The 69,327-nt window shown below is 37.2% G+C and overlaps 1 protein-coding gene and 1 long non-coding RNA gene across 3 annotated transcripts; both read right to left on the reverse strand.

The window, feature by feature from the left end:
* Positions 1-26,358: 26,358 nt before the first annotated feature.
* Positions 26,359-29,406, reverse strand: LOC132068728 (uncharacterized). Its single transcript, XR_009417492.1, has 2 exons — positions 29,123-29,406; positions 26,359-26,764 (listed from the first exon to the last, which is right to left on the reverse strand). It is a non-coding gene; the product is annotated as an uncharacterized LOC132068728 (long non-coding RNA).
* A 5,824-nt stretch (positions 29,407-35,230) lies between these two features.
* On the reverse strand, positions 35,231-59,258 carry LOC132068729 (OVARIAN TUMOR DOMAIN-containing deubiquitinating enzyme 11-like). 2 transcript variants are annotated; one of them, XM_059462408.1, is made up of 10 exons: positions 59,061-59,258; positions 58,140-58,376; positions 57,172-57,245; positions 56,485-56,539; positions 56,323-56,397; positions 51,172-51,245; positions 51,044-51,092; positions 36,830-36,914; positions 35,995-36,051; positions 35,231-35,704 (listed from the first exon to the last, which is right to left on the reverse strand). In XM_059462408.1, the coding sequence occupies exons 2-10, from the start codon at positions 58,320-58,322 to the stop codon at positions 35,661-35,663; spliced, it is 696 nt and encodes a 231-aa protein (XP_059318391.1). In that variant the 5' UTR covers positions 58,323-58,376; positions 59,061-59,258; the 3' UTR covers positions 35,231-35,660. The 2 variants fall into 2 exon arrangements, with proteins under 2 accessions (XP_059318391.1, XP_059318392.1); XM_059462409.1 differs by lacking the exon at positions 59,061-59,258 and adding an exon at positions 58,479-58,717.
* Positions 59,259-69,327: the final 10,069 nt, after the last annotated feature.

Here is a 69,327-nt window from a genome sequence, read left to right on the forward strand (position 1 = left end):
CTTTAACTTTCAATTTATAGAGATATCTAAAGTTCCTTCTAGTTAGACAACTCAGCTCATCCAATGAAGAGTGCTACGAAATTACCCATCTTGGTATAACACAAGCCACCCTTCCATATATCTTAGCATGTCGGTCACCTGAAATTTGCTTCTTACCAGTTGCTGATCACGAAACCTCACGAAATTTCGTCATAACACTTAGTCCATTTCTGTAGACTTCTTTCCTTAAGCATACTTAACAATCACACCTCATCTGACAAATGCAAGAGAACAACACCACAATCCATACCTGACCCAAGCAATCCCGAAGATGTGCCTTACTTCTACCGATTCTCGAGCAACTATACCTTTATCTTAATTCTTCAATTTCTATATTCCATTCAGATCACATTTACCTTTACCGACCGAGCATCACTCGGAAGTATACCGCAAAGTCATAAGTCCTGCCAAATAGCCTAGTCAATCCTGGAGATAGTAGTATGCCACGCACTCGAACAACCGAGAGTTCCTTTGTCTCCCCCACTTCCAAAATTGATTTCTTCCTCTAAACTCGTCGCACTATATATACAATTCTTCATAAAGCCTCTCTGCTAGAAAACTACTACCCAACTCTGGTAATCCTAACAAGAATCACTCATCGTCGACGCAATACCCTAAACCACCACTAACTGATCCATAATCCGTAGGTGATCCTTAATTACCGTGCACATAATCATACTAACGTCCTCATATAACTTTCCGAAGTACCCTAGCCAAAAGATAAGATCCATTAACTGAAAAACCCTTCTTCTGACTTGGTCACTGAGGACCCAACATCGATGCTCAAATGTTCCAAAGTGAACTTACCTCACCTGGTTTCAATCGATATTGTTGATCCTTGACGTAATCTCTGAAATGCTCCTTCCGACTTGAATTAGTTCAAACCATCATTGATTTACTATTTCTAATGTCCTTATAGATCGACTCCTCACTCAAAGGTCCTTAAACGATGCTTGCCTCTGAAGACTCACCTCTTCCCTTACTTTGTCGAACCCGATCACTAACAATAATGCGATTATTCTTCTCATCCGGTCAACTCCACAAGTCACGACACCTGTAATTGTAGAACCCTTCACGCATTAACCTTTGTGTAATATGCCCACAAATCTTATCCTAGACTAGATGCAATACCCGATAATTTCTTAGAAATAAAAACGCTATCCCAGTCCAACGCTAGAGTTATTCTTATTAGTCCAACACCGGCCCTCTATAGCTGACGACATAGTTGCACATACTACTCATTCATGAACCCTTACATCCCTTCTGCATTAAAAATCGCAACATAACTCTCAATCAACAACCCTTGGTTCAAATGACCCCTTTCTATCACTAACCTCAAACACCAACGGCCTAACGAACACATCCTTCAATGAAGAATCACAACTGTTTATTCCCTTAAATTTCACTCGTCATAGATATCATTTCCCCCTGACCTAGAACAGATAGTCATTTCCTGAAGGAACCCTCAAAGCACTGGCTATTACTCCACTACTACAGTTCTGTCATATCGAAGCCCAAGCTAATTTTTCATAACCTTATATGACATCCACTCTCGCACATCTGGCAACCTTATCCTGACGAGCACATCAGATACTAATCGTTCCTTTCATATAGCAAAGATGGATCCATCTAAATTCTCTTCCTCACGCCTCCATCCAATAGGACAATGAAGTACTCTTACCATAATCCCTTAAGAAACCTTACTTCCCCACGCCTCCGTATCAGCTTGACACAACTCGTACCATACCGCCCCACGTCATACCAAACCACTCATTTATGAATTCAAGAACGTGTCCTCACCATCAGTGAGATAATAGAAAGTGAACTCAGATACCAATTTGGACCAACCAGATACCAATTTGAATAAAGTAGCACAAAAGGAGTGAAGAAGATAGAAGTTTCCTAACATGTCCTATATCCTCTCTCAGATAAGTACGGAGCTCATCGTATCGATCCGCAAGATTCCACTAGACATGCTCTTGTACTTGTAAGACTAGTAACCTCAGGCTCTGATACCAACTTGTTACGACCCAATTCGTGAATCGTGATGTCACCTATGTTGTCCCCCTAGATAGGCGAACCATTCCCAAATTATTTAAGTCATTTGTAAGAATTATGCAGAAGTAAACAATGATTTAGCTAACAGATTCAAATTATATAAATAACAAGTGCGGAAATAATAATAACCCCAAAATCTGGTCTGAACTAGTACAAGAGCCACTATTATATAGATACATAGTCTGATAGGAAGTACAAGTCTCAAGAACACAAATATTGTCTCAAGAATATGGAATATATTGGTATATATAAAGGAAGAGCCTCCGGGTTACAGATCTAGCCAATGACTGATGCTGGAATATCTGTCAAGTAGCCTCGGATCACTCTCGAGGACGGGAACTAGAACCAGTGACAAACTCTGCACTCAAAGGAAGAACAAGAGCAGTATCAGTACAACATACGTACCGGTTAGCATCATAGGCCGACTAAGATTAGTTTACTCATATAAAGCATATAAATAAAAAGTCAAATAGATAGGCACATAATAATCCCTCAAAGTTACAGAATATCACCAACCAAATCAAAGCCTAGGGTGAAGCTTCTAAACCACAAGTCTGTCAAGTCTCAATAGCTCTCAAGGAAATCACATCATAACTACAACCATGGAGAAGGGACGATGACCTATGCAATGCAATGAGATAGATGCAATGCAATAAAATGGACAATACTCACTCTGTACAAACATGCTCTGGACGGAATATCGACGTCGGCAGTCTTGACTCGCAGGGGACCCATGGCGTCCATGTACTGTTGCAGCATGCAACCCGATCCCATACACACACATACACATACAAACGTTGCGGCGCACAACCCGATCCTATAATTCATCACACTGATTCCACATTTCTTTCATCAAATCATTTCCACACCATTTCCATCATGCATAAATGTATGAATGCAAGAATGCTAAATCAAATACAATTGATGCCAATGAATATGCAGTGGAGATCATAAACACCATAAGCCATATCAAGTCTTGCATAAGTCACAACAGCCATGGAAATAGTTCAACATCAAGTTTCAATCACTATAATGAATCTATCACATCCCACAACTCCAATCACGTAATCAAATATACCACATGTCAACAATGTGTAAATAACGGCGACAAGCCCACATAATCAGAAATCATATCAACCTACTTGGATCACAACGCCACACCATGTCCGAATATCTAACATGCTTTCCCCGTCAATTCTACCATACATACCATTCACTAATCAAAGTCTAACTAAAGTAAGTCGTAACCTACCTCAGTGCCGAACATGTGCCACTAACTAATCCACTTGACCCTTTCCTTCCCTTTTCAGAGAGCCTAAAAAAAATCAACGTCTATCATATATGAATTCTACGTCAAAATACAAATTTATGGATACTCATTTTGTCATACTTTTACACGGAACCCAAAAATGGACCCAAAATAGCCAAACCCGATCCCCAAAGGCAAAACCATAATTTTGTTGAAAAATGGGGTTTAATATAGTCACAATAGTACTCTACGAGTCCAATGATACCCATATTGCTATACTTTAATTAGAAATCCAAAAAAGAACCCAAAAAGGTAACCCCGAGCTCACAAGGGAAAAAGTGGAATTTTGACATAAATTCACCTTACCATAGTCTAAATAGTATGAATCTCGAAAATATTTGAAATCCATTCACAAATCGACCTTCAATTTGATAAATTACTTGAAAACCCAATTTCATGAAAAATCCCAAATTCTAATATCAAATCATGATTTCGAAGATGAAATTCTGAGTTAATCGAAGGTAGAATGGTAAAAAGGAACATTAGAAACTTACCACTTGAAAAAATTGGGAGAACGCCCTTGAAATCACCCAAGTTCATCCATGAATCGATTCCCAAATCAAGATTTCCATTTCCTTATCCTTATAGCTCAAAACCCTAATTTTCCCCAAACAAATCATGAAATAAATGATAATAGACCAAGGGAATCATGTGGAAATCATGAAAATAATGATTAGATCTTACCCTCTCTTTGAAACGAGAAAAACACCCCGAAAATGGCCCAAATCGGAGCTCTAGAACTCAAGACATGCTCAAAATACTAAATGGACGATGTAAGAATTTTTTTATACCAAGATTTTCACTTTTAGAAATCAGATTTTTGTTTTAGCGATCGAAATTTTCGCATTAGCGACCACTGGTTCACTTCTGCGACCACACACCAGAACCATCAACAGCCCAAACTTCGTTTTAGCACCCAAACCTCATCCGGAGCCTCCCAGACACAAACCATATATGGGTTTTGATCATAAAACATGCTACATACCTGATCACGCACTCAAAATTCCCAAAAGAGGTCGTATTGTCCCAACGTTGACCCTAGTCAACTCCAATTCTTTAACGAGTTACTCAATTAATGATCTAAATCACACCCCAACCCTTCGGGAATGGAACTAACGACTTCACTAAGTCATTTAGCACATTCCGGACCTAATGGAACTGTCGGAATTCGATTACGAGAATGTTTGCTTAAAAGTCAACTCTTGGTCAAGCTTCTCAAACTTTGAACTTCGAAATTCCAAAACTTAGATTTTCTTCTCCGATTCTCATCAGATCACCTCTGGAATAGCGCCACCCATCCCCACAAGTCATAAAATTCAAAACGAAGTTAACAGAAATAATAAATTTCAAATCCGGGTCTGATTTCTTCCCTAGACCATCATTTCACCATAAATAAGGATATCTAATGTTAATATCGACTTAATTGTCAAAAACCAACCAAACGAACTCTAAAATTAGCCCCGTCAATTCGACCGATGATAAATGATATTTCTAATCTAACGGAATCTTCAGATCGCTAATCAGAGCACTTTTTCTCATAATGAACAATTTATCCAAATAATTGAATCCCAGAATTTCCAAAGTGAATACTTCTCCGAAAGTGAATCAAATGACATCCGTTTGACTTCAAATTTTGCAAGCAGGTCAAAAGAATTTCTATGAAGCTTCTGGCATAGACGATATGCAAAATTGAGCACTGGTTCTCAAAACGACCGATCAACGTTTATTAAGGAGGCCAGTCTACCTATCTGTCAGGACCTACAGGCACGAAATGCAGCGCCCCCGGCAAAAGGAACATTAGTGCGAAATAATGTGCTGAGTATGTTAGGCAACTGAATAACTGAAACTGAAGCTGAACTGATATACATAATATATCGAATGTAATCTGAGGAGTCAATGATAATCTGGGAGCATACTTACCTGTCTCTAACTTATATAATATAAGTAATACTGAAATAAACTACTCAGCCTCATATAAGGCTCGGCGCAAATCTGTCTAGCCCCTTAGGCTTGGTGCACATCTGTCCTAGCCCCGTAGGCATGGTGGTATCTAGTAATATTGTAAAAGATATATGCATATTCTCTACTTCTCAACTAGACATGGAACAATGCTAAAATGAATAGGAATTCCTGACAAGGGATAGCTACATCATAAACAAGATGGAATAACACAAACATGAGATTTTTATAAAGGACACTTCTTTTGTACACTTGTTCGAAAACTTGCTTAGTTATGGATTCATGCCATCAAAAAAGGGAAATAGCCTTTACATACCTTTCGTTGACTTACTTCAATAATACTAATGAATACTATCCTTACAACACATCAATCTACAATAAATACAGATGGGACTATCGTCAAACTAAAGGAAACTAGCATTTGATGCATCGAGGGACAAGCTCGTCTCATAATAACAACCAACATGTTTCTATACCTTTTTTTCTCCCATCATAACTCTCAACAACAATAATAACAACACAACCAAGTACTTTCCACCAAATTCCATCCACAGGACAACATAGAAACAACTCCAAAACTGTCCAAGAATACAACTTATATACGACTTTTGATGGCCAATTCCGTAAGTTCTTACCCCAACAACTTAACCAAGACTTAGATATGATTAAATACATGCAAAAGAAGAAGATTCTTACCTTAAACAACAAGAAAAACCCCTAATTTGGGATTACTTCAACTCAAGAAAATCTCCAAATGAGCCATAAAGTGAGAGAGAGGGACTATACCACTACTATGAACTTTCCGAGGGTAGAATGAACTTACTATCTCGTGGAATCACTTTTGGATTATATAGAAACCCTTAGGCAATATTTGGGAGCTTAGATGATTAGTAGGAGGTGAAAAATGAAGAATAAAATGAAGCCATCGTTTGACATTATCTATATATATATATAAAGTAGCACCGCCTCACTTCTATGGTTCATATACTGACCGTAAAACTTTATACGTTCCGTATTTCATATCGTATATATATATATATATATATATATATATATATATATATATATATATATAAAGTAGCACCGCCTCACTTCTATGGTTCATATACTGACCATAAAACTTTATACGTTCCGTATTTCATACTGTATTTCTTGCAAAATCTCAGCCAAGTCTCTGAATCTATGTACGGTCTCTCAGACCATTTATATATCCGTAAAAAGTTATAGGATTGTACTTCCAACCATAAAACATGCAACTTGTCAAATTCTGACGCAACATATTCTTTTTTATTCGATTAACCCCTAACCTCTTCCAACATCTACTTAACACTTGTTAAACATGGCGTAATTTCTTATAACCTCTAAGATAATCTTTCTGTCCCCGCTCATGTTGATTAACTTACGAAGAAACTTAATGTATGAAAATACAAGATGTAACATCCTCCCTCCCTTGGGAACATTCGTCCTCGAATAAGGAACTCTCAGAGACTTTACAAAAAATTTGATAGGGTCTTCCCTGTAACCAGGCCTATACCAAACCTACCTTGCATCTAGAAAACACACTATATGCCACAGGGCCATAAACAAGCAATAATATCTCATCGGGCCTTACAAGGCCATCGAAAGTCAAGTAAAACATCAAAAACTGTAGCTTAACTCATATATAAAGAACCCTGCCTTCGATCAAGCTATCACCTCGACTAAAGTATCATCTAATCATAAAACGTGGGTGTTAGTATAAAACTTCATGACATAGATAAAGACACATATAGTCTAATCATAGGCATCCAGAACCTCTAGCCCGGAACTGGTGCGGGTATTCAGACTTCATCTTTTCCTTAGCTCCCCACGTCATATCTTCAACGTTTTTATTCCTCCATAGTACCTTCATGGAAGGCACATCCTTGGTCCTCAACTTGCGGACCTGTCGGTCTAGATATCAATAGGAACCTCTTCGTAGGATAAGTCTTCTATAATCTGGACGTCATCAACTGGGACAGCCTAAGAAGGGTCTCCAATACACTTCCGCAGCATAGACACGTGGAATATGGGATGGATGAACTCTAGCTCTGAAGGCAACTCTAGCTCGTAGTCCACTTGGCCTATCCTCCAAATGAATCCCTAATGTATCTCGGGCTAGGCTTGCCTTTCCTGCCGATTCTTATAACGCTCTTCATATGTGAAACCTTCAAGAATAACCAATCATCAACATAGAACTACAAGTCTCATCATCGCACATCTGAATATGATTTCTAACGACTCTGAGCTGACAAGAATTGCTCCTAAATAAGCTTTACTTTCTCTACGGCCTGGTTGACCAAATCGGGTCTAAGCAACTCTAATACTGGAATGATAGCTACTGTTATAGGTGAACTCAATAAGTGAAAAATGATCATCCCAACTTCCCTTGAAGTCTAGGACGTACGTTCGTAACATATCCTCGAGCGTCTGAATTGAGAGATCAGCCTGGCCGTCTGTCTATGGATGAAAGGTTGTGCTAAGATTCACCTACGTCCCCAAAACCTTGTGAAAGGATCTCCAGAAGTTAGCTATAACCTGGATCCTCTATTAGAGATAATGGATCTTTGGAACACGATGAAGATGTATAATGGATACTGGAACACCATGAAGCTGCACTATCTCTTTGATATATAACTTTGCATAATCTTCGGCTATATAAGTGATTTTGACTGGCAAGATATGGGCTGACTTCGTGAGTCTATCTACGATCACCCATATTGAATCAAACTTATTATATGAATGGGGCAAACCTCTAATGAAATCCATATTAATTATCTCTCACTTCCACATTGGGATCTCTATGTTCTACACTAGCTCACTGGGTTTCTGAGGCTCTATCTTTACTTGCTGACTTGGGGCACTGAGCTACAAACTCGGCAATGTTCTTCTTCATATCATTCCACCAATAGACTTCCTTCATATTGTAGTACATCTTGGTCGAACCTGGTGAATTGAGTAACAGGAATAATGTACCTTTGCCATAATCTGACGTCGTAGTCGGCTAAATTTTGAATACATAAACGACCTCGATACCTCAAGACTTCATCTTATGTTACCTCAAAGGTTGTTACCTCTTTCTGCTGAACTTTATCCTTAAGCTGCAATAGAATAGGATCCTCATACTGCCGCTTCTTCACCTCCGCTATTAGAGTTGATGTTGTTGTGTTCTGAATGGTAACTCAGCTATCAGCTGAGTCTAATAATTGAACTCCCAAAATAGTTAGCTGATGTAGCTCTTGAGCTAACTATCTTTTCTCGGCCCCCAACTACGATAAACTGCTCATGGATCTACAGCTGAAGGCATCGGCTACAATATTATCCTTTTGCAGGATGATATAGGATATTGTCGTTATAGTCTTTCAGCAACTCTAGCCAGCATCTTGTCGCAAATTTAGCTCCTTCTAGTTGAAGCTATACTGAAGGCTCTTATGGTCTGTAAAGATGTCAACATGTCTGCCATACAAATAATGCCTCCAAACCTTACGTGCATGTACAACTGTAGCTAACTTTAGATCATGTGTCAGATAGTTCTTCTTGTGCATTCTCAACTGCCTCGAAGCATAAGCAATTACCTTTACATACTGCATTAAAACACATCCTAACTCGACACTCGAAACCTCACAATAAATCGCGTAGCCCTCTTGGCCCTCTCAAAGTGTCAGAACTGCTGATGACATCATCTATTCTTCAACTCTTGGAAGCTTTTAGTAAGCATCTGTGCACTGGAACTTAGCTTCTTTCTGAGTCATCCTTGTTAGGGGTACTAAAAGGGAAGAGAATCCCTCTACGAACCTTCTGTAATAACCTGTCAAACTCAAGAAACTATGAACCTCTGTCGGAATCATAGGTGACAAGTCTTCACGTCCTCTATCTTCTGCGTATCAACTCTTATACCCTCGTCTGATAAAATATGGCCCACGAAAGCTACAGAATTCAACCAGAACTCATATTAAGAGAACTTCGCATATAGCTCACAATCTTGAAGTACCTGAAGCACAACTCTCAAATGATCTGCAAGCTCTACTTCTGAATGTGAATCTTCCAAAATATCATCAATGGACACAATCACGAACAGATCTAGGAATGGCCTGAATATGCTATTCATCAAATCCATAAACATTGTTGGTGCATTCGTCAATCCGAAGGACATCACAAGAAACTCGAAATGACCGTATCTGATCCTGAAAGCTGTCTTTGAGATATCTTTCTCCCGAACTCTAACCTAGTGGTACCTCGACCTTAAATCAATCTTTGAGGAGCACTTGGCACCCTGCAACTAATCAAACAATTCATCAATCCTTGAGAGCAGATACTTATTCTTTATGGTCACCTTGTTTAGCTGCCGATAGTCAATAGACATTCCTAGCGAGCCATCTTTCTTTGTCACGAACAACACTGGTGCACCCCACGGTGAAGTACTAGGCCTGATGAAGCCTTTCTTGAGTAAATCTTTCAACTAAACTTCTTTAGCTCGGCAGGAGCAATTTTGTAAGGAGGAATCAATATCAGCTGCCTATCTTGAAGCACATCAATAACAAAGTCAATCTCCCACTCTAGAGGGATTCCTGGAAGCTCATCTAGGAATACATCTAGATACTCACAAACCACCGGAACAGATTGAAGAGTCGGCGATTCTGTACCTGCATCTCTAACTCGAACGAGATGATAAATACAACCCTTAGTGATCATCTTCTTCACCTTGAGATAGGAAATAAACCTACCTTTAGGCGTTGCTGAATTACCTTTCCATTCTAGGACCGCCTCTCCTAGAAAATGAAATTTGACAATCTTTGTTGAACATTCAACATTAGTATTACAAGACGCTAACCAATCCATACCTATAATGACATCAAAATTGACCATCTCTAATTCTACAAGATTTGCTGAGGTATGACGACTATAAATCTCTACTGTACAACCTCGATAAACTCTCCTAGTAATAACAGACTCACCAACTAGTATGGACACATAAAATGGTCTTCTTAACGACTCATGTTATATACCAAACTTCCCCACATCAAACGGAGTGATATATGACAAAGTGCACCCTGGATCTAGCAAGGCATGAACACTATGTGAACAAATAGTGAATATACCTGTCATAATATCTGGTGAATACTCTAAGTCCTGACGACCTGCTAAGGTATAGATGCGATTTTTATTACCGCCTGAACTGGACACTCCACCTCTATCTCGACCTCTACCAGTAGAAGACTGGGACCTGTACCTATTAAAACGCATTGAAGAAGATGATCCCGTTACTGAGCCAGTTGGCTGGGCCATACCACCTTGGTCCCTAGTTGGCCAATCTCTCATCACGTGACCTTAATGGCCACATAAATAACAAGCGGTCGAACCTAATCTACATCTCTCATAATGCCCCCTGTCGCAAATATCACAATGTGGTAGAACTGGTCTCGTTTGCCTTGCACTCCTCTGCTGCTTGGACCCCGACGCTCGTGAGCTCTAACTTGGTCTTAACAAACATAACGATCAGATTTATAACCTTGCGACTGAGGTGGTGGATTCCTGGGTATCCGTTCAAAATACCGTGACCTAAAGCCACCCTAAGGCTCTCCCTGATAACCGGTGGATCTCGCCCTCTTATGCTGTGTCACGACCCAAACCCATGGACCGTGACGAGTGCCCGACCACTACGGATCAAGCACCCCTAAACTCATTCTTACTCCATACAAGGTAACTCGGTAGCCCATTTCAATCGATATTCGATCGATAGCAAAGTGTCGCAAAAATCTATGCAATAAACTCATAATTTATACACATGGATATGTATATATAGGCATACGTGCAACGGATGACAACACAGTCCGACATGGCCACTACATGCGCTGTACGAAAAATAGGAGACACAGAGCTACAGGATATTCCCATTATATACAACCGTCTACGCACCTTCTACTAGTCAGTCGTAGAAAGACAGACAAGGCCCGTCATACCCACGTCCGTACACCTCATAAATAGCATACCAAAAGCTACGACTCTGGGATCGAGTGGAGCGCGCGGCCGCGGCCGAGGAGATCCTCTTTGGTCCGGCTCATCCGAATGACTGCACGAACTGCAGCAGCATGAACGCAGCGTCCACAAGAAGGGACGTCAGCACGAAAAGTGTACTGAGTATGTAAGGAATAAATAACAACATAACAAGAAATATGGAACATAATATGAGATAAAGATAACCTGTTATCTAGGAAAGTACAATATGTAATGCTCGAATCTTAGAGATCATATGTAAGTAAGCACATACAAACATATATATATATATATATATATATATATATATATATATATATATATATATATATAAGTGTTAGTGTTGAACGTGCAACCCGATCCATAAATGTTAGTGCTGTGGAACGTACAGCCCAATCCATAAGTATAGTGCTGCAGAACGTACAACCCGATCCATAAGTATAGTGCTGCGGAATGTGCAACCCGATCCATATATGTTAGTGCCGAGGTATAACGTACGACCCGATCCATAAATATAATGCCCGTTGAACGTGCGGCCGATCCATATATGTTGGTGTCGAGGAACGTACGGCCCGATCCATAAATATAATATGTTAGTGTCGAGGAACGTACGGCCCGATCCATAAGCATAATATGTTAGTGCCGAGGAACATACGGCCCGATCCATAAATATAATATGTTAGTGCCGAGGAACGTATGGCCCGATCCATAAATATAATGTTTATATACATAATGTAAATAGTACGCATGAAAGCTCATATGAAAGCTACAACTTTATCGGAGTGAAGTAAGGTCGATAATCTCCGATTTATATTATGGAACAATCATTATCGCTATATCTCACCTCGAAGGAACAATTCATAAGGTGAGATCAACAACAATGAATAAAATTGAGAAAATCATGAAATAGCTCAATATTTTCATATCATCGTTGAAATCATAACTTGAGACTTTTAAACATAAATCATCATCATCGTAATCCACATAAAAACATTCTCATCTTTAACATCATAAAAAGCTTTAAGAGTCATAAACTTCTAGCTCTTGGAAACAAGGTGGTTATGGAAACATATATGAGATCATAATATAAGAATCATGCCTTTGAAAGAAAGGGACGAGCCTTAACATACCTGGTCAGCCTCCAATTATCTACGCTTATTCGACCGAGCTCGCAAGTCTACATTTAAGAGGATTCAAACTATCGTTAGACTCATTGTTGTATACTTGTACTAAGTTTTCAATCAAACTACTTTATATCGTTTAAAAATCGGGCAAAGATTCCCCCGTTTATATCAACAGCCCGTTAAATTTTAATTCAGCACCCAACAACAACAACAACAACAACAATACCCACTTTAATAACATTATTTCCAACACCAATATGTACTATGAAACAGCCCACATGTTGTTTTCCAACTTCCATAACTAACCAACTTACTATACAATTATCTAACGACTTTATCTTCGTAAATAAGCCTTAAATAATACCAAAAGAGAAAGATTCATACCTTTTTCTTGTCAAAACAATAATATCTTCAAGATTCCACCTTGAATCCAAGCCAAATCCAACGCAAACTAATACCGTGATCACAACTACGCACTATCCGAGCCTTGATTAGCTAAAATCACTCAATTCTCTCAACTTTTTATGACCAAAATACCCCTATATGTGTTGAGCTCTAAAATCGGATTTTTGGTGAAAAAAATGGGGTTTTGCCCCTTTTATAAAGTTCAAATTCGGGTCTGGTCACTGTAGCAGTCGATCGTAGCAAGCATCGTAACACGCGTTCTTGCCTCGTCACCCGAACTTGTAACGTCCATAATTCTCTACTCCGATGTCCTATCGATGAGTGGTTTGTTGCATTAGAAACTAGACTCGACAAACTTCATTTTAGGCTTTTGGTTCACTTCAAAACACTTCATATTCTAAGAGATATTCTTCCATCAAGTTGGACCAAAAGTTTCACACGAAACTTTACCCATCCTTTCTCCAAAGTCGTACTACTCCATTTCTTCCACTCATTTCCTTATAAACCTTCCTAAGATACCTTATATACATCCTTCACTCATTAAATATACTTAATAATGTTTGTCTCCTTATATTCCAAAGTGGTTTTACTTAACCATAACTCAACGTACTTACGTTTCAAATTTGATAAGTGCTTCTTCGAAGATATGGGGTATAACATCCTGCTCCCTCGCGATCCTCTCAGCAACATACTACTGACGTCTAAGCTCCTATAGATTCTGAGCAAAAGCCTGGATCTGAGAGATGTCCTTATTATCATGCAATGAGGCTATAATACAAATCTCGATCAACTCTGGTACATGTCTTGCCACGAACCGATGAATCATATCCCCCATCGAATCAACAAGAAATGGAGTGTACCTGTCCAAGGAGTCAAATTTGAGGCTATACTCTGAAGCACTTACATTGCCCTGATGAAGGGCTACGAACTAATCAACTCAAGCCTCCCAAATCTATAGCAGGAAATAATGGTCTAGGAAGGCCTTTTGAGAAGTCCTCCCACTCTGCTGGAGGTGCCTCATGTCCTTTGGACCTTTCCTATACCTCGTACCAAAGATAAACTATATCTTACAACCCTGAAGGCTACTAACTCTACGGCCTCTGTCTCCATAACATGCATAACTCGAAAGATCCTGTGAAGTTGATCAATAAAGTTTTGTAGATCCTCTCTCCGATCTGTCCCTATAAATTCTGGAGGGCTTAAAGAAATAAATAACCTCACGAATCCTCAAACTCCCCGGTCCCTCAGAAGGCCCAGCACTAGCTGGTGCTCTCGTCCATCACTGAGTGGCCACTAACGATGTTAATAAGTGCATTGCACTCCCAATATCCTGATCAGATGGAATAGGAAGAGAAACTGAGGTACTGTAGCTCTCGGGATCTCCTTAGGTGGTAGAGGAGTTAGAGATGACTGGGAGGGTGTCTCACCCTAGGCCTCAGACTGGGCCACATCAACTAGGGGCACTCTACAAGTACCCTCACCTGTTGCTGTATTAGCCCTCTGGCTGTCAGTAGTCTTTCGGGTCACAGACATCTCTGTATACAAATACCAAACGTATGTCTTAAACTCAAGTTCTTAGGACTCAACTCTTTATCACGATCTGAAGAAGAAAGAAGGTTAACCAACTACTAAATTCCCTATAACTTCCTGTTTATATAATGTGGTGCACAACACACTTATAAACAAGACTCTAATAGATACGGTTTGTAGATTCCCTAGGATAGACATGCTCTGATACCAAGTTTTTCACGCCCCAAACTCTGAGAGGCGTGGCCGGCACCCGGTGCCTTACTTGACCGAGTGCACCAGCTTGTAACTCATCAAATTGGAATATATACAAGCAATCTAGGTTGACAAGGCCGATCTGTAAAACAATCGATAATATATTAGGACGACAAGGCCATAGTTAACATAATCTATAAATAACAACTGTCCCAACTGAAATAGGATCGTCCCAAAAGATATATACACATATAAATGGGTAGACAAGGCCACCATGAGGGTCAAAAACAGCAAACCCAAAAGAAGTATGTGCAAGGGCCAACAAGGCGACCATGTTGATAAGTTGAACATATAGGATGTGTCTACAAGCCTCTAAGTATAACATAACTCTACTATGGTTGGGACAGGGCCCCGGTCTACCCATCATATGTGTGTGTGTGTGTACATACATACATATACACACATGCACACATTTTTGCTGGCTGCGCTCCCACCAAATAATAAATGTATAACATAACTCTACTGTGGTTGGGACAAGGCCCCGGTCTACCCATACACACACACACGCGCACACACGTATATATATATATATATATATATATATATATATATATAGTATGTATATATATACATACATTGTTACAAAAATACATCCACCAAACAAGATACGAGGGACCCATTGTGTACCAGTTCCCTTATGCATTGCAGTAAGTAAGAAGGCATGATTTTACCGTGGAAAACTCCTTGTTCAAGGGATTAAAAATCACGACCTACACCAGTAGGATTTCAACTCCACTACACAAGCAACTTCAGGTTACAACTCTATCGTAATCTAGGAATAAACTCCTATAATCCCTCACCCTTATAATAACGCTTATGCGACCTAGGAACTAACCCCCATAGTCCCTCCTCACTTGCAATGCTCCGATTGTAAGTACCTCTACTTGACTAACTCTACCCAAGGACCCCTAATACACCTCGACTAACTCTAGCCTAGTGTACCACTTAATAGATGGAAATGTAAACTACCTAACAACTACTAAGAATTTGAAGTACCTACAACAGTTTGTATAAGAGAAGAGTAGGTTTACAAGTTAAAGAACATAAACAAAACTTAATGTAAACTAAGAGAGTAAAGCATCTTCAGTGTTGGAACAGATCCTTCAGTTTGAGATTAGCTTGGTTGAGTGATTTTTAGGTTTTCCAAATGATGCACAATATGTTGCAACATGTTGTATATATAGTGGGAAGCATGTGGGATGGATAGAGACCACTTATTCAATATTTGACCTAAAGCATGGGTCACCGGCTCGGCCGTATGCTTGGTAAATGGAGTAGCTCGCTTTATAGTCGTTTTCTACTTACCGTGCAAGGTACGAGAGAGCGCATCATAGACCGAGTCTCTATCTCAGTTCGAATCGCCTTGACAATCATCAAAACACGAATGCACTTGAGCTATATCTCCCTTTTTGATGATGACAAACTTATAGACGATGTTCCCCCTGAGAACCAGCTTCCTAATATTCCCTTTGCGAAGCAGACCATCATTGTCAAAGCACCTGCAACATGTTAGCAACATAATACCAATTTCAACTGGAAGACAAAAAAATGCCACAATATCATCACATATCAGTCTTCCAGTTCTTCCCCCTTGCTCAATATAATTCCCTCTTAATCATCGACACACTTCTCATTACTTACTAGCACATATCCAGCTCAGCGCACATACATTACTTTCTCATTTCAGCATAAACTCTTTCAGAATAATCTCACTAACATATCAACCAATCCTCCCCCTTTTGGCATCATCAAAAATAACCAAGAGGCCACAGGGAGATTGACGGTGAGCAGAGCAGTTTAGAGCAAGCTAACAAGAACAAGAGTGATCACATGACAAATAGTAGTTCAAATGTACCGATATATGTTAAATTAACTACTATTGTACCATCACATATCAGCACAGAACTAGACAACAAAGGAAAGAATGGACGAAGAGCAGAAAGAGTTTGCTTAGAAGCGGGTTACTGGGAATGATTTAGATCGTGAAGAATCCTATCAATTCTATCAAAAATTTCACCCTAATCCTGAAGCATTTGGTGCCGGAGTTCTTCCACTCTTGCTTTCAGCTGATCTTTTAGGAGAGCATTCTCAGCCTTTAGTTGTTCAATTTCATAATTTACTGTCTTTCGGTCATGACAGAGATGGTGGAACCCGTTCCTTCAGCGACACATTCACAATCTTCTAGATTAGCCATAGAGAGTGTGATCTCTGCTGTTACTGAGGTTGCTTTTCTAGTTCTTACGTTGAAGTGCCCTAGTACTTTTGTCAGGAAGAAGCCATAGGGAAGACCAAGTTCATCTTCCCTAATGCACGCTGCTTTGATCATTTGTCCGGTCACGATGGCTGGTAGATTGATTGGTTCAAAAAGTGATAAAGATTCCATGAGAACTAAATGTGCCGAAGTGATGTTAGCACTTCCTCTAGTTCTTGGTATGCGCACTTTGTCCACAAATTCAAGGACTAGTTGATAGACAGGATGGATCTCTCTTTTGAAGAGTTTTTCGGGGAAAGTTGACGATCCGTTTATAACAATCACATTTTTGAAGAAGGTAGAAACTCTTCCAGTCACATCCCTTACCCCTACAGCTGGTACTCCTAGAATTTTTGCCAATGTTGATTTATTCAAAACAAAATCTATCACATTTACTGTTAGAGCCAATGTGCTATTATCAAGGGGACATAGGTTTGCATACAGTTCATCCACTTCAGTTTCATACATGCAAGGATCCGGTGGAGTAAAAAGATGAATCCAATATTAAAATTCTAGCATTTCCATCAATTTTTTCATGCCAGTCTCCTCCCGTGCTTGTATCGATCATCATTCCAAAGAGAACTTTTTGTTTCCAAAGGGATGAGTTTGATGTTGATAGGTATGAATTTTCAGCACTATCAATGGAGTAGTGTGGTTGACTCGAGTAGAACAACTCGAATAGAGATGTGGACTTCCCCAGGTTCTACGGGTACCGCCTCCAAGAGAAATAGAGTCGTTAGTTTTTATGGTCTGAGGAGGTTGGATCATACGAGGATGATGACACAGGAACCATTTTGCTTTGGTTAGATATCAGTATGTCACATTAGGCAGTATTTAGCAATGGGAAAGAGATGTGATGTGATGTGAACCAGAGAAGGCGTTATGTAAGAGAGAGAGAGAGAGAGAGAGAGAGAGAGAGAGAGAGAGATTAACTGTGAACACACGAGAAAGCTTGTAGTTGCTTTTAAGCTATCAGGGATGACTGTTCAAAGTGGATATAAGAGAAAGGGTATTGGTTTAGAATTGAAGCGTCGATTCAGGGGATTCGTGTTTTTTTTTTTTTTTTTTTTTTACTTTTGAGGTGGGAGACGCTTGACGGACTTAGTACTTTAAGTAGTTAAGAGATATATGAGAGTGCTGAGAGAACTACTAACCTGAGTCACTGGGAGACTAGGTTTCTAGACAATCTTAACCATGCTGAGCAGCAATTCTGAAAACTTGAATTGTTCATGCGCTGTACTGTACTTATGTGTGCATACCCCTTTTGCTATCACATCCACCTTTTGACCCAGCATGTTCACACTCGGCTTTTTCCTCTTGCTTATCTTCCTTCTAGCTTCCCTTGGAATGATTGGATTTTGAACTGCAGCTTCTGGTATTGAGATGTGTCCTTTCCATTAAATGACAAAGACACATCCTGTCGTGAAGTCTTTGAGGAGAGACTTCTCAAGTTAACTCAGAGTATTAATTTACTATTTCCTTTCTTCTCTCTCTCCTCAGCCTACACAAGATGTCAGTGTTTGGATTTGGGAACCCAAACTAGCTTGGGTACCTTCTAATTATATAAGGGATGGATTAAGTTCCTTTTTACCCAAACAGGTAACACATTTCCTTTCTCCTTTTGAGGTCTTTTCTTTTGAGAGCCAGTTTCTCTTATACCCAAATTTACTCTCCTTGCGATAAACTCTTTGTTCCTCTTAACCTATTTGATTCTTGCTTCGCAAAACTCCTTGTAGTGACCTGCTCGTCCACAATGGGTACACAAGCAATTTTCAGAGGTGGAGACATTCTTGCTGTAGGGATTGTAGAGGGTCTTCTCTTTCACAAAACCACTTCTTTCTTTATCACTTCCCTTACTTTTGTACATGAAAGTGATCACATCAGAAGACCATGTCCACTTGAGAGCTCTGTCAAGATCAAACTTGATTCTATTGAAGTCTTCCTTTAATTGCTTGCTTCTCTCAATCTCAGTAATGAGACTCAGTTTTGCCTTTTTGAGTTCATCTTCAAGTTCTAAGTAAGCTCTACTGGCTTCGCCCCTTCCTTTAAGATGCGCCTTTGTCTCCCTTTTCAATTCCCTTTCCATCGTGATATTCAGCTGATTAGTCTCATCAACTTGTTCCCTCATCTCTCCAATTAACACCAACATCTTGTCTCTTTCGAGTTAAGAATCACTGATTTTATGAATGAGTGCACCTTTCTCAGTGATAAGGGCATGATATGCATCAACTAGCATGCCTGACAACAACTTGAGTTTATTCTGAGAGTAGGCTTTCAGGTTCCTCTTTACCTGAAAAAGAGTTACCTCTGCGTCTTCATTACTCTCATCACTATCATCTGAGTCTGATTTTGCCATGAGTGCAAAAATTGACTCATACTTATAGGCTTCATTTTCTACGGCTACCATTGATGTGTTTCTTTTTTCATCTTCTTCTTCAGACTCACTGGAAGAGTTCCTCAACGCAGCAAGTGCTGGGAAGAGTTCCTCAACGCAGCAAGTGCTTGTTTTATCACAACATTAGTAGCTTCCTTTCTTCTGAACTTTCTATCAGGCAACTGGTTCTTTCTTACAGTTTTTTCATAGTTGTCCTACTTGTTTAGAGGGCACTCTTTAGCAAAGTTACCGGGTCTTCCACACCTATGGCAAGAATATTCATTTCCTTTGAGATTCTTGTTGAAGCTTCCCATCCTCGGATTCCACCATTTTTTCAAATCAATTTATGGAATCTCCGTGTGAGATATGCCAACTCTGATTCGTCGTCACCTGAGTCTTCCCTAGCCACTTTGAGAGCTAGGCTCCTTTCCCTTTTGATTTCATTCTTTTCTTCCTTCTTCATAGACATTTTCATCTCATATGTCTTAAGGTTTCCGACGAGCTCATCGACAACAATGTCTTTCGAGATCTTTTTCGCATGGCATTTACTTCATCGTCCTAAGAGTCGGGTAACACACCCAACAACTTTCTTACCGGTTGGTGGTTGTGATGACTTCTACCAGAGAATGAAGCTCATTTATAATAGAGGTGAATCTAGTGTGCATATCATGAATAGATTCTCCTTCTTTCATTTTGAACATTTCATATTCTGTGGTAAGCATGTCAATCTTGGAGTTCTTCACCTGTGTTGTTCCTTCATAGGCAATTTGAAGAGCTTCCTAGATCTCTTTAGCCGTTAAGCACGCTGAGACTCGATTGTATTCATCAGTTCCTATTCTACACACAAGGTTATTCTTGGCTTTATAACTTTTCTCCACTGCTTTTCTGTCAGCATCATTGTGTTCTTTCCTTGTTTTGGCAGTTATCTTTATACCATCTTCACCTATGTGTACTGGAAAATTGGGATCATCACAGATGATATCCCACAGTTCTGATTCTTCAGCCATGATGAAATCGTGCATTCTAGTCTTCCGCTACCCATAGTATTTTCCATTAAATCTGGGTGGCCTAGTGAAGGATTGACCTTCTTCCATGCTGGGTGGAGCAACCATTTTACAGATTCTTTCTAGGTGTTAACCTTTTAGAAAGCATCTGCTCTGATACCACTTGTTGCAGGCTTTGCATCCACCAAACAGTATATGAGGGACTTGGTTGTGTACCAGTTCCCTCATGCAATGCTGTAAGTAAAGAAGTCACGATTTTACCATGAAAAACTCCTTGCTTAAGGGATTAAAAACCATGACCTACCCCAGTAGGATTTTGAACTCCACAACACGAGCAACTTCAGGTCACAACTCTATCATAAGCTAGGAATTAATTACAACTCTATCGTATGCTAGGAATTAACTCCCATAATCCCTCACCCTTACAATAACGCTTATGAAACATAGGAACTAACCCCTATAGTCCCTCTTCATTTGTAATGCTCCGATTGCAAGCACCTCCACTTGACTAACTTTAGCCAAGGACCACTAATACATCTAGACTAACTCTAACCTAATGTACCACTTAATAGATTGAAAGGTAAACTGCCTAACAACTACTAGAATTTGAAGTACTTACAGTAACTTCTTATAAGAGAAGAGTAGGTTTATAAGTTAAAGCACATAAACAAAGCTTAATGCAAACTAAGAGAGTAAAGCATTTTCAGTGTTGGAACAAATCCTTCAGTTTGATATTAGCTTTGTTGAACACTTGGAGTGTCTTGCGACAGCTACACTTTTTGAGTGATTTTTAGGTTTTCCAAGTAATGCCCAATATGTTGTAACATGTTATATATATAATAGGAAGCATGTGGGATGGATAGAGACCACTCATTCAATATTTGACCTAAAGCATGGGCTAGCTCAATTGCTGTACTTGTGCAGTGAGTAGCTTGGCTTTACAGCTGTCTCTGCTTACCGTGCAAGGTGCACAGAGAGCAGATCACAGACCAGGTCTCTATCTGGTTCTGAATCAGTTTGACAATCATCAAAACACGAATGCACTTGAGCTTATCACACACACACACAATATATATATATATATATATATATACACACACTCCAAACTCTAGACCGGGTAACTATGGATGAAATGAAGCTTACCAATCAAGCTGGAACTCGACAACGTCTACTATGGAGGCCTGTCTACTTATTTGTCAGGACATGCAGGCATGAACCTGGCAAAAGGGAATTCAATATGAAACAATGTGCCGAGTATGTAAGGTAAATGAATAACTGAAGCTGAACTGATATACATAATATATCGAATGTAATATAAGGAGTCAATGATAATCTGGGAGCATACTTACATGCCTCTAACTTATATAATATAAGTAATACTGAAATAAACTACCAGAACTCATATAAGGCTCGACGCGCATCTGTCTATCTCCTTAGGCATGTCGCGCATTTATCTATGCCCCATAGGCATGTCAGGCATCTGTCTAGCCCAGTAGGCAAGGTGCACATCTATCTTGCCCATAGGCATGGTGGTATATAGTAATATTGTAAAAGGTATATGTATACTCTCTACTTCTCAACTAGATATGGAACACTGCTAAACTGAATAGGAATTCTTAACAAGGGATAGCTAAGTCATACGCAAGATGGAATAACACAAACATGAGATTTCTATTTAGACACTTTTTTTGTACGCTTGTTTGGAAACTTGCTTAGTGATGGATTCATGCCATCAAACAAGGGAAATAGCCTTTACATACCTTTCGTTGACTTACTTCAACAATGCCAATGAGTACTATCCTTACAACACGTCAATCTACAATAAATACAGATGGGACTATCGTCAAACTAAAGGAAACTAGCATATGATGCATCGAGGGACAAACTCATCTCATAATAACAACCAATATGTTTCTATACTTTTTTTCTCCCTTCATAAACCTCAACAACAATAATAACAACACAACCAAGTACTTTCCACCAACTTCCAGCCATAAGACAACATAGAAACAACTCTAAAATAGTCCAGTAAATACAAAAACTTATATACTACTTTCGATGGCCGATTCCGTAAGTTCTTACCCCAACAACTTAACCAAGACTTAGATATGGTTAAATACATGCAAAAGAAGAAGATTCTTACCTTAAACAACAAGAACAACCCCTGATTTAGGATTTCTTCAACTCAAGGTAATCTCCAAATGAGCCACAAAATGAGAGAGAGGGACTGTACCACTAGAGAGGGACTCTACCACTACTATGAACTTTCCGAGGGCAGAATCACCTTCCTATCTCGTGGAATCACTCTTGGATTATATAGAAACCTTAGGCAATATTTGGGAGCTTAGAGGATATATATATATTAAGTAGCACCACCTCACTTCTACGGTTCATTATACAGACCGTAAAACTTTATATGGTCCATATTTCATACCGTATTTCTTTCAAAATCTCATCCAAGTATTTGAATCTATATACGATCTCTTAGACCATTTATACGGTCCGTAAAAACTCATATGGACCGTTGTTCCAACCGTAAAGCATGCAACTTGTCAAATTCCGACGCAATGTATGCTATTGATTCGATTAACTTCTAAATTCTTACAACATCTGCTTAACACTTGGTAAACATGGCGTAATTGCCTATAACATCAAAGATAATCTTGTTCTGTGAGCTCACGTCGATTAACTTATGACGAAACTGAACATATGAAAATACGTGATGTAACAGTCGAGCTCCAAAATACCAAAATATCTTATAAATAATAATAAAATAAAAAAATCCTAAAATTGGTTTTTTATACCTCATACAACACCTCGTCGCGACCACGATAGTATCTCACATGATCGTAATGAGCAACTAGACATGGGCCCTGCGCAATTGTAGTTATGGTCTCGCGACCGCACTGACTAGGATTTACCTTATTCACGTTCGCGCCACAACCCGTTACAAGCGCGAAGGGTTGCATCAGCACCAGGAAAAATATTAGTGCTGTCAATTGTGGTTTTTATTATTCCAGGACTCGTCTGAACCCATGGGTCCAACCCGAACCCCTCAAATAAGTCCCAAATGGTTATTATGACCTGTACAAAATCTCGAATTCTAAAGGGAGTGTTAAACTTAAAATTAATAGCTGGGTAGTTACAGTTCCCGAAATCTTACCCCATGGGGGTCTAATGTCTTTCTCATGTCACCATCATAATTGTGACTTCATTGACTATATATATATATATCTCAAAATTGTACGATCATTCATGTAATTACGTTCATATCATTTAGAGTATCTTTGGTCTTGATTCAGGCAGAACATGTATAAGATTTCCGAGAGACTCGTCGTGTCTATCTCTGATTTCTTCACACCCTTTATTCCAAGATTTTGGAATTTAAGTCGTATGTACAATGAATTTAGCTTGCTAAAAGAACTAACTTAGTTTCGTATAAGCTTACAATATTCTGTTCTCATCGTATTATAAGGGGGTAGTAAATCATAATCTAACTACCCCACTTAGCATGCTTATAAGTGTTGTAGAGCCTTTTGTTGGAAATTATTTGTATCCGACAAGCTCACTAATGCAAGAATGATACTTACTTCACTTAAACAAGCTTAACTTTTTCATTCCATGTCGATTGAGTTTTTTAAGGTAATTCATGTTGCTCTTATAACATTCAAATATACATATTTCATTAATGACACAAAGATTCGTACCATCATCGGTATTAATGTCATTCGGGCCGTCCTGGTTATTTCAAAATTATTTGAAACTTGGGTATATGTCGTTCACCAACGACATGTTTTAAATTCTCCCCAACTTGAGCTCTTGCACATTTTTTATCTCTAAAAATGTCATTACTAGCTCCCGTGACATGACATGACTACAACGAGTCATGTCAAGAATTTATTTGCCCCTTAGGTAAATTGTAGGACTCATTATTTGGTTTTCCTATGGGTCACAAGAAAGCCTATTACAAATTTAGTTGATTTTCACCTTTTGACCAAATAGGTCTTCATCAGCTCTCATTATTCGTTCATAGAATTTTTAAGGCAGTACGCTTCCTTATCCACCTTGGGATTATTGCACTTCCTTAAAGTATGCTTATATATCTTGACTGCCAGTATGACTTTATTCCTTCAACTTACCTTTATTCACATCTTCTACTACGTCTCTTTTCGAGGCAAGAAGCATCATAATGCAACGGCTCCACATTTCAGGACACATCACTTTGTTTCACTATAAATTTATTGTTTAATCTCATTATTGGGAAACCAGCAACTTATAAACTATTTCTCTAGTAGTAGATGCCATCACTTGAGTCTAATCGGCATGTAGAAAATTCAATAAGGATTGAAAGTTTTCTTGGTTCAAGCTCTACTGAATGATCTAGCTTTAGAAAGAATAGGAAACATCTTATCATGTATTGTTAGCCTCTTAACGAGTGGTCTACAAGACAAACATAAGTTAGACTCTACGAGACATGACACTATAGATTCCTACTCATTAAACCTAAATCTCTGATACCAAATTTGTGACGCTCCAATTTGGATAGGCGACGTGATTGACACTCAATGTCGTCACCTCCCGTTGAGCGAAGCATTATCGTATAATATCAACCAGGCTTATGTTTACATATATCTTATTAGGTTCAACTAATTAAGACCAATTAATAAAATAATATTATAACCTTCGAAAAATACTTCATAAAGAAAAAACAATCAAATGATGCATATGAGTCATGATTCACAAAATCATTCGAGTATCCATAAATCAAAAATACAGCTTGATATCATCTATAGATCCTCTGCTAATCTTAAGAATGAATACAGATAATGTTATGGACTTAGCTGAATTTTACATAAAAATAAAAATGTAACATTGTGTACCAACGATCCAAAAGTGGGCTGACCATAAGTACCGATGAAGTAGGACCTGTAACACTCCGTAAATTTGGGTTAGGTGTAAATGTGTTAAATGAGATTAATGTGACATTTTAGCTATATGAAGTCCTATCGGGACGAGTTGGGTGGAAATAGTTATTTTAAGATCAAGACAAACAGTGAGGTGCATAATATTCGATAGATCGACTAAGTTTACCGTAGATCTGGCATCCAACCTAATTACTTGAACGTCCGTTGAGAATTCGAGAAAATGTAAAATGTGAAAGTTGTAGTCTTTGAAACACCTTTCCAACCATATATTGTGGAGCTCAAACGAAGCTCTGTGCTAGGAGTTATGCCCATTTTATTGAACGCTGTCGGCCGTCAGGACACCCTTGCGTTGCACGAGTGGCGCACAATATACCTACCTCTGATTCTTTTCTGCCTTGTGTGATGGGCTCATGATGCACAGACATCGTACGGGGCAGTGACGCGCAACGGGCATGTGATAACGTCCAAATTCACTCCTCAAAGAGAAAGTGTACACGGTCGTATGCAATATAATTTACCCAACTATGAGTCGGGGTCGATCCCACAGGGAACAATATAATAAGCGATTTAAACAAATAAGGAATTATCACTAACTAAGCGATGCCAAATTTCAATATTTGATTTTTGGTTTAACAACTAACAAAGATAAAACTAACTAGAAAGCGGGTAAAATGATCAATGGCCATAAGTATAGATACAAAGGAAATTACGCTCAAGTAACGATCCAATGTATTTCACGATTTTACAACTAAGAGTGAGTTTATGCTAATTAGATAATGATCTCTAAAATTTCATCAAAAGTCTCTCGACCAAATCAATGAATTTCACTCTAAGTTTTCTCAAGCCTTAGAGTATAATATTAAGCACTATCAATATAATCTTAAGTAACTTTCCTATCTCTAGCTCAAGTTATTAGATGGGTTTTAAGCCTCAAATTCTTGTTAATTAATCTTTCCCAACCTCAATCTTCCTCTCTCAAGATCAAATCAAAGTAAATGGGCGGGTCTTAGGATTAGCTAATCCCTTAAGAAACATTAAAGAGCAAGATTAATTAAAGCAACAAAGATCCACTTCAATAGAAATAAAAACTATTTAATACATAAGCATGAAAAGAGATTTCATCCAACTTTGCAAATGAATATTTTCATAAACAAGATTAAAGTGATGGAATAAACATGTACACACTTAGATATACAATACAAAGCAAGGAATTGAAGAAAGGGTTAAGAAATTTATCATTAAAGTGCTCCAATCTTCTCATCCAATGGTGTGATTGATGAAGGCCTAGCTGTCCAAGCTTTGAAAATGTGGCCAAAGATGATAATATTTTCTCCCGTGTCTTGTTTTTATAGTTCAATAATTTTCCCACATTATAAAATGACCAAAACAGCCCCATATTTTCAGATTTGCAGATCTGACCCGTTTTTGCACGTTTAGCCACTTTTTTCGTTTTCTTCAATTTGGCCTCTTTTGACTTGTTTTCACTTGATTTCTTTTCCGATCACTTCTAAATCACATAAACCTGTAAAATACGAGTAAACGATATTAAATGCACTATTTTCTCAATCAAACATAGCAAAAGTCTAAGCTTAAGAAGAGATAAGGTGGTAAAATACCAACTTATCAAACCCCCAAACTTAAGCATTTGCTTGTCCTCAAGCAAATCAAAACTTACAATCCCCTTCAAAGGACTCAACTCAATAGTGCACCAATATTGTATCAAGTCAAAAAGGTCCACTTTAAGCACAAAAACATGACTTTAATTGGTACCAACAAATCAATCCAAAACAAATGAATCACCAACTTCTCAATTTTTTTTTTCAAGTGATCAAATACCAAACTAATCAAAGTAGCAATCAGGTCATGGCACTAAAGCTTCAAAATTTTCCTCTTTATCACAAAACAACATTCTTTTGTTCATTCCTCTCAATTGAAATATGGAACAAATTCACAATTCAAGTTCTCATGTGCCCTCACAATTAAGAGAGAATCCCAACTCACAAAATGCAATTTAAAACACAAATGGGATATCAAATGGAAAGAATTAGTTCTCTCTCTCACACAAAAATGTTCAAATGCACACAAGTAGTACCATAAGCTTGCCCTTCATGTATTTCTCCACTAATGTAGACACACTTGATTCAAAATTAATTAGGACTTAAAGGGTTGTAATGTAGGCTTTTGGTTAAAGCAGGGTACAGTTTGGGTAAAATGACTCAAAACCTCCCTAAGTGCTACAATTTGCAACAATCAAAGCACACTTCCTTTCAAACTTTTCCAGCATTTTCTTCATTTTTCATTTCACCAACTAGTCTTCCCTTTATTCACAACTCCTTATTTTTCTTCCTTTATCATCTTTCTTACTTTTTTTTTTTTCAAAAACCAAGGAAGGTTCCACTATTTTATTTTATTTTTCTATTTTTGGTTTTTTAATCTTTCACCTTTAAGCAGCTTTCACATCACAACTTTTCCAACCGTCAGCCCCAAACATAGGTTTTTAGCCTATGATTACACTTTCAAAGCGCTTAGGGATGTGGGATGCCAAAATATAGATCAATAAAGAACAAAAGGTTAAAGCTTGTAACACGGTTGCCAAAGAAAAGGTTAAAGGATCAAAAGGGTTTGACTAGGGAAAATATGAAAGGGTAGAAAATTTAAGGCAAAAACGATCCAAAGAAGGCTAACATCATTTTTCAAATAAAGTGTAACCTAGAATTTCGCTTTGACACACATTCCGGACAAGTTCTACACCACAAGTAATGCAAAAGAACTCACAAAAACCTCATCACACATGGCTCATGCAAACTCAAGTAAAATATGTATCCAAAACCCAATTGAAACAAATGAACTCAAAAAAAAAAAAAAGTCACTCATAGCCTGAAGAGACTAATTAGTGAAAGTAAGAGCCAAAAATTGAGTCTAAAAGTCACAACAAAAATGCTTACTTCAATCGTTTTTCTTTTGCAAAAAGCAAGAATTCATACGCCAAGGTTTAAATGTGTTGGTACCAAGCAAACTAAAATTAGCCAAAGAGCAAAAATCACATCGCAACACCACTCCTACAACTAAACTACAAAAAACTAAAGAAGCTAGTAATAAAAAAGAAAAAATCATACTAATATAAATGTCATAAAAAAAATATCAAAATTAAATCAATCTACCAAATTATCATCCATCATGACATATCACACCCCATCACAAAAATATCTATCAAAATAAAGCTTCAGCCCCCAACTAAAAGTGTTGCATCGTCCTCAACGCAACTAAATAAAATAAAGCTCAAGTTAGGAAACTCCCTGGAAAGAATGCGTCACTAGGCTCAAGCATAATTCTGCTCTTCCTTGAATCATTTCATGTGAACTAGAGAGCATGATGCCATCAATTAAAAGAATGAATGGGGCATTAAGGCCAAAGACACAGCATCTCCTTAATGTTCCAAAGGCTGACCAATGAATGAGCACTTCCAACAGCAAAATATCTTCCAAGTGGATCAATTGCAATGCAGTAATAACCAGCTCATACAATCGGCACAATGCACTTCAAACTCACCCAAACTACCCCACATGCTCTTCTATGCATTTCTTCATAGTGCTCGGTTACTCAGACTTTACCGACGAATGAAATCGTCTCTCAGACAATTTGCCGAACAGATTGTGTGCATCACTTTGAGCAAGCTTTTTGTCTCAATTAAGAGGTTGAATTATCCTCCCAAAAAGTATGGGAATTATAGTTCAATAAGCTTCATCTCAATCAAGCAACAACACAACAACAATTTCACAATTTGTGCTCTAGCTCCACACCAAAAGTATCACATGAAAAAAAAAAATCTATAATACAAATAAAGTAATGGAGAGGAGCGGAGAGAGAGAAGAAAACATACCTAATCTTTGGGAATGATGGCTGGAGAAGAAAGAAAGAAGAACTCTTTTTTTTTTTTTTCAGTTGGGGCAACAGCAGCTGCGTTTTTCTCCCTTTTTGTGTGTTGCTGCTGATGTTTGTGTGATATGTGGGGAGTGTGAGAGTGGCTTTTGGGGTCAAATAAAATGAGAGAGGACAAACTGGGCAGTTATAAAATCTGCCACATCTCAGTGGCTTAACAATTGCACTAGGTTTGTTAGTTTGGCACTTTAAAACTGACACAGTGGCCAGCTTTTGCACAAACTGTGAAGTTATAAAATCTGCCAAATCTCAAATTCATAATCTTACCCAATTAAAGTCCAAAAATTTTGAAACTTGGTAGATTAGTCAAAAATAATATGATAAACTATTTTAAAAAATAAAATTTCAAAAATGACTTAAAATTTTGAAAACGATGAGTTGCCTCCCACCAAGCGCCTAATTCATTGCCTCCCACTAATGTTATTGAGACGATTTATACTTGTGAAGTGTATTAGAAATATGGAAATCCATGTGTGATTCAAGAACACGTTCTGGGCACGAAAAAGTCCTAATTTTTTGATAGGGTGGGAACTCTTAGAATTTGGTTAAAGTTCTAAAATTTATCATTAATAATCATTGTAGAACGATCTATTGAACTTTGAGGAATACGTTTGTGCAGGAATTGAGGTATGTCTAGATTTTTTTTTTCAAAAAAAAAAATCCTCTTTTGAAGTATGTCTATTTTTGAAATTGTCTTTGAAGTACGTTTATGTTTTGAAATTCCCTTTTAAGCATATCGACGTTTTCAAAATTTTCTTTTGAAGTATGTCTACTTTTATCGAAAATATACTCGAGTATGAACACGGTTGAAAATCCCTGTTTTGGTGGATGCTTCTTTTGAACCTATTTCCGAAAATTGAAGACGGGTTTGAACAAGGTCATGCGTGTGTAGGTTCAAGCACACATTGAACTTTATATGAAATATATTATTGTGATGAACGTGTTTTTCCCCATTATGGGATGACTGAACTTATTTTCTAAAGATTGAAGCTTTAAACATGTTTTGCCTTTGAATGGGGTTTCTTGAACTTGAAATTTAATAAGTGATTGGAATAAGGTCTCTGAATTGATTATGACTTGAAATACCTCTATTATGAGAAGATGACTTGAGAAGTGAATTCGGCTATAAGCTATGATTGATGATTTGGTTAGTATGCCATGACTTGTGTTTGGGCCTGTATGGGAAAGCTGTGCTCGTCCAAAGGACGATTAGCTGTTATGGATCCTAATGTATTGCTTTTGAGCATTGTTGTGTTAGTTCAGAGGACGATTGACCTCCGTGGCGTGTAGCCCGGTGTATCTATTGTTGTGTCAGACCAAATGACGATTGATCTCTATGACGTGTAGCCCGATTTTTCTATTGTTGTGTCAGTCCAAAGGACGATTGACCTCCGAGACATGTAGCCCGGTGCATCTATTGTTGTACTAGTCCGGAGGACGATTAGCCTCCGTGGGATAATAGCCGTGTGTATCGAATGATTGTTTGCCCGTGAGTTGGCACGTACTGATTCTTATTTATCCATAAGTTGGCTTGTTGATGATTTTAGATTCGTAAGTGAAAGACTTGATGTGGTAAACGGTAAATGAGTTAAATGTGAGATGTTTTTCATTATTGGTTTCTCCCTGATGATTTTTACTAAGTTTGATGTCGTACTCTGCCTCTTACTTTCAAACTGTTTTACTACTACTGATTCACAAGTTTTGTTGTAACTATCTTATTTTTGATTTATTAACTATTGCCCCTTAGACACTCACTGAGTACCCAGTACTCAAGCATACCATTGTTGTTGTAGATGGTATGTTAGGTAACGAAGAAGAGCAGGTTCATGATATGCGTGCGAAGTAGGAGAACTTGCTATTTTCTAGACTTATTGGTGAGCCCACATGCTTCTTTGTGGGACACCCCTCGATCTTAGTTTGTTGCTTTTAGTTTCCGGACTGCATCCCGAACTTAGTCTATTCATTTATTTATCTTAGAAGCTCCATAGATAGTTGTCAGAATTGTGGGTGGATTGTCAAAGTCTCATATGACTTGTTGAGGCGTTTGCCACGTTTATGACTAGTTATTTATATCAGACTTACCGCTGATTTTTTTTTTTTAATAACTGTGAGTATGTTTACATTTAACCTTAATGACCTGTTTAAGTAAATGCTGAAAGAGTGTTAAAAGAGATTAGACGTTTATTGATTTTATAAGATGCTTTCGATGTTATTCATAGCATCGGATGCCTGTTGCGTCCAGGGTGGGTTTTGGGCGTAACAGGATCCTAGCTCATACGCTAACTGTCTTACTTCTTCTTATTGATGCTGACAATATGGCAACATAAAAATATTGTTGGAGTATTAGGGTAATCAATATGCATCATAGCCGAACCACCTCATGGTGTGTAAGAATTATAACAACACTAAAAATATGCATATCAAGTTTAAAGAAACAATTCAATAAGTTCAAATACTCGATGTAGAGGTAAAGAAGTCATTTCTTTTGACAACCCCAAAACACCTAGTTTTGTGATTTGAAACCTGGTACAAGTCATATTGACCATTTAGGATTTGTTTAGGTGATTTTGATTGTGAGCCAACGGGGTTTGGGTAGCCAAAAATCAGATTTGGACTATGAAAGCTTTTCCTTCTTCAGGCGCGAGCGCAACTGCGCTGAAAAGGAGGAATATTGGTCAGCATCATATTGCTGAAGGACCACTTGCAGTCCGGCCCTGTCATGCTCAAAGGGCACATTTGCACTAAGGCCAGGTTGGGACTTTAAACCTCTTTTATCATTATTGGGGTTTGGGAGCTCAAATAGCTTGATTCAAAGAGACTTTTCATTTACAATCTTGGATAAAACTTGTCCTTGGATAAATATTGTGATTGCCCTCTCGTTTTTATGCCTAAATCATGAGATTTTTAGAGGTAGAAATTGGAGATTGTTTCCTTAGTTTAAGAGAGTAAAAATTAAGGATTTGACGGCGGATTTGAAAACTAACGATTGATTCGGACTTGTAGGGTTATGATAACTCAAAAATGTAACAAATTTTGGATTTTTTTCACGGGGGTCAGATTTAACTTTTTGGTTGACTTGACTTTGAGTTATTGTCTAAAATTACAATATGGTATCATTGGACTAGTCTAACCCCACAAAGTATTATTTGAAATATAATTGATCGTGTGATCAAGTTAGGCCAAGGAAAGACGGTTCCAGAGGGCTAGAGTGTCTTTGGATCGAGGTAAGTTAAGACTTTAACCTCAATGAGGAAATTTTTTCCAATTGACTTGTTTGTAATATACTACGTATATGGAGGTAGCGTATATGCGGGTTGATGAGCGCATATGCGGATACTGGGGTCATATGTTGGGGGTATTATGACCAGAGGTGGATGGAGCACATTAACTAGGGGTTCAATTGAATCCCAAACTTTCAATACGGGGTACAAATTTAGGTGTAAAAATTTACTAAAATTACAATAAATAGTAGATATGAACCCTTAACTTTAGACATATAATGGCTCGATGCTAAAAAATTAAAAGATTGAACCCCTAAAGTTGAAATCTTAGATCCGTCTCTGATTATGACATACCATGCCTATGTTACATGTTTTATTTGTTGCATGATTATTTAAGCATACATCCATAGATATTATGTTATAGGCATTGTTTGCATGCTAGAGTAACATTATGAGCTATGCATATCTAGATTACATGTTTAGCTATTGTCATGCAATGTACATATGCATATAAGTTGCATATTGGAATTTAGCACATAGATGTAGTTGAGGCACGTGAGTTGTCCGTGCGAATTTTGACATGTGATTTATCTGTGTGGCGTGTGATATCAATCCGTCCCTCTAAACTCATTGTACTTTTCTGGACACCCCAGGTGGTGTGCCCGCAAATATCTTTGGGAGCACCGATTATGGATAAAAATGGAGTGTTTATCAAGTGCAATTTGATTCTGACTGGTGTTCCTGATCATATTACATGCTAGACTTATGCAGGCTAATTATATTGTGTGCGTGCATCTTATTACATGTTGATTATCTTGTTTATTTGTCAGGTCATATGTTATCCATACGGGTTGATTAAGTAAGTATTTTAATCCAACCTTTATTTGTCAGGTCATATGTTATCCATACGGGTTGATTAAGTAAGTATTTTAATCCAACCTTCGCCATTACTTTATTGTGGACATAGTTGGCCCTCTGCCAACAAAATCCAATCGAACATCCTTCACTAAAACATTCACAATTTTCGTAGAAAGTTCAAATGGCAAACAATTTGAAGTGTTTGAAACTAAACTTCGAGGACTACTATTTTTGTATTCAAACCATAGCCAAATTTATTGTACACCGAAGGTTATAATAATTTTGAAATTAGGCCTTGTCTCATTTGGGATGTTTTTACCCTTGTCATTTCTAACTTGCTCCAAAATTACTTCTCCCTACTTCCAAACATCTATATAACTTTTCAACACATGAGATTTAGGCATTCCATGCTTTTTGAACTTGCCAAAGAGCACAAACAGGGATATCATACTTTAGCGAAAAATTTCTGAGTGCTACAATTTTATACCATGCTTGGTTAGATACAATTGTTTTCCTCAAAACAATACATGTGTGTAGGTGTGTACAAAGCAAACCGCACCAAACCGATAAACCGAGAAAAAAACCCGATTAGTGGTTTGGTTTGACTTAGTTTGGTGTTGGAAAAAAAAACCCGATCATAATTGGTTTGGTTTGGTTTTACCTAAAAAAAGTCAAACCGAACCAAACCGACCCAACGTTACGTGTATTCGATTTTTAAAATATTTATACATAAAAATATTTATTTGTAATGTAATTTGTAAATATTTCCTAAATTTTTTCATAGTTTTTTGTCTTTTATCATATTATTTTAAGTTTGAACTTAGAATTTTAAATGCAATAAGTTTTATATCCCATGGATGTGAGTAACTCAAATAAAGTCTCAATCAAAACCAACTCAACACTAATGCTAACAAAAGAAATTCAATTCTAACACTAGGAATGACAGTAATTTTGGATATCTATTCTTCAATTTTGCATAATTTGGTTTAGAGCGTAAAAATATATAGCTTAATTTTTTTTCTTTGTCTTGTAATTAATACTTATTAGCCGGACTTATTTTAGCATAACTTTATATTAAAGTCATTTTCTTTATGGCTTATTAATTAGCAATACTTATTTTAACCGATTTTGTTATCTTTTTTGTTGAATATTTTAATACGATGTCATCACCCATCTCACATTTTGTGTTATTTTCTTAAGAAACACCTTAGTTATATAGTTGTATTTTACCCGGACTAAAGAAATATTTGAAGTAAAAGTCATATGTTTTGTATGAAGACTTTTTCGGAAAAAAAACCCGACAAAACCGAATAACCCGAGAAAACCCGAAGTTGAAAAACCCGAATTTTATTGGTTTGGTTTGATTTATAAATTTAAAAACCCGACGCATTTGATTTGGTTTGGTGTTTAAATAATCCGAACCAACCCGGTCCATGTACACCCCTACATGTGTGAGTGCTACAATTTTATACCATGCTTGGTTACATACAATTGTTTTCCTCAAAACAATACATGTGTAAGTTATGCAGGAATGTATCAATTATTTTATGCAGGAAAAGTTGTTGAATAAAAATGCTCGTAGAAATAATATATGAATTAAAAAAATACTTACACAAAAAAGGAGGTTCATGCAATAAGTTAATGGTAGGAAGAGGTAGGTTTTCATAATTATAAAAGCTAGAGGAGAAATCCTTTCAATTGCAAGTGTGTTGCTTAAGCGAGTCTTCTATCGGCAGATGCACTTTTTTCCTTTGGACAAATCAAACCTTTTTGTGCTGAGTAAAAGCACAACCACGTGATGTTCATCACCAGATCCAAGAAGAAACTTTAATGAGCATAGACGATACTAGAATAAAGATTACCCTGAAAGTACATATTTCTTGATGATATTTTGCTATACCAACTAGCTAATTAATAACTACACATTGGGGATAGTGAGCAAGTAAAAAGTGAGAATACCGAGAGCAATATACGAGGAAATTTGCTATGCACTGTTCTGTAGCATCTTCTGCATTTGTATTCAAACTATATATATGTATCATTAGCCTCAATCTCAAAGTTGACCACACGAGTTATGTATAACTATGAAGCTCACTATAGGTTACGACTTATGAGGATTCCTTCTGATTTGACTATTTTTATGCTGGTCGTAACGCTTTCCAGATATATCCAGGGATGAACCAGCTACACTTTCACATATGAGTAAATATATCTATATATAAGGATTTAAAAGCATATATTCACATAAGTTCTCGGTCATCATCACAAGAGTAAGAGCAGTGAGTGCAGTAGTACTCCACACACATTGACTTGAACTCTTCGATCTTCCTTTATGTAAAATGCGTTTCTTTGAGGCAGAATAGTCGAATGCAGCTCTCAATACTTTTGATGGTGAAAGCGTCAGAAAAGCCAATGCTTCTTTCTGCGCACTCTAGCAGGCACCTCTGTTGCACATCAAATTAAGAAGATAAACCAATATTATCAGCAACCAATGATAGCCGAGGCAAATTCTTAAGGAAGAATTGACGCACAACTGGCAGAGGCGGGTAGAGTATGGATTCGATGGATTCAATTGACCCCACCAATTATGACACGGAACATTAAATAAATATGTGAAAAATCAATACAATTCCAACAGATATTCAAAAGTGTAATAGATTTAGTGGTAAGAAATAAAGGTTGAACCCATTGAGCTTAAATTCTAGATCTTCCCCAGAGAACAAGACTGGTGTACCTCCGATTTCATATAGAGAATTGTAGTGCACTTCACTCCAGAAACTCAGCCACAATTCTAAAATAAAGAACGAGTTGTTACAAGGACGAAGATACAAAGATGAGAAGAAAAATCAACACCCAATAAATTGAGAATGCCAACTAGAGCATAAAGCAGTTCTATTTTTATATTCATTGACCGCACACGTGAATTTGCTCGATTAATACATCGTTCTTCCATGATAAGTATCAGAATAATGCATTTGAACTAGAACCTAGCAAAGGTTACTTAAACAATTTAATTAGTTTTTCTCTAGACCATCATAAACAGAAATGTTTGTCTATTTAAAGAGAATCAGCTCAAGAATATCCTCAAACATGATCTACATTTGAATTTCCGCAGGAATTCATGCACACAGTTACTATAGTATGTCAACAAATAAAAATATCAAGCACAAAACATCATCCGATGTTTAGAACCCGTTTGGCCATAAAAATTACTCACTTTTTTCCGGAATAATTTTTCACTTTGTTTGAAAATCAGTGTTTAGCCATGAAAATTCCAAATTCAACTTGAAGTTGGATTTCAAATTTGAAAAACAGCTTCCAACCTGTTTTCTAACTCCATCTTTATAATTCCAAATAAAATGATCTTTTCTCTACTTTGCACAAGGTATAACCAAACACAACTCCAGTTTCAAAATTCCAAATAAAGTGAAACATATTTGGTTTTTATGGCCAAATGCCTACTTAGTTTATTTGCATAGGATTAAGTCTCTTGGTAGTAACAGCTAGCTAGCTATCTATTTAAGTATGTCCGCTCATATGTGTGTGTATAGCAGACAAGATGTATGTACCTCTAGAAGGCTGTATGTCCTTAGGAAGGATCTCAATGTAGCCATTCTCGCGAAAAGAAGTGACCAAACATATTTTTACTCCGTACTGCAATAAAATCCAACAGAAGCAAAGAGTTAAGCAAACAGCACGGTGGCCCACCAAATAAGAAAAAAAAAAAAAAACGACATATAGATAGGAAAGCGTAAGCAGCACAATAAGGAGAAACGGATAAAGCAGTTCTCAAAAAGCAAGAGAATAGAAATCCTTTAGGTGGAAAAAGTCCAAATCTACCTATAAGATTTAGAGGGTTATAAAACTTGAAATGATGAAATATCATTTCTTTACATCAGTCATAGGTCCATCATGTAACCTTTTCTTCTCGAACCTTCTATGTTCTCCAAAATGTACTGTAACTTTTACTGCACGAATAAACAAGTTGGCCTTTACCAAATCCTGCATCCGCACAAGGTGGGGGTTTAGGAAAAGAAATAGCTGGCAGACGTAGTTCTTATGAGTCACTATTACACTTGATCCCATGTCAATGTTCTATTGTTTATGTAAAGGGATAAGGAGAGAGAAGATATATTGAAGACCTGATTGTTGACATTACACAATAAGGGCTCCTTATATAAGAGTCCTAATCTAATAAAAAGTAGGTAAATAATTACTCTCTACAAGACTACAACTAAGTAGAGATTATCCTAGAATATCATACTCCCTCCATTTCAAAAATTTTGTCTTACTTTCCTCTTTAGTCCGAGTATCTTGGGTCAATAATCCCAAGAAATGAGGAGATTAATGATGATGTTACACATCATAATGGAGTGAGATGGATAAAATGAAGACTCGCATCCAGAACACGTGATGAGAATGTGCCACCAAGACTTAAAGGTAAGCTTTATAAAGTGGATGTCAGACCAGCTATGTTGTATGGGGCGGAGTGTTGGCCGGTCAAGAACTCGCACATCCAGAAGATGAAAGTAGTGGAAATAAAGATTTTGAGATTGATGTGTGGGCATACGAGGAGATATAGGATTAGGAACGAAGATATTCGAGACAAGGTGGGAGTGGCCTCCGTCGTGAACAAGACGAGTGAGGCGAGGCTGAGAAGGTTCTAGCATGTGGATAGGAGATGCACATATGCCTAAGTGAGAAGGTCTGAGAGATTGACTATGATGGGTATGAAGAGAGGTAAGTATTAAGAAGAAGTGATTAGATAGGACATGACACACCTGCAACTTATCGAGGAGATGACCCTAGATAGGACATATGGAGGTCGAGGATTAGGGTAGAAGGTTAGAGGTAGTTGAGCATTGTCTAGTTTTCCTTATCCAGTATTGTTACTCTCCTACTTTCTTATTCTTTGATTTATTATTACCTGTTGTTTCCTTTGCTTAGGTTACCATATTATTTGTTGTTGTTACTATCCTGTATTTTAGCATGGTTCTTTGTTGGGTTGTGGGATTTTCCCCCTTCCTATATGGATAAATAAATATCCAATCTGGACTAGCCCACTTTTATATTTGGCCCATAAATTAAAAGACCTTTTAGGTCTGATTTGGGGGCAAGAGAGATCTTTGAGATAGCAGCCTTTCAACTCAAAATAGAGAGAGCAGATTTTTTCTGCTGAAAAATCAGTTTGTGCAGCCACCTTCTTTTGTCGATTCCCACTGCATTTCTTATCGGATTAAGGTGAAATTTGAACCGAGTGTTCCCAACATCTTGATCTTCGATTAGGAACTAACAGAGCACGATTTGGAGTCCCATAGCTCCAGATTCTCGTCAGCGAACAATAGTTGCGTTTTTGGGTGATTTTCTTCCAACCTTCTCTTGTTTGATGGTTGTTCTTGTTGCTCTGTGTTTGGCATTGATGTTGTAGTCATTTTGTAACTCTCTCGTTGATATAGTGAAGCTTTGGTTTGTAGTTTTGTTACTCTTCTCTTTGAAGAGGGTTTTCCACGTTAAATCTTGGTGTCTCTTACGTTTGATTTATTTGTCTTGCCATATTTACTTTGTTGGTTGTTATAGCTGCTGCCCGGAACTACTTGACCATGTATTTGAGGTCTCCTCTTGATTCAAATAGATTGGGGAAAGTTTTAGACTTGGTATTCTTCCGCTATTACCTTGTCGTGCACTTGTTAGTGCTCGTTTTTCCCAGCAAAGTGGTAACAATGTCAATGCTTTGGTGGGACAAGTATGAAGATGGCGCAGTGTGGTGTGGGACCTAGCTTAGTGCCTTGGCCCATCTATGGGTCGATTTACGACATTTGCCCGTAGCTTTTAAGACGCATACACACCTTTAGGCTTCGGTGACCGTAAATACTCTAACAATGTGGGTGGCACATAGACACGTTGAATCTCTGACACGTGAATCATGGTAATGACATCTGGAACTTAGTTCAGCCAGGAGATTGTTGGGTGTCCCACATTGATAGCTAAAAAGATACTCTTAATGGTGTGAGGCCTTATGTGGAAAACCGTGCGGGCTTGGCCCAAAACGGACAATACCACACCGTATTAAGAGTATTCTGGGGAGCACTAACAAGTGTACTACAAGGTTATAGCGGAAGAATACCCAAGTCTAAAACTTTCCCCAATCTATTTGAATCAAGAGGACCTAAAAAAACCAGCTCAAATAGTTCGGGGCAGCAGCTGTAACAACCAATAAGATAAATATCGCAAGACAAATAAATCAAATGCAATAGCCACCAAGATTTAACGTAGAAAAACCTCTTCAAAGAGGAGTAAAAAAAACCACGGGACCAAAGCTTCACTATATCAATGAGAGAGCTACAAAAGTTCTCCACAATGGCTACAACATCAATGCCAAACACAGAGCAACAATAGCAACAAGAATAGCCATCAAACAAGAGAAGATTGGAAGAAAATCACCCAAAAACGCAGCTACTGTTCACTGACGAAAATCTAAAGCTACGGGACTCCAAATTGTGTTATGTCAGTTCCTGTCAAGATGTTGGGAACACTCAGTTCAAATTTCACCTTAATCCGATAAGAAATGGAGAGGGAATCGACAAAAGAAATTGGCTACACAAGCTGATTTTTCAGCAGAAAAAGTCTACTATCTCTCTCGCTATTTTGACTTGAAAGGCTGCTATCTCAAAGTCTCTCTTGCCCTCAAACCAGACCTAAAAGGTCTTTTAATGTATGGGCCAAATATAAAAGTGGGCTAGTCCAAAGTGGGTATTTATTTATCCACATAAAAATTGAAAAAAAACTCAAAACCCAACAATTCTCCCCTCCCGACTATGTGGAGGAGACCGTCATCCCGACGATCATGCAACACTCTTCAAACTTCTCTCTTGGCAAAGCTTTAGTCATCATGTCAGAACCATTATCATCATGTGAATCTTCTCAAGTTCAAGCAACTTAGAATCCAATACATCGCGAATCTAATGGTATCAGCAACTCTTTAGAAGCTCAACTTGACAAAGAATAAGCTCACTTTTCGATAGCAACATATTTTTGCAACCTACATTGCCAAGACACAGCTCCCCCTGCAAAGGTAACCAAGTAGCCCGAAGTAGTTTAGTATAAATCATTGCATACATCAAACTACCAACAACTGAAGCATAAGGAACTTTCTCCATATCTTCCTTCTCAACATCGCTAGGACACTGTTTCATGCTCAATTTAAAGTGCATAGTTAAAGGTTAACTGACAGCCTTAGCTTTATACATGTTGAACCTGCAAAGTACTTTTTGAATGTACTTCTCTTATGATAACCACAATGATACAAGATTAAGAACGAAAATAGAAATAAAATGCAAGAAAAGAAAAGGATAGATAATTTGACACAACTAAAGACCCAAATTAGCAACCAAAGTTCTTAGATTAACTTGACCTCTAATTTAGGAACTAAAGAGCACCAAACTCTTAGGATGACCAATAGGGATTTGACACCCTAAGAACCAATCCTCTCAACAATTTCACAATCTCAAGCTTAGCAAGCCCTCAACACTCAAAAGAGTTTACAATTCTCAAAATATCAATATCCAAAATAGTCTAACCTTCCATGAAGAAGAAGAGAACTATTTATACTATGCTAGAAATAAAAGAAAGCAAAATGACATAAACACCCTTAATGAGACAAGGGCCTTGTTTGGCTATTCTTCTTTCTTCAAAATCTTGAAATCTCGCTTTGCAAGAATAGCCAACTCTTCATCTTTAGCCATGTGGTAACTTCCCATTTCCTCTTCTTCTCCCCAAGCAATCTTCATCAACAAATGGACTTGGGATCCAAGATGCTCATCAAAAGTATACTCAAGAGCCTCCCGCTTCATGAATAGGCTTTGCAAGTGTTGTAGTTCCCGGGCTTGGCTCCTCGTAAATGGCCTTGAGGCAAGTGGGCTTGCATCACACAACTTCTTGGCCTCTCTATCACGGACAATCTGCATGCCAAGAATCTGCCTTACTGGTCCCAAATCTTTCATAGCAAAAGACTTATTCAACTCTTGCTTCAACTTCTGAATTCTACAAGCAGTATGACCAACAACAAGCATGTCATCAACATAAAGCAATAAAATGATAAAGTCAATATCAGAGAATTTTTTCACAAAAACACAATGATCTGGAGAAGTCTACTTGAAGCCCCGTTGACTTATAAAAGAACCAAACTTCCTGTACCACTTCCTGGGAGCTTGTTTCAAACCATACAAGCTTTTTTTGGACTCTATGTCACGGACCATATAAATTTATTCATCTAAGTCACCATGGAAAAAAGCAGTTTTAACATCCATTTTCGTCTTAACTGGTAGAACATCTCATCAAAAGCAACACGCTTTTTCTAATTAAATCCCTTTACAACTAATCTAGCCTTGTATCGTGGAACTGGGTTGCCATCTTCATGTTTCACCCTAAAAACCGACCTGTTTTTCAAAACTTTTCTACCTTAAGGTAGCTTAACCAAATCAAAGGTATAACTATTGTGTAAAGATTTAATCTCATCTTCCATAGCATCAAACCACCTTTCTTTTTCTTCACTATCCACGACCGCATCAAAACTTTCAGGTTCTTCTGCGTCAGTCAAAAGTACATACTCATTGGGAGAATGACGAGATGAAGTCCTTTTCTCTCTAGTAGATCTTCTGAGAGAACTTTCTAGAGCATCAATAGCCATTGGTTGCTGGCCAACCACATCATCTTGCCTTTGGAGCATCAACAACATCATGTTGGTCATTCTGAACATTCACCATCTTCATTATCAACTTGATCTTCATTATTTTGAATATTTTCTTTAGGTGCAATAGTCACAAGAACTGGATCAATATCAACTAAGCTCTCACCGCTTTGAGAATCAACTTTCTCAGCTTTGTCAAAACCTTCATTTTTCTAGTCTTCAAAGAATATAAACACAACTTCTAACAAGTTTCTTCTCAACTGGATCATAGAAACGACAGTCAAATTCGTCTTGACTATAACCAATGAAGATACACTGCCTAGTTTTAACTTCCAAGTTTGACCTCTTATCCTTAGGAGCATGTACGAAGGCCTTACACCCGAAGACTCTCAAATGAGCATAAAAGACATCCCTTACCAAACCAAGCTCTGTCAGAGACATCAACATCCAAAGCAATAGTAGGAGATAAATTGATAACATAGGCAGCAGTATGAAATGCTTCTGCCCAAAAGGAATCTCGCGTGCCTTAGCATCTGAAAGCAAACATCTAACCCTCTCAACTAGAGTTCTGTTCGTCTTCTCTGCTAAACCATTTAATTGAGGAGTATTTGGAGGAGTTTTCTGATGCCGAATATCCCGTTCTTTGCAATAATTATCAAAAGGACCAATATATTCACCACCATTGTCTGAGCGGATGCATTTTAATTTCTTCACTGTTTGTCTCTCAACCAACGTCTGAAAACTCTGAACAAATCAAGTACTTGATCTTTAGACTTCAAAGAAAATACTCAGAATTTGCGAGAATGATCATCAATAGAAGTCACAAAGTAAAGTGCACCACCATGAGACGTTACTTTAAAAGGACCACAAAAATCAAGATGTACCAACTCCAACAAATCAAACTTTCTTGAAAGTGGATGACTCTGAAAAGAAACTCTTTTCTGTTTCCCGACTAAGCAATGAACACATCTCTTTATTTTGCTTGTTTCACTCTAGAAAGCAAATTCTTCTTAGCCAAACTATCAATCCCCTTCTTGCTCATATGATTCGGCCTTCTATGTCATAACTCTGATGAAGTGCCATTCTCCCCCAAATTTACCGAGTTACTAGAAATGAAGCCCTGAAATACATACAAGTCGGATAACTTGTCACTTCGAGCCACAACCACTGAACCTTTAAGAAGCCTCCACTGCCACCACCAAGGTGCTATGATAACCCTCATCATCAAGCTTTCATGCAGAAATCAAATTCAGGCGAACATCTAGAGCATGCTCGACATTGTTAAGAACTAACCTCGAACCATTGTTACTTTTCAAGCAAACTATGCTAATGCCAAGTACCTCAACCTCACCATCATTGCTCATTTTCAACAGTCCAGAATTATCTGGAGTATCAGAAGAAAAGAATTCCTTCTTTGGCGTGACATGGGAAGTAGCACCTGAATCCAAAAATGAACTAATCTCATCACAAACAAGAGACATTTTTGCCACAAGCAACAAGAAGATCATCTTTAGCAACAATAGCAACACGATTTTCATTATCGCCATCTTTCTTTTGTTGTTTCATATCTCTCTTATACCTGTGGAAATATTTCTTGATATGCCCTTTCTTGTGACAATAATCAAATATCAGGTTCTTGTATCTAGACTTTGTCATGCCTCTACTTTTGCCTCTTGTTATTCTGACCTTTGAAGTTACATCTCCCCCTATCTTCAGTAACCAAAACATCAAAGTGTGAAGCTGAAGAAGACGAGGCTTGAGATCTTCTTCTCATCTCTTCATTTAAAACATCTCTTAGTATATTCCATAGTTACAACACCACTGAGAGCAGAATTAGTCAAAAAAACCTGAAGAGTTTTCCAAGAGTCGGCCAGAGTATTCAAAAGCCAAAGTCCCTAAATTTCTTTATTAAGCTTTACACCCAACTGGTGAAGGACACCTTGAAAATCATTAATATGATCAGAAATAGGACTGCCCTCTTTGTACGTAATATTCATAAAGTGTTTCAGCAGGAACAACTTTCAGTCTTAGAAGCATAAAGTGTCTCGAGCTTTTCTCACAAACTTCTAGCATGTGTCTCATTCACAATATGATTTCGAACATTGTCTTCAACTCATTGTCTAATATAGCCACAAACCTGTAAGTGCTCAAATTCGCAATCATCACCATTCATAGACACGGGTTTGCTAAACACATGTAAATACAATTTCTTGACAAAAAAAAAGGTCTTTCATCTGGCCTTTCCAAGTATGATAATTACAAATCCTTCCGGTTCAATTTATGTGAGGGTGTTTCACTTGGCATGGAGTTTAAGAATGAAAAGAAAACTTGTGGTCCAAAATAAGCCATAGATATTTGTGTGGTTAGAAAGCATTTCATTAAGGGTAAAATGGAAAGTTTAAAGTTAAATTGGGACTGACCAAAAGGGAAAAGAGTGTCACATAAAATGGGACAGAGGGAGTACTATTTAGACGCACCATCTTGCTTATATTTGCCTCCATCATCCAAACAGACAATCAACAATAACGATAACCACAAGCTCTGATACCACTTGTTGGGCTAAACGGTCAAAGAATACTCTTAATACGGTGTGATATTGTCCGCTTTAGGCCAAGCACACACGGTTTTTCCCGAAAGGCCTCACACCATTAAGAGTATCCAACATCTTATAAGTAGCTACTTTTTTCTTCAGCTACCAATATTTGCACACCCAACATTCTTCATTGTTGTATTTCCTTTCCATCTTTGATTTTGATATGCTTTACTTGAGCTGAGGGTCTATTGAAAACAACCTCTCTACCTTCACAAGATTATAGGAGTAAGGCTGCGTACACATCACTTTCCCCAGACCCCACTTAATGCAAAACATAATAAGAGAAGACTCTAAAAATATTCTTAGTACTAATCATTCCAAATAGAAAAAAATAGTCATAAACATATCATAGGCTCATTACAAAATACTTGTGCACCTTATATATGACATGCACAATAACCATACTACATAAAGCTAACCTAGCGCTTGAACTTTTCAACCAAGTTCATCAAACATCAAGCAGAATGAAATCTATCCGGTCTTCAAGAAAACAAGATTATGAGTAGAAATTAGACATCCTTTTCTTCATCTTAACAAATGAATACTCAAAGTCATACCAGGATATTCTGAAAAGAAAAGGAATAGTTTATATATTTGGTGTTAACCAATATAAAAGTAAAAAATAGTGATAAAAAATAAATACGTCAGATCACCTACTTCCACTTTTAATATTTTTTGAACATCCTCTAAAATGACTGGGAGCTTGTATTCTTTTGAAGTCAACCGTATCTATCGCTGAGGGTAAATAAGAACTTCGACAGTCTTTACTGACAAAAAACTTTAATAAGAAGAACGAATTCGATCTCCAGTACTAAAAGTTGACTCAAACGAAACAATAGTAATACATGGTACACACTTGCCATTTTTGAGACAATCGAATATCTATTAGTTCAAACTTTTCACCAAACCAAGATGTCTAGATCGTCTCATCCATCAAGTATTTGTCAACATCCATCAATTATTTCTCAATATCAAACTTTCTTTCTCCATTTCCCTCACCTTCCAAGTGTTTCTCCCATTGAGATTGCCACATGTCACAAATTTTGTCCAACAAATTAATTTTATCTTCAATACTCATAAGAATCTTAGATAAAGAATCATTGTAGTAATTATACAAGCGAATGAAAACACTTATCACTTGATTTGACTTCTCTTCCCAACAAAGAATTATAAGATTTTTTAATAAACTTCACATAATCTTATATCGAAAATCAAACACAACAGCAACAAACAATAACATGTTCATATTTTCAAACTTAATAACATGTTCATATTTTCAAACTTACACCAATATTTATGAGACTTACCTTTCATCCTTACCGTCATGTAACACAAAACAAGGTCAGCACTTCAAGATTAACATTACGAAGTTGAGATAATAGTCAAAATACTCCCCAACGTTTGACCAAAATACCTTTGCTTTGGTCCTATTACCCCTTGGACAATTTTTTTTCAATATTAAAAGTATCCAAAAACAACCTCAAATTATTTACGGTGTGCTTGTAAAAACGTGCCACATCTTTAATTTCCTCATTTTTTATTAATTTCCCCCTTCCTCCATCCATTTACTCTTCTTCAAAAAAAAAAAAAAAAATCTCTCAATTTTCCACACTCCATTTTCAAGATGAGGATCCAAAACCCATACCCAATTCTTCTTCATCTTCATCAACATCATCATCATCATCATCTTCATTAGAGTTGAAAAAAAAAAAAAAATCACACCAACTTCCTCAAATTTGATCCAAAAAAACCCAAATGTGAAAGAAAGCTTCCAAATACCAAGTAGAACAAAGTTCATCCATTAATTTGATCAAACAATTAAGAATTTAAAGAAACCCACTTGGTGTTCTTCATAGTTTTCTCCAAATTCCTAACAAAGTTTAATTTTCTCCCAAATCAACTCGAAAGAATTAGTGCTTAGCTTAAACAACTCAACCAAGCAACAAGTAGTAACTCCAAACAAGCAACTTTAAAGATTTTCTTTAATTGATTAGATTTTTCAACCTTTTTTTTTTTTTTTTCCAGATTTTCGATTTTTTTTTTTCAGATTTTTTTTTTTTTAATTTGATTTGGGAAAAAATTCAAATGTGAAAGGAAGCTTCTAAAAGTAGAACAAATTTCATCCATTAATTTGATCAAACAATCAAGAATACATCGTTCACACCCCGCTGCATAAAATAAAAAAATAATTATATGCCGGATCCGGCATACAATCTTTAAGGAAAAGCTAAAGTTATGCCGGATCGCATAATTCAAAAGTCCGCCCCATAGGCAAGAATTTTTTTCTAAGACATAGTTTAGTTATGCCGCAGAATTTTAGTTAAGGCATAACAAAATTATCAAGGCAAGTATTCCTTAATGCATAGACTTTGCCTTATAAGGCAAAGTTTAATCCTTAAGAAAAACTTTCGCATTATGGGCATACTTTTAGTTATGTATTTCTCATACTTTTTAGTTAAGGCATAACTAAAAGTTTCTTGAAAAGTAAATATATATATATATATATATATATATATATATATATATATCTCCATTTCGGACTTTTACTTAAATATTAACGCCCTTCAAGTGTTTCTGAGACTTGCCACGTACTTTTATAACACAACTAAAAGTTGTCGGACTTTATATATATATTTTTTTAACTTTTCAAGGGAAACTTTTATCTAAAAGTGTGTCCATAAAACATAACTAAAAGTATGCCCCATAAGGCGTAAGTTCTCTTAAGGTATAACAAATCTTATAAGGCAAAATAAAAGAATCATTGTGAAGGAATTATCAAAGTAATCTTATACAAGTACGCCCATAAGGCATAAGAAAACACTTATATGAAATTTAACTTGACAAGGCGTGTGGGTTCGAACTTCGGAACCTATGGGTTTTAGCCGAAGGGCAAAATTTAAAGATTTTAATATGAGGGACAAAATTTAAAGACCACCCCAACGAAGGGCAATTTGCAACGAATTGCCTTTAAAAAAACCCACTTGGTGTTCTTCATAGCTTTTCAAATTCCTAACAATGGAGTTTAGTTTTCTTATAAATCAAAGAATTAGTGCTTAAACAACTCAAACAACAGCAACAAACAAAACAAGCAACTTTCAATCGCATTTTCTTTAACAAGATTAGATTTTCAAATTTTCGTTTTTTTTTCTTGATTTTTTTTTTTTTTGTGAATTTGATTTGGGAAAACGGTGATTATAAGAATAATCACTATCCTAGCTCTAAATTTATAATGGGTATTATTTTGACCAAAAAAATGGAGACTTACTAAAAATGGAGGAATTTAAATTTATCTATATGGCATCTATGTGGCAAAACTTCAGTTGGCATTTTAAAACACCGTATGCTTTTTTTAAAGGCTATAACGCGCACCGAGCGGTGTAGTCACGCTCTTGTCCACATCGGCAAAAGGGGCATTTTAACGAAAAAATTATCCAGGGGGGTAATAGGTCCAACGCAAAGGTTAGGTGTGTAGTTGGCATTTTGGTCAAACGTTGGGGGGTATTTTGACTATTATCTCTTACGAAGTTCAAAAAACTTATGGAAGAGAGAAATAGAACAATTGAACTTCATGAAATTTTCAATGTGGTTTGATAGAAAATGCTAAGGAACTTTATAAAAACTTTCTGATTCTTCCAATCACCGTAGATGGGTGCCCACCCATTCCACTAATTTCTCTACAACACTTCTCGTCTTCAATATACATTCTAAAATATGCTTTGTATATATAGAGTTCCACCTCGTCTCAACATCTAGACTTAAAATACCATGAGTGTCTTTCCTTCGCCTTCTAAATAAATGACTTACAAGAAATAAATATCGCAGGAGATAGCTTGACATATTTTACAACATTCTTTACCCATGAAATTGATTCAATTTGTTCATCTAACCCATTTTTACAATCAAATTTAGAATATGCGCATTAAATCTAACATGTAAGAATTCATTTCCCAAGATTACTCATTTCTAATCCTTAATTCTCACTTTCAAATGATTAATGACGACAACTTTAGCAGTTTCACAATCCAAGGTCAATGTGAGTAAGTTCTCATTTCCCCTAACAAACATGTTTTGTAATGTCTTACTAATGATAAAATGGACATCATTGCAAAAATTGACTTATATTATTATTATTTGCTCACTAGATTGATGATGGATGAAATTTACAAGAAAAAATTCTTAACTTTCTCAAACTTCAAAACTACAAGGGTGAAACAATTGCTAAGGAAATTGAGGCATGTTTGTTAGATTGAGAACTTATTCACATTGACCTTGCATAATGTAATTGCTATTGATGGTACCATTGAACATTTGAAAGTAAGGATTGAGGACCGAAGAGGAGTAATATGGGGAAATAAGTTCTTACATATTATATGTAATGCTCTTTCTAAATTAGCCATAAAAAATAGGTTAGATGAACAAATTGAGTCAATTTCACGTGTAAAGAATACTATAAAGTATATCAAGTCATCTTTTGCAAATTTTGCCTTTTTTAAGCTATTTGTTGAGAAGGTCAAGATAGAAACTTATGGTCCTTTAAGTCTTAGGTACAACTGGCATTTCAAGCATGAATGTCGATGACCAGAAATACCAGAAGTATTGCAGCGAAACTAGTGGAATGGGATAGCATCTATCTTCAGGTTCGTGCTTTGGTAGAATCTAAAAATTTTTCTCAAGTTACTAAAAGTTTTCTATCAAGTCACTTTGAAATTTTCAAGAAGTCCATATGCTACTTTTAATTCTTTCTTCAACAAATTTTTTGATCTTCGTAATAATATTTTCCACTATCTTTAGAGTGTTAATCTTGTTTTAGGTGACATGGCCGAAAGGATAAAAGAAAAGTTTAACAAATAGTGCGTTAAGTTTGAGAATATGAACATGCAACTATTTGTTGCTGCTGTATTGGATCCTCGATATAAGATGAAGTATGTGAAGTTTATTTTTAACAACTCTAATGATTATTGTTTAGTATGAGAGAAATCGGATCAAGTGAAAAGTGTTTTGACTCGCTTGTAAAATCGCTAAAATGTATTCATCTAAGACTTTCCCTGAGAATATTGGAGATGAAATTAACATGATAGACAAAATTGGGAGGAACATTAGGAAGAGGAATGAAATGTTGAGAACAGGAGAAGACCAAAGATTTGAACAACTTGGCTTGGTGGAAAGTTTCAATTAATAGATATCCAATTGTTTCAAAATGGCAAGAGATGTACCATCTATTGTAATTGCTTGGTGGAAAGTTTTCAGTTAATAGATATCCAATTGTTTCAAAATGGCAAGAGATGTACCGTCTATTATGATTTCTGTTGTTGCATCTAAGTCAGTTTTTAGTGCTCGAGGACAAATTCTTGATTCTTACCGGAGTTCCTTGTCGACAAAGACGGTAGACGCTCTTATTTGCACTCAACAATGGATACAGTCAACTTCCAAAGGACGCAAGCTTCAAGATATTTTAGAGAAAGTTCAAAAAGATAGAGAAATTTGAAGCATGTAAATTGACATTTACTTCTTTATGATTGTTTTTGCTTTTATATTGGTTAACACCTAATATGTTAATATTTTTTTCTTTTAGAACTTTTTTTTTTTTTTTTTTTTTTTGAGATGGCATATTTGTTAAGATATGCAAATGATGTCCAATTCAACTCATAATGCTTATTGATCGTGGAGACCGGACATATTACATTTTGCACCTTTTGTACTAATGAACTTGGTTAGAGAGTTCAAGTGCTAGCTCTAGCTGCATGTAACATGGTTACTTGTACATGTTATATATTAGGTGCATAGGTATTCTGTAATGAGTTCACGATATGTTTAAACTGCTTAGTGAGATTAGATTTAGTATTTTGTTACTATGTTCTGCATTAAATATTCTATGTTTTGTTTCAAAAAATTTTGATCGAATTTGTACCAGGAACTAATATCCCTACCAGTAAATTTGATTGAATTTGTCTAGGTATTACCTGATGTACGGCTATGCAAACCCTAACATCTTCGTCAAATTTAACTTCTACCAGCACGTGGTAGCATAGTTCCACATGGGACTTAGTTCTCACACATTTGACTAGTCTCTCACTGCTTTGCTCCGATACCATACCAGCAACTTGATTCTATTCCTAGTTTAGAAAACTATTGAAATTCATTTTTGCTTAGCTAACAAGATCTCCTCCTTGTCGAAAGTTTAATCAGGCAACTTACTGTTCCGTTTCGCTCGCCTAAGAGGATTTCATTCTTACAAGAAAGCTACATTTTTGCTCATCTAACAACATTCCCTCTAAAAGTTCCAAGTCCGTGTTGTTAATAGGGAACATTCAAAAACTTTATAAGTTAAAACCCACCAAAACCAGCTATAGTTATTGGATGTCAGACAGGTGTCACACATACTAATATTATAAAGCATATATTTAGTTCTAAAAAGATGTCTTATAATGACCTACACCTGCTTACACATGTATTGAGTTGTGCCACTAAAGCAAGTTGAGAAAGAAAAGAGAATCTCTGACTTACTCTATCTGCAGCTGCTTGGAGAGTGATATGATCTCCCCATTCCCCCAACCTGGCTTGAACAAGAAAACCTAGTTAATAGGCTGTCAGGCCTTCTTCAGGTAAGTCTATAGATAGAAACCAGATTTCACCTCTTCATCTTCTTCAGGTAGCTTTTGTATTTCATGGGAACATAACTTTCGTAAAACTTTCTGAAATGCTTTAGCTGAAACAGATTAGCAACTAGGATAAGCACATGTAGGATAAATAGAATCAGCAATTAAATGTGATTTGGAGTCACTACGGATCATTTCGATGGGGCACCATTCCAAGCCATTAGGTCAACAACCTCATCAACTAAGTCTTAAAAAAATATTCTGAACTATAATGAAGAAACAAAATGGTTTTCAGTATTCAACTATTGTGAATAAGTAGCCATCCTTCGGAAAAGGAGTGCAAGGAAAACTCAAAGAGAAAAGAAAACTTCATACTAACCATGCAATTTTGTCACAAATAATTGCTAAGACTAATTGATTTAACAACTTGCAAGTCACTGGACAATTATCCAATCCAATGTATAGTTGTTTGATGTAATAGCAGCAGAGATTTCACCAATCTGAACTTATACTTCTAAAATCAAATATTCATGTGTTATACTCAAGAGGAAGAAGAGTTGGTTCTTATACTAGAAAGAATGTCGAAAACCAAACAGGTACGTTGATGATAGGCTAGAAATATGGATTTTTAGCATTATTTCACATCTTTATTGACTCCACTTCAATTGTATTTGAGCTACAACGTAGTATTTTATACTTATTATGTGTGTTTCTTGCGTAGGACTTGTTCCCGAGCATTTCTTGGAGCTTAAAAGCAGGTTTTGGGACTTCGAAGTCTGAGTAGAAGTTCAACAAACAAATCAGGATCAAGTTCAGGGTTACGAGGACCGAATATGCATGCTAAGAAGTGAAGAAAAAGGACGAGATCGGAGGCAGCCAGCAGCGAAGCGCCAGCAGCCAGCCTGCATGCCTGAGAAAAAAACAGGCTGCAGAAAATGATGCCAGCCGCGACGCGCCGGGCGGGGCAGCCCACAGCGCAACAAGCTTGCCCGATGCAGATTTTTCATTCCAAGTTTTTTAAGGCAATTCAGTCTAGGCTTATTTAGTGAAGGTATACAGACAGAAAGAAGACGTTTTTGAGGGCATCTTCGGACGGCTAGACTTGTGGAAGCGGCTAAGAGATTAAACGAGGATTTCACTACTTTCTACAATCGATTCAATTCGAAAGTTGGTTGTAATGATTTCTAGTTTACTTTTTTCTCCTATTATATTTATTCTTGCTATTATGGAATAGTTTACCTTAGGGTTTGTGACGGACATGGTGTTTTGAGATTTATGTGTGGATTAAATCTGTTCATTTGCTAGAATACTCGTATGGAGTTTTGAACGTTAGGTATTCATTACTTTAGTTTAATCAGAAGAGAATTATTTTATGGGAAAAAGCTCAAATATGCCATCGAACTATCCGAAATGGCTCATCCATGCTACTCGTTAACAGTTGGGGTTCATTTATGCCATCGCTGTGACGCATTTGGTTCATTCGTGCCACTGACGGAGCCCTACTACTACCAAATTTTGCCACGTGGCATTATTTATTCCCTTTATTACTTACCAGCCTCCGCCCCTTTCACCCCTCTTTTATGAGTGGCATGTGTGAGCCACTTCGTTACGTTCAGCGGCATATTTGAGTTTTTTCTCAATCCCTTGTAATACTCAAATTTCACCATGAAAATACACATACATACTCTTTAATTCACATACTCATATGTACTGCCACATCCAGCTACAGCTATACCTCATTATTGTACTCTTTTTTAAACACATCTCTTTCTTTTTCTTAAACAAATTTTATGCGTTTTTTAAATCTTTCTAAAGAGCCATAAAGTACGTGAAAATTGTGAATGATGTAGAATAAGATTATATTCATAATTCAATTAAATAAGAGAGCACACTTATTCCATGTAAAATAACAATGTTAGTCTAAGGGACAAACTTGTCCTCATAAGTTTGTTACATAAAATTAGAAAATATGGAGATTTATTTGAGTATCACAATTAGACTAATCATTCGTTGAAATCGAAAGACTCAACAAAACTTTAGGAAAGAACCTTGAACGATTATTAATCCCGATTACTTCTCTTGCACATGTCTTGTCATTTGCCCTTATTGCTCCTATTGCTAGTAAGCCTTTTATCTGCATATGTAAGTGTCAGTACTAATTTGTTTAGAAAGTGAATGAGATACTCGTGGTTTAGCACCACAAAACTGGTAGAGATTTGATTTCCTGAATAATACTGAGCAAGATTTTGTTTGAGTTATCAATGACACCAATCCATGTAATACTATACTATCTTTGACTAGCGAAGCGTTATTTTTGATATATTGTGTTTTGCGCTCGTCACACGTGCACAGTGGTAAGACAATGATACAAAGTAGTAGCTAAATCTGGAATTAATAGGGTTGACATCGATCTATTCCCTAATCATACATTGGCGAAGTTTGATATCCTATTCTTTGGGACCGAAGTGAATTATAAGATGATTTTTATGACTTTTCAGACCTGATATCCTCAAGCTCATGAGTATGAGAAAAGAAGAAACAGATGAATAAGGTCAAAGGTGAAAGGAAAAGAAAAACGCCATGTGTTTGCTAGGTCTTAGTGCAAAGTGCAACTACAACATGTCTTTTAGTGAAGAAAGGCACCATGAGGTTATGGTGGGATATGCTTAGGTGGTTTGACACTTCTTGGGTATGCCAAAAACTGTGAAAGATTTGATGTTCAGTTGGAAGAGTGGGAGAAAGAGGAGAAGACGAAGGGCGCGGAACATGGTCCCATTTGCTTTAATGAGGGTAGTTTGGAGAGAGAGAAATAGGAGAGCTTTTGAAGGTGTAGAGTCGAGCTTCTCTCAGTTGGGGAGTAATCTCCGGTCCCTTATTTTCTTTTGGTGTAAACAGAAAGTTCCTTGCTGTATAAATGATTGGACAGAGTTTGTGGAGAATCATATTTTGTAGAGTCTTTTCCTTTTGGTATATCCCTTGTATACAGTCAATTTGGCCACGTTTATGAAGGAAATACATTTACTTGATAAAAAAATGAAGAAAACTATAAAATTGTGTAAAAAATAACTACAAATCACAAAAAAATAGTTGGTCAAAGGAATCGAAACTGGTAACATATATTAAGTAAAAACAATGTTATCAAGTTCAAAAGCCATTTCAAATCTCTACATCAAATGCAATAATACAAGTTTAAGTTTCTAATTTAAAGCAACAAACATTCTTATAATAAGTATATACTATACTCTTCCTAATAATTAACATATCATCCATTATATTTATTAATTATTACTCCATTTGTCTCAATTTATGCGTCATACTTTCCTTTTTAGCTTGTCCCAAAAAGAATGTTATACTTCTTTATTCAAAATGCTATACTTCTTTATTCAAATATAAAAATAATTTAACTTTAAACTTCTCATTTCACCCTTGATGAGATGATTTTTAGTCACAGAAATGTCTAGTTTATTTTGCACTACAAATTTCAAAAGTTTTTCTTTCTTTCTTAAACTCCGTGACCTGTTAAACACTGGTACATAAATTGGGACGAGGGGCAGTAATATATTACTTTTGCTAGCCACATTTCTTGTTTAGACTTGGCCTCTTCAACAAAGCCCATAAGGGTTGAGGCGCACATCTTTTTTTGATAAGTTTGAGGCACACATTTTAGTGCCTTGGTGCCTACACAAAAGCGTCGCTTGCGAATGCTGCAACTAACTTTAAGGCTTAAACGCACCTCGAGTGAGCCTTTAAGAATAATGAAGCTTAGAACACTACGTAGTAAACAACTTTCAAGAAGATCTTCAAATTGGTCCCTAATGTTTGCGGTGTGCCGTCTTAGTACCCAATATTCAGTTCATTGTTATAATATTCCCAATGTTTAACTTTTCATTTTTAATATTATTCAACAAACCAACAATGCCATTAGGACGATTTGGATAGACTTTGAAGGGAAAAACTCAAATCACATAGCACCTATAGCAAAAGTACACTATAGTTTCTGTTTAAGTTTCAATTTTTCTTGTTTTTATCAGGTAATTGTGTAATTCCATTCAATCAGCATCCAGAGGATACAAAAAATTACAAAAAATGATAAAATCAAGGAGCTGAAAAAATCCAAAAGAGCAAAAACTACCTCAGAATGCGGATGAAAATTAAGCTTGACTTTACATGAACAAATAAAGGACCATTTAAAGATGAACATTAAGGATTGAGGATATGATATGAGCAAAATGGACATTAAGAACTAAACTAACACAAAGATTGCAAATATCATTTTCGTCATTCTTGAGAACTTCCTTATGTCCCACCTCTCTTGATTACTAAAACAAACTTGAGTCCACAATATGCCATCACAAATACCCATCTAACAAGATCAATTACTAGATTAAGACAATCTAAGCACTTCCTTGGTCACGCCTTGCAACCCCCAAATCCAATATATTGACTATCAAAATTTTTCAGGCTTTCTTCTTCAACTAACTTTTATATTTCATAATATTCCCATCATTTAGCAAAAAACTAGCCATTAGTATTAATTTCATCTTATTCACACTTGTTATATGTCACATGGGTATTCTTCGCTCTTGAATACGGTACTTGGCCAAACATTAGGTTACCAATTGGGCCATCATAATGGGCAGGTTTCATATCTACATAACTGAGGAACGTTCTAAGTTTTTTGAGAAAAAGGAGGCCCTTGTTTTAGGAAATTTGCTTTGGTTTCTTGGCAGTATGCTGTTATCTTCTGCTAAATGACCCATGCTTCCTGCTGCGTTATAGCTTCAGTTAGCATTAAAGCAGGCATGTTTTTCCATAAGCTAACGAACTCAATTTGATCTGAATTCCGGCACTAATTGATTTAAACACCTTTGAAATTGCTATAGATTTGCCTATAATCCCTATTTTTGGTTAACCTCAGACATTTTGACATCGACTTGAACAAGGAAAGATTTTATTTGCTTCTGCTAAACCAAGTCCTTGAACACCAACAATGATAATTTATTACTCGTTGTTTCATCTCTTCCTTAACTACATCTCAACCTTTCTTTTTTTGGTACTGCTATCACACACAAACTCCGTAAAGAATCTTGCGAATCTCAACACTTCCTTGTAGCTTTGGTACAATCTTGTTTTATAACAGATAGTGAGATGAAAAGAAGATTTATTGAAAATTCTATGCACCCGTACCTGTTTAACAACCTCCTTCCTGACATGCTTATGATACTCTGGATTATGATACAACTGGTCTGCAAGGGCTCGAAACTGTCCAATAAGTCAAGGAAATAGTCACAAATAGCACACGTCTATCAAGTGCAGCAATGGCTTGTAGACTAGTTAAAGGAGACTAACCTGGCAATTCCCATCTCCTTGAATTTGAAATTCAGCAAGGCCATATGCTGCCAACCTGAATGATAAATAACATTAACAGGACGCATTAACAAGAAACGTATTCCTTACTGACAGTACCAAAATAGTACGAAGATAAAAAGTAACATCCTTCCTCTTTAAATAGCTCCCTTACTGGGAGTTCCAAACATGAATAAGGTTATAGCTTGTGGCTTTTTCCATAAATTATGCTGTCAACTACAGATCATAAATAAGTACTTTTAAGTTTTAACTATCCCCTGGAGAATGATATATTGTATGATATATTGTAGAGAAGCACCCAAAAAACAGTATAAGCAAAGGGCCATATCTTATCTAGGATTGCATCAGCTTGTCAGTTTACAACTATTTGAGGATACACCTATTTAAATTCTACGAAACCAAATAAAATTGAAAGCTTCAATTAGAGCCCCCGAAGTCATATAACTGGCTTCTCCATTTCAAATTGTGGTTTCAAGATCAATATATATCTTACACTATGAAGACCAAAAAAAAAAAGGATGGGTGAGGCAATTAATCTTCGAGCAAAGTTGAAGTAATGCATTACAGACTAAAAAAAGAGTAATAGGTCAAGGACTACGAATTTGACGAATGTCAACCTAAAATGTCAAGCTGAAGGGCTATGACACAATAAGTGAAATGATACACAACCTGCCAGAGAGCCTCCCATGGTCAAGTGTGGCATCATTAGGATCAGGTATCTGCCCAATAACCCTTGGAGTGTGCTGCAAAGACAGCAAGATTATAATCAGAATACGATGGTCGGTACCATATGATTGTTCCAAGAATTAGAATCAGTGCTCACATCAATGCAACTCTATACAAAAACTCATTACAACATATTTCTATAGATGATAGACAGGGGCAGATGTAGCCTTTCGACTACAGGTTCATTTGAACTCATAACTTTTCACAGAGTACAGATATATGTGTGAAAGTCTACTACAATATCAATAAATATTATATCTGAACCCATAATCTTAACATTAAAATGAATTCAATGTTGAATATTTTAAAAGTTGAACCTACAAAATATTTTAAATTTAAATCCTGGATCCGCCTCTGATAATAGATAAAGCTCTAAATTTACAAACTAAGAAAATTCTTGATAACTTAGGGGCCGTTTGGTTGCCGTTTAGAGAGGAGTTATCCATTTATTAAAACTAGCATAACTTTATACATTGTTTGGTTACAAAAACGGGGGAAAATAATCTCCACATAGAATCCAGCTTAAGTTATAAATTGCTTGGTTGGTTTCTTTCTCTTATCCTCATAAAAGATAGCATTGCTATTACAATGTTCAGTTCATGTTTTTTTTAACCCGCATAACTAATGCAGGGTAGAAGATAAAATAACTAATACATGAATAACTAAACCCTATGTATAACTAGTCCCTACATTACTAATACATGTATAATTAATCCTACATTACTAATATGTGCATAACTAATCTTTGCATTACTAATACTTGCATAACTCCAACCAAAAACCAAACAGCCCCTATTGAAACTATGTCAAAGTTTAGAAGAACAAAAAAGAAAATGACTCCTTCATATACATAAAAAAAAATTCTTTCTTGCTCTTATAAGTCTCACTAGTAGAAGCAAATATGATTGTACCGGAATTGAGTCCAAATGAGAGAGTCTCTTCCCAAGCTTGTTTGCCCCGTACTTCGAAACATTTTCTTCTTCTTCAGCCAATATTTTGGCAATGGTATGATCATCCTCTGTACCTTGTGAACTACTATTCAAACTAGACGCAGAACTCGAGCTTGCTCTTGAGTTCCCATAATGTTCACTCATATTACCATCAACAACTTCTCCAAATACAGGAATAGACCAATACAGCAAGAATTCCTAACAAGCAATAATTCCCATATAAAATTAAGATTGGTACATAAGCTCTCCTCCCCCCCCCCCAAAAAGAAAAGAAAAGGAAAAAAACCAACAACAACATACCCTCTGAGATCCCACAAGTAGGTCTGGGGAGGATAAGGTGTTCGCAGACCTTAGTAGAGAGGCTGTTTCTGATAGACCGTAGGCTCAGGAAAAAAAAAGAATCGTTTTCCAGAACAGTTTTAGAAAAGAAATGCAAGACTAAATAAGCTATGATAAAAATATTGCAGGAAAAGAAATACTGACAGCAAAATTAGTAAAGATAACCAAAGTAAAAATAAACAGCATTAATAATAATTTGAAGAAATAGCTAATGTTTTCATAATAATAGTAATAATGTTCACTCATATTACCATCAACAACAATACAAGAATTCCTACCAACCAACAAGAATTCCCATATAAAATTAGAAACCAAGAAAATGGTAATATTGTATTCTTTTTTGAGAAATGAAAAGGGTAATCTTGTATTCTTTGGGAGGATTTATCAGATACTTGTTTGCATGAAAAACCCCACAAAATTATCAAGTAATGTATGTCTAATTTTGGGTGTGAATTTGGATCTTGAACCACTTCTTTTTAATTATATAAAAGAACCACAATCAAGAATCAAGAATGATCAATTCAAGAGCAAAATCTGAAGTACCTTTTGGTCTGAGAACACAGTGAAGATAAGAAGCAAAAAGGGTAATTTGAATTACAAATAAAATGAAGTAATAATGGGATTTGATTCAAGAAAAGAAAGCAAAGGGAAGCAAAGAGTTGGTTTTATGGGTTGTGAGTTTTGTGACATCATTTTCTCACCCCCGACATGTCGACGACAAGTAAAGAGATAAATTTTTGGAAAACAAAACACAAACATACATAAGTTAAGACTAGTTTGTTACCTCGTCAAACTCATTTACGTGGAGTCCTTACCCTCATTTAGGACGCGTTTGTCCATGAAAATTATTCACCTTTTTTCAAGTGTTTTTGGCACTTTATTTGAAAACCTGAAGTTTGGCTATCAAAATTTTAAATATAATTTGAAGTTTGGCTATCAAAATTTTAAATATAATTTGAAGTTGTATTTGACAAAAGGAAAATACCTTCCTAAAACTCTATTTTCATATTTATTTATTTTTTACTTTCAGTACATTTAAGCAATCAAATTTTTTCACAAAACTACCACCAAACACAACTTCATCTTAAAAAATTTCAAATAAAGTGAAAATATTTGGTTTCTATGGCCAAATACCTACTTAATTTTGAGTTAATACCTCAAAATCTCCCTAAACTATCCACGTTTTGTTAGGGATCCTTTAGTAGGATGTATTAGAAAGAAAAAAAATACATGTATTAGCTTTAATATTATTTTATCTCTTGTTTGGTAATGTTTTTCAACTTATGTATCACTAGTTCATGTTCAGTACTGTAACGACCCATTAGGTCGTTTTGAGCATTAGGACTCCTTTTTCCTAGCTTTAAAATGATGTTTTGACTTGCGGGGATGGGTGACATGATACCCGTGGCAATCGGGTGAATATCAAACAAGAAAATCTAAATTTGGAAGCTATTAAGTTGAAGTCATAAAAAGGTTTGACCAAAGTCAATATCTGGGGTTAACGAAACACGAATTTGAGTTTTGACAAATCTGTTAGGTCCGGAATGTGATTTATGAATTAGTTGGGTGGTTTGGATGGATCCTGATGGACTCTGGAGTGTTTCAGACACTTGGTTGAAATACTAGTAAAGTTAAGAATTTGAGTTGACCACGGTCAACATCGTGTCAAGACTATCCCGGATCGATATTTTGAGCGTTCCATTAGGTTCATAGCGTGTTTAATGATCAATTTACATATTTAGTTTGTGTCTGGGAGGTTCCGGATGAGTTTCGGGTGCTAAAACAAAGTTTTGGCAATACAAGATTTTTCAGTTGTTGGTGCAACTGAATAGCTTCATCGTGATCGCGGGGGTGAGGTCGCGATGGCAAAGGGTACTGGGGCTACGCATCGCGATCCTGTGGGCTAGTTTCTGGGACAGGTCAGGTTGTTCTTCGCAATCGTAGAAGGGCCTCGCGATCACAAAGAAGGAATTGTAGCGGGCAGATTTAAATCCCTAAATTTCGAGAAACATTTCATTCATCCATTTTTTGAGTTTTAAAGCTCAATTTGAGATAATTTTGGTTGTTATCAACTCGTTTTGGCTCGAGGGCCAAGAATCTAATTCCTCTTGATTACTTTCGTTATATAGTGTTTTAATACATAGATTTGGTGGGATTTGGGGGTTTGAGCCCTAAGGTTAAGAAATGATAAATCTTTGATTTGGCATTCGATTAATGGATGAAATTAAGTGATTTTCTACATTTAGGCGTTCAAAGTTATGGGTAAATCGATTTTGCAATAAAATTTCAATTTTGACCTTGGGGGGCTGGGTTTGACTTTGGGTTGACTTTTAGGGCCTGAAATATTACTTTAGCAATATGGGCGTCTATGAATTCGTATACTCACGTACATCGCATTTTTGATAGATTGAGAGCGTTCTGAGGTGCAATGGAAGGGAAAGGCGATTTCGTGATTCGTTTGCTCGATTTCAAGGTAAGTTATGACTTTCCTAAACTCCATTTGGGGAACGTTTTTGATAACTAACTAATAATAAGGGTTATGGGTGAAGAGGGGGTCTCGCATCCATAATGTGACGAGCACTAATATAGGTACTAGTGTCGTGTTATGGGTAGTAATGGAATTACAAAATTATGGATGTAATCCAAGAATGCCAAAGTATGTGGGCATTAGCTAATAGATAATATTCTTTATTTTGTTGTCTATGTTTATACATCGCTCCATTAAATCTCATACACTTGTGATAATCAAATTGTTGAACATGTTCAGATCAGTTGATGGTTATAACAGTACTACATAAGATATTCTTGCTCTTTTATTGTCCATGCATGTTCATCGATTAGCCCTATGTGGTCTGGTTGGACCTGGTTCCTAGTAGGTATATGGACCTCGCGAGTCCCCCCTGGGTCACAACTCCCGGATCCCCCCGTCGAAGCTTGTGTTTATACCGATAGCATATTGTATTGTATTTTCCTTGTATGATTATCTGAACATCTGATAATTTGATTATCTAATTACTTGGTCCTACTTATCTTCTACTCTATTAATTAAAGTTAAGGTAAACCTGTTAATGCTAAACTAGGCTTTTCCTTAATAAACGTCGTCCTTTACTTCAACATTGTCGGTCTATGAGATTTATTGAGTACACATGCTTCTCATACTCATACTACACTTGTTGCACTTTTTTTTGTGTGCAGATTCAGGCCCAAGTATGAGTAGCGCAGTGGGGCTGTTTGAGTTCGAGGTTGACTTCAGGAGAATATAGGGTGAGCTACCTGGTTGTTTAGTAACTCCTTCTATCATTTATGCATTTATATCTTTCCTTACTTTTCAAACAGTGTGTTTGACAATTTCAGACTTGTATAAGCATTCTTAGATGACTCTTGTACACATGAAACCAGTCTTGAGTGATATTTTGTTATTTCCGCACTTTAATTATAAGTAAAAGACTTGACTTTAGATATTTCGTGTTATCATTTTACTTTCCGCTTAATTAGCATAATGAATTAGTTTACTCAGACGTTGTTGGTTCGCCTACCGATTTGGGATATGTGCGTCACGAGATTTAGAAATTTGGGTCATGACAATTTGGTATCAAAGTTTTAGGTTCAACAGGCTCATGAGTACAAGAGCAATGTCTAGTAAAGTCTTGCGGATTAGTACGATAATGTCCATACCTATCTTCGAGGGACTATATGACATTTGGAAAACTTATATTCTTTTATTCCTTATCGTGTGTACTTGATTCTATTGGTTTCTAAATTTCATTGTTTCACTCTCTCACAAGTGATGAGGACTCGTTCGACCGTGGCTGGAGATCAAGAGCTCATACCGCCCTCACCTCTCGCTAGGTCGTTGCACGACGGTAGGAGCGAAGAAAGAAGGTTCGGGTAGAGTCAGGTGTTCGCAAAGACCGCTGTAGGTCAACATCTGGTGACTCGGGGATCGTGCTAGAGCAATATCTTCTGATCTAGAAGTAGTTCCCGAGGATGAGCCGATTGCGGTAGATGTGTATGGGCCAGCACATGAACCAGATTTTATTGGTACTTCAGTGCTTAAAGATACTTTGGTTTGTATTCTTGGATTTCTTAAGGGGATGGCTTAGGCAGACATCTTTCCTGTCACTCCAGATAGCTTATAAACTAGAGTTGGAGGTCAAACTCCAGATCAAATGTTTGCTGCGTATTCTAAACATAGGGCTCAATGTACTACGCGGCAGCTCCCCATTTTGATGAGGTGTCATTGTCGAGTATTGCACCACATCCAGCCAATAGACCTATAATGACCCTTGAGGAACATAAGATGTTTGGTAGATGCGCAGTTGATGAACCCCCCGGAGTATACTGGAGATTCGGGCGAGGATGCATATGAGTTTCTGATCAGTTATCATGAGAGTTTGCAAAACCTGGGATTAATGGAGTCTCACGGAGTTGACTATACCGCATTTTCATATGGTTGGGCCAGCCAAGTAGTGGTGGAGAGATTATATTAACGGCAGGCCAGCTAGGTCGCCTCACTCAATTGGACTCAATTTTCACAGCGATTTCTGGAGAAGTTTGTTCCCCGCAGTATGAGGGAGAACAAAATTGCGCTAGGATGGCATTTCAGTTACTTACTATGAGATGAGGTTTCATGCCTTAGCTAGTTATGCATGATGATACTTATTCTGCGAGGCCGAGAAGGAAGGAGGTTCGTCGAGGGTCGATCTATCCGATTCGATTGTGTGCTTCTCCCCGGAGTTGTTGTTGTCGAATCTTCGGAGTGTGGTGGATGCCACCGATGATACAAATATGATGCAACACTGGGGTTATGAGGGATCGTAAGGGCAAGAGGGCTTGTAGTTCCAATGCCTGCGTGGCGCTGCAGAGCAGATGGGGAGGGGGTTATCCTCCGGTCTGTGAACTATTCACGCAATCGTACGTGCATCTGGTGGTGATTATTTCGGGCACAATATGTCTTAGCTTTAGGGCGAGGGCTCCCCTAGTTCATCTTCAGAGCCTCCGGTTTGGGCATTCTGACTATTCTGGTCTTTCTAATTAGACCATGGCCTATAAGATATGTTTTGACTGTGGCAATCCTTAATACTATAAGAAGAATTTCCCCAAATTTAGATGCAATGGTTTGTACGGGTTTTTGTGGTTCATGTCGCCACCCAAATCGGAGAACCATGACGGAGTACTCGGGCTGAATACCAAGCACCTCTTAACATACTTCTCATAATCACATCTAGGTGAGCCACATGGCTAACTTCATAGTACACCAAATTGAAGAGACACAAGTTCCATCGAACATATGCACGTATATATAAACATCATCAACTATGCCCATGTACAAGTTCACAAGGCTTCCAAAAATGATAAACACAATATGAATCGGTATGGTTATGGAGCATCTAGCTATATACATCTGTCTACGAACCTCTACAAGGAGTGCGTAATATCATAAAGACGGGACAGGACCCCGCTATGCCCAAGTATGTACAAAAGAATAGTACCAACTAAGCCGCGGCTCCGGTCAAAACAGAGCACCCTATGCGACCGGCGGTGAAGCGACTTAGGCAGTCCGTTCTGTTGTCTATGCGCGTGCATGAACGCACAATTACAAAAGAATGCGAATAACATGAGATGAAGAGATCAAATTATACCTCGAAGGGTGGCCGGCCATGCATACATAATCTTTCTCTAAAGAAAATGTCATCATACATATATCATACATAATCTCGCACCCATCCGTATAAACGCCTCGCGTCTATCGTGCCGTATAACAAGACTCAGTGTTCCAAATACCCGGCCATAACAAGGCTCGGTGGATACCCGTACCCAATCGGCAGCGGGTGTGCACATAGGCGGCCGTACCCGGTACCGACTATAGCGCGGTTTCTGTGAGAAAATACATACATATATACATAAAGCATGAACGAGAGTCTAACGGAAACTTTACAACTCCATTGGAGTGACATAAAGTCAATGAACCTCCGATTACCATTATGGAATCATCATTATCACTATATCTTCTCATTACGGTCAACTATCATAAGATGAGATCAACAAAGAAGAACAAGATCAATAATATCATGAGAGCATCAATAACTATAAGCCTTAGCAGGGCCGATGGGTCATCATGGAAGACATTATGAATATCATGTATAAGTTCGCGACAATGGGATCATGCCTTAAGAAAGAAAGGGTTAGCCTTAACATACCTTTACGTCTCGCTTAATTACTTAATGTTCTCCTCCCAAGGTTCGCAAATCTACATTGAAGGGATCTTGTTATTAAGGTTAAGTCTTGGAAACACTCTTAAGTTGACTAGAGTAATCCATGAGCTAACATAATTTGGGCAGCACTTCTATATTGTCTACATTACCAAAACAACCCCAAAACAACCATAACGACATCCACGACATAAAGCGTCAGAATTATATTCAATTTGATCTCAAAATAATCCAAAATCCCCTTTCAAATTCGCTATAGTCATCAACTTCAATTCAACACTTTTTATGACCTCTCCATTTTAATTCTTTTCCTTCCAAGGGATTACTAAACATTTAAATCCACTCAATAATATAAATAAGATGAAGAACATACCTTATAATAGAAGAACTTACATACTCACTCAACCCTCCAAGATCAAGTTAAATCATAACATTGGAGAAGCAAGAACGACCATCTTCCTTGGATTATCTTGGAGTTTTGATGTTTGATCTTCTCTTTTAATGGTCTAGAAGGTTTTGGAATGTTTAATAACTCTCAAGAACTCTCTAGAAATGTGGGGAAAGAAGTGTGGAAAGTTAATGTGAAAAATGGGGTCTTTTGGGATTTAAAAAGAGTTGAAAATGATTTTCGCTTCTCCGACTTGCAAAGGGAGACGCGGCTGCATATGTGGATATATGGCCGCATCTCCTCCCCTCCTTAGAGAGGTTAGGGAGTGAGGCCAGCAGATTTGGTGAGTTTGGTACAATATCTGCACAACAAACCTCCGCCTTGCGGCCGCATATTGGTCCACAAACTCCAGTTTTCGTGAAAACGCGTTCTTTTCGATTCGTTTGACCTCCAATCCTTAAGGTACACACTTAAAGTTATCAAATACTCTCCTTAACCTTGCAAGGGATTCATGTGCAGCTTTAGGCTTGCGTTATTTACTAATAATGCAACGACACGAAATTTCCAACGCAGGTCCGCCCACACTCGCATCAACACAAGGAGAGATTGCGCGAGCTGATAAAGTGGTTCTTACTCTCGGGAAGAGGTGGTACCTAGTTCGGGCGAGGTGGTGGTCGTGGAGGTAATCATCTGAGAGTAGTCATGCCAGTGTTATGCTTTTCCAGGCAAGCAAGAGGCAGATGCTTCAGATGCCGTCATCACATGTATTATTCTAATTTGTCATCCTGGAGTTTATAATACTATTTGATCTAGGCTCTACTCATTCTTATGTGTCCGCATACTTTTCTTTGAGTTTGGACATGTTATGGGTCGCTTCCTTTCCCATACATGTTTCTACTCTCGTTAGGGATTTAAGTAGTGGTGGGATCGAGTCTATCGCTCTTGTGTAGTCACTATGGGGTATGACACTCGCAGATTTGATGATTCTGGATATGGTGGAATTTGAAGTTATCCTTGGGATAGATTGTCTATCTCCCTTTCATGCGATCTTGGACTGTCATGCCAAGACAATTCCCAACTGGCTGCAGAGTTCTAGAGGAAGTAGAGTATACGATATTAGTAGTTTGAATAAGATAATATTGTTTCTTAGAGCTTGGACGGATGGTATAAGGGTGTTGGCATGATTGGCGGATATTCGCGGTACTAGCACGGAGACTCACGCTTGAGGTCCTACCGCGGTGAGTGAGTTTTTGTGGTCTTTCGCGGACCCGTAATCCGTCCCGATCGCGATATTAATTTCTGCATTGACTTGGACTCGGGCACTCAACCCATTTTTATTCTGCCATATCAAATGACACCTACAGAGTTGAAAGAGCAGTTACAGGATTTTTTGGGCAAGGGTTTGATTAGACCTAGTGTTTCCCCTTGGGTGCTACTGTGCTTTTTGTGAAGAAAATGGACAAATTTTTGCGTATGTTTATCGACTATCGGTTGAACAGGTGACAATCAATAAAAAGTACCTAATACCTTGCATTGATGATTTATTTGATCAGCATCAGGGTGTATCGATCTTCTCTAAGATCGATTTAAGATCTAGCTATCATTTACTGAAAACACACTATTTCCCATAACATGGCAGAGGTACGCGTACCAATGCTTGTCACACCACGGATATGAGACCCCCTTTTTTGCCCTTACCTCTTATTATTAAACTTATTATTCTTAAATATCAAAAACATCTATCAAGCGAAATTAAGAAGTCTTAACATACCTCAAAGCCAAGCAACAAAGTCATGTAAAAGCTCTTCCCCTTCCAAAGTGCCTCTAACGCTCTCAATCTATCAAATACGTGTCGTACATAAAATGAATTCGTGGACACATATATAATAATATAACCAGCTCAAAAGTCAACCCAAAGATCGAAGCAACTCCTGGGGAAAAACTTGAAGTTTATTTGAAATTGGTTTGCCTATATATTTATAGTCTAAATCCGTAAAATTAGCTAAATCCTTTACGCAGTTGGATTCCAAATCGTGAATTAATTTTTCAACTTAGGGCTCAAAACCCCCCAATTTCCCATCCAAAATAGTGGGCTAACACTGGAATTAAAGGGAACATCAAATTACGGATTATAATCTTACCCCCGAGCCAAATCGTGTAAAATGCGTTTGGAATCGCCTCAAACCGAGCTCAAGACCTCAAATTATGGATGAATAAAATGTATCTCGGATTGGGGATATTTGCTCGCGAGTCTTCGCAATTGCGATCCCTAGCTCGCAAATGTGAGCATGGTAAATGCGATACCCAACTTACCAATGCGAACCCTACCCTCGCAAATGCAAACTACCCATACCCGAGGACATATCGCAAATGCGATCGTGATGCTCACAAATGTGATGAAACCCGGATATCGACCGAAGCCAAAAACTTCTAACGCTCCGATTTTTGAATTTAACCCTCTAACTCATTTTGAACTTCACGGATATAAACGAAATACGCGTTTCAATCAAAACATATTTTATGAACCTACTCGCGCACTCGAAACAACGATCAGGGGTCATCTTGACCCGATGTTGACTGTGGTCAACTCTAATTCATAACTTAAGTAGTTTCTCAACCAAAGGTCCAAATCATTCCCGAGCCCCTTGCAATTCGTACTATCTACTCGACTAAGTCATAAATCACGTTTCGGACCTCATGGAATCGATAAAACTCTAATTCGAGTTCGTTAACCTCCTATGTTGACTTTGGTCAAACTTTCCTATTTCCTAACTTAAGAACTTCCAGTTTTACTATTTCTTCTTCGATACTTACTCGATTGTCTCAGGAACCGCGTAACCTATCTGCCGCTGAAACACTATTTTAATGCTATAAAAATGGTCTTTTAGGGGAAAATAAACCCAGTCGAAATTGACCTAGCGGTACGTTACATCATTTAGCACTTAGACCAACGTTGTCCTCGAACGATAAAAAAAAGTACCAAAGTTGTCGAGCGACAAGAATATTCAAGATAAACCTCGTAAGCATCCACAAGTAAAGTGATTAGATTGATAACATCGCATGTTCACTTATCCGCCAAATCTTCCTTTAACTTAGCTTAATAACCTATATCTCCATTTTTCATCGTAAACTTCCTCGCAACCGATTCTCATATATTTAAGCTGACTCACTTGTATTTGCTGATTTTTTATTAGCAACCATAATTCTCTCGAACGTAATTGATTGATCCCACGAATACCATCATAGTTACCGTAATCCTTTACCTTTAGCCGCAATCCATGGCCAAGCCTGTACCGGTAAAATACCCTGATTCTACTAATCCTTCTTTCACACCGCCCAAAACCGTTGTTAGTACCAAAATTCCTTAAAAGAAACACACTATCACACTCCGCAAGTCGAACTTCATGACTTCCTCGCTGTAAGAGAGTCCTACTTGTTTGAGCCAATTCTAAGCATTTTTGTCAAAACTTGACCTTACTCGAGGCTGATTGTGTCAATTCCAAGTCCGTTAGTTTCTTTTGTGGAGCTGTAGCTATTAAGTCAACACTCGTCTTCCAATTCCTCCCAATCCTTCAATTAACGTACTATCTGCATCAACCTAGTAATTATCTTGCAGTGCCAAATTTGTAAAAAATTAACCGCTCACCCTAAAGACTTCCCATATCTATTTGTACCCCCTCAATACATCACCAAGTACCTGCGCAAACCAATTAGAATTGTCACTATAGCCGTCATCAACAAAATATTACTAAATCTCCTTGAAAACTCTAATAAAGCTCGGTAAAACTACCATGCCTTTATCCTAGATTGAAATCTATCAAATCTTTTGAAAATGGGTTACTAGAATAACCATAAATCCTTCTAGTAATATATGCAAAAGTCATCTCATTCTTAAATGAACAACTGAAATGGGTGTAAATGCTGCAATTCTATGAATGTCACCAATAATCATCGCTAAGACCGATTTCAAATCATTACAAAATTAGACAATAAGCCTTCCAAAAGTCTCGCTGTGGCCCATTCTAATCATTTAGTCATGGATACTTAGCCTCATGTTGTCATTCTCGACCTGTCGAATTCTACCCGACTCATCAACTTAGTACCGAGGAACCACACTTTTTGACTTCATATATTAGAGTGTTTTCAATTCACACCTACATTACACAAATCCAATAGAACTTAGAAATGGAATCTTAATAGATCAAATTCT

This window comes from Lycium ferocissimum, chromosome 8 (assembly GCF_029784015.1).
Source record: "Lycium ferocissimum isolate CSIRO_LF1 chromosome 8, AGI_CSIRO_Lferr_CH_V1, whole genome shotgun sequence".
Taxonomy (NCBI): Eukaryota; Viridiplantae; Streptophyta; class Magnoliopsida; order Solanales; family Solanaceae; genus Lycium; species Lycium ferocissimum.

What these genes read in the sequence shown, in the direction of transcription:
- LOC132068729 (XM_059462408.1), bottom strand. Translation starts at nt 58,322, where the DNA reads ATGAGTGAACATTATGGGAACTCAAGAGCAAGCTCGAGTTCTGCGTCT. An exon ending in CATGGGAGGCTCTCTGGCAG is followed by an intron (nt 56,540 to 57,171) that starts GTTGTGTATCAT and finishes TTTATCATTCAG; the next exon opens with GTTGGCAGCATATGGCCTTG. An exon ending in AAGGAGATGGGAATTGCCAG is followed by an intron (nt 56,398 to 56,484) that starts GTTAGTCTCCTT and finishes CTTATTGGACAG; the next exon opens with TTTCGAGCCCTTGCAGACCA.